Below are 72,089 nucleotides of genomic sequence, written 5' to 3' on the forward strand. Positions count from 1 at the left end.
AGGAATCAGCCCAAGGACAAGACATGGGCCTGGGGCCAAAGTCATGCATGCCCTCTGGACAAATGCCTTTCTTCCTACACCACTGAGGACCCCTGTGCTGGAAAAATGGAGTTTTAAGTGGAGTGAGGAGAGAATACAGGTAGGAGGTGGAAAAGAAGAGGAGGATGAAGCATATGGCAAAGGTGGGCTTGGCTTTAAGTGGCCAAAAGGCATCAAGAAAGGCCCTAGTGATCTTTCTTGTAAAGAATTTGCAGAGAGAAAGAAGAGAGAAAGCAGAGAAGCATAGGAAAAGAATCAGGAGTGTACCTACTTTAAACTTACCTGAAGTTTCTCTTCACCAAGGAAAGACCATGTTCAACCTTGATGAGTTTGGTCCACCTTGACTCCACCATTCAACAAGCCCAGAGGTATACAGGGAGAGGAAAGACGGGAAGGACAGCTGGAGTATTTCACATTTCTCACCTCTCAGGGGTGGGCCAAGGTGACATATACTGCTTTGCAAGCTCACGTGGGTACCACAGAAAGGACTTCAAAGGGATAGGAAAGTGTCCACCTGAATGTCTTAGGGGGAGTTTGGAGGGGAAAGGGCCTTTGGTAAAACTCCACAGGGTGAAAGCATTTATATCTATGTCTTTAAGAGAGTTTAGAATTTTAAAAACAGAGTTCTTAGGGATTGACTCAATACTTCTCACTTTAGAGATGAGGGGAGATCAGAGGTCAGGGGGCTCATTCAGAGTCACACAGCCAGTTCAAACGGAGTGCTCCAGACCAGCACCCTCCTCACCACCCTGCTTCGAGAGACGAATTGCAATTTGAGGAGAAACATGGTGCAAACGGCTATTAGCTTTTAGGCCTTGGGGCAGTTACTCTCCGTAAAACAAGGATAATGAGCCCAAATGCAGATGGCTGGTGTCAGTGAGAGTGCATGGAAACCACCTGACACAGAACCAGTACATAGTATGTGCTCAATAAATGTTAGCCCCCATATCTTTCCCCTAAATGTCACCCCAAATGGCCTTCTTCAAAGCCTAAAGAAGCTCTGTATTCCCTTGGGATCAAGATTTTGTGTCATGTAGGGATAGAGGCAATGAAGTCACAATGTAAGGAAATGCATGAGGATTGTAAACTCCCAATTCAGAATAGCAGTTACCTCTGTAGGGAAAGGAAGGGTACATGAGGGCTTCAAACATATCAGTAATATTTCATGTCTTCACAGGTAAGTGATGGGTATGTGCTTTCATCATATTGTTATGCTTTTTCACGTCTGAAATATTTCATAATAAAAGGTTTAAATAAACAAAAAAATCCTTCAGAAAAATGGCACATGGGACCAGAAAGTCTTTATACAGGAAGCAAAAAAAGGAAAAGCTTTGGAGCAAGAGAGCCATCCCAGGGGGACAGGCCCAATGGAGAAGTCCTGGACAGCAGTAGGATACTGGGGTGTTCCACCCCACAACCTTGACCTCTATCTGACCTTCATCTGACCTTCCTCAGCAGTGTACAGAGAAACTGAAAATGTTGTTTACATTTGCATTTCCTTTCAAGCTTTAGGTGTGGAGTATAGGTGCCTTTCGCCCAAGGAAGGAGGGAAACAGCATGTCGGAGGGGGTCTCAAGTCCTTGCCAAGTCAGCTCAGCCACACTGACCACACAACTCTAGCAGCTACACTTTGCCAGCCCCTGCTGATAGTCCTGAAGACATAGGAAGGAGAAGGATAAAGCAGAGAGAAATGACTGAGCCAAGAATCCATCATTAACTCACTCTTTGCCCTTCTAGTCTCAGCCACAGTAAAAAAGCTCCAATTTGGTCTGTTCTTGATTTGACAAGGATACACGCAGTTCACAAGACTGCAGTGGTGCTTAACACGTGGAAGGAAAGCAATGCTCCTGCTGCACAAAGATACCCACATATTGAGAGACTGGGGGCTAACGTGACCCAGTGGGAAGATGTGAGATCTGGTGTCCAAAGACTCAAGTTTGAGTCCATGCTCCGATGTGTCTGAGCAAAACACTTACCCTCTCGAAGCGTCTACATCCTCAAATGAGTATACTAATACCTATCCACAGTGGGTTGAAGAGTGCCCTCTAAAATATATCCCCACATAGAACCTCAGAATCTGAACTTATTTGGAATAAGGTAATTAAGGTAAGGATCTCAAGATGAGATCATCTTGGTTTAGAATGGGCCCTGAATCCAGTGACGGTGTCCTTACAAGAGACAGGAGGGAGGAACACACACACAGGACCATATAAAGACAGAGGCAGAGACATGCTGTCACAAACCAAAAAATTCCAGGGGCTACCAAAAGCTGGAAGAGGAAGGGGAAGATTGTTCCTTAGAACTTTCAGAGGGAACACAGTCCTGCTGCCATCTTGATTTCAAACTTCTGGCCTCCAGAATTGAGGTAGAATAAATTTCTGTTGTTTATCCCACTAAGTTTGTGCGGCAGCCCAAGGAAACCAATACACTACTTTACAGGGTCAGTGTGAACATCAAATGAGATAATGCATAGGAAAGCACATTGTGAACTATTCAGAGGGATATAAGTGGCAGCTATCATTATTAAATCAAAATTTGGGAGAGTAACATGTCCCCTATGGGAAACGAAATTCCAGATCTGGCCTTAGGACACACACCCAGAAGCTCCTGCCAGAGAGAACAGAATGCTGTCATATGACTCCTTGCCTTACAGGCTCCAGATCGCCTTACTCCACTTGTACTTTATGCCTTTGAGGAGGATTCAAGTGTCAGCTGGTGCAGAAAGAAGGCACCCATCTGCTCTCAGACACTGGTCACATGGCAAACATCACACACTGAGGCCACCATCTGTGCTAACAACTCATATCCAAGTACAGTTCAATGTCAGCCTTATTCTATTCCTGAATGAGCCAGGACCAAGAGCAAGTGACTCTGGGGTCAGAGTCTTTCCGTGAAGAGTGAAATTCTGGGTCAGAGCATTTCAGAGCAGATGAACTCAACACTGAAGGAGGAAAGGCTCACTGCAAGGCCCTCAACTGCCAATCGCTGATCCAAAGTGTCTCATTTAGGACATTTCCAGGCATGATGTAATCCTCACAATACTTTCTGGCCTTTCCTTTTTAAAGGGAGTTTTGAGTGTTGAATTTATTATTTTCCTTTATAGTAAAAGCTGTAGTACTTGAGGGAGTGGAGAATAGATACACATTGATCAAAGTAGTTGGGCAAGAAGTATAATAGGGCAAAAAAGAATAGTATCATCAACAGTATCAAGAAAATGGTTTGGAGATACTCCTGGGAAGACTAGTGACAACATATTGGTCCAGACAAAAGTGACAAGGTTTGGGACTTCCCTGGTGGCTCAGTGGTTAAGAATCCACCTGTCAATGCAGGGGACACAGGTTTGAGCCTTGGTCCCGGAAGATCCCACATGCGGCAGAGCAACTAAGCCCCGTCCGCCACAACTACTGAGCCTGCACTCTGGAGCCCACGAGCCACAACTTCTGAGCCTGCATGCCACAGCTACTGAAGCCCATGCACCTAGAGCCCATGCTCTGCAACAAAGACAAGACACTGCAATGAGAAGCCCGGGCACTGCAACGAAGAGTAGCCCCTGCTCACCACAGCTAGAGAAAGCCCATGCACAGCAACGAAGACCCAACACAGACAAAAAATAAATTTATAAAAAAAGTGACAAGGTTTGAACCAAGGCAGGGAGAGTGGGAATAAGGATAGATTCAACACAGCTTACTACCAGGATGTGGGGAGAAGGACAGAAAAGTCTAGGATTATTCTAGGTTTCTGGCTTGGACAACTGGGTACATTCATCAAGACAGAAAATACAGAAGAAAAAGAATTTGGGGTAAAAAAAGGTGGTTTTGGTTTACCTGAGTTGGGGTACCTGTGGGACAGCTATATGGATATGTCTAGAAAGAAGTCAGAAAAGGTCAGGCAGGAGATTTGAGCCTACAATACAGAATACAGATCACAGGTGAAATGGGGTAGTGGCTACAAACCAGCAAGCACAGATGGAATAGGAGAAATGGGCAGACTCTATGGTTACATTGATATTTAAGGGCCATAGAGGGAGGGTCTAGTGAAGGAGAAGAACAGAAGTGGAATAGAACCCAGGGCTTGACGGGCTACACGCAGATCTCCCAAGAGCTGAAATACCCCACTGAGACAGAGAGAGGTTAGGATGGGAAAATACCTACAGGGTTTGGCGATTAGGAGGTTACTGATGACTTAATATAACCCATACAGGAGTGGGTGAAGGTGTCAGATTCAGTTAAGGGAAGAAAGGGGTGAAAAGGGAAGAGAATGAATGCAGGCTTCTCTTTGGAGTCTGGCTGTGAAGAGAGGGGTGGGGAGCGGTGGCTAGAGGGCACCCTAGAGTTAAAGAGTTGGGTTTTGCTTGTTTTGTTAGTATTTTGGGTTTGCTCATTTTTGTTATAGATCGAGAACTGGGTTTTGTCTTTGTTTATAGGATGTAGGACTTGAGTGAATGTACACACTAATTGGAAAGAAGCTGAAAAAGTCCCTGAAGAGGCTGAAGGGACAGGATCCATTACTATAAAGAGCAGACATAGACCCAATGAGGGGTGTGAGGGAAGAAAGTGATGAGAGGTGAGTGTACTGTAGTGAATTATAACCATGTGTGAAATTATTGTCTCTGCTGGAAGCTCCAAAGAGGCCATCATTTTTGCATGCACACCATTTTGCACTTTGCAGGCACGGAGGTGCCCATTACACATTGGATGAATTAGGTACATACGTAACTAGATTTATTTATTTATTTTTATTATTATTTTTTTTTTTGCAATACACGGGCCTCTCACTGTTGTGGCCTCTCCCGCTGTGGAGCACAGGCTCCGGACGCACAGGCTCCGGACGCACAGGCTCAGCGGCCATGGCTCACAGGCCCAGCCGCTCCGCGGCATGTGGGATCCTCCCGGACCGGGGCACGAACCCGTGCCCCCTGCATCAGCAGGCAGACCCTCAACCACTGCGCCACCAGGGAAGCCCCGTAACTAGATTTATGATCATGAAAATAGTAGTGATTACATGCAGCCCTATTCTAAGGGCTTTAAATTGATTGATTCTTCGAATCCTTACAAAAACCCATGATGTAGGTACTCTTATCCCTGCTTTATTTTAAAATAAGTTACATAGAAAATAAGTGATGAGACCATATAGAAAACTCAGATTTTTCTGGCTCCTCTTCTGTTTCAGCCAAACGATGAAAGTATTTCTTAATTAGTACAACTGAATCTGTATAGCAAATTTTCCCTCAAGATATGAGGCAGATTTTGTTTTAAAGCTTAAATATTGGGGTGGAGTGAGAAGAGTCATCACCTAATTTCTTGTTCTCCTGTCTCTTGTTAACTTGGGCTTCCTGGTCAATGCTTGCTCCATCATTAAATCACATTATAAAATGATATGTACACAAATTAAAGTGACACCTTTAGTTTCATCCTGAATCTTTGCTAGTCTACTTTTTATGTAGGAAGGCTCCAAAGTAAAGTGGTATTTTAGGACACAAAATATTGAAATCTTGGCCCCTCCAAAATTAAATGAGGAAAATAGCTCAAAAACGTTTTCTGTAGCAGCCTATACTATGTAAAAATTCAAGGCTAGCAGTACAAACCATAAAACTTCTTGAGCATAGAGGGGCTCTTTGTCATTGGTCTTGGCAATGTTTTTTTTGGGTCTGACACCAAAAGCAAAAAAACAAGTGAGACTACATTGAACTATAAGGTTACTGCACAGCAAAGGAAAGCATCAACAAAAAGGCAACCAACTGAATGGGAGAAAATATTTGCAAATGATATATCTGGTAAGGGATTAATATCTAAAATATATAAAGAACTCATACAACTCAATAGAAAAAAAAATCTGATTAAAAAAATGGGCAGAGGAACTGAATAGACAGTTTCCCAAAGACAACATACAAATGGCCAACAGGTACATGCGAAGGTGTTCAACATTACTAATCAGGGAAATGCAAATCAAAACCACAGTGAGATAGCTATTCTAACAGGTGTGAGGTATCACCAAAAAGGCAAGAGATAACAAGTATTGGCAAGTGTGTGGAGAAAAGGGAAACTTTGTGCCCTGCTGATCAGAATGTAAGTTGGTGCAGCCACTATGGAAAAACAGTATGGAGATTCCTCATTCCAGGTTATCAGCCTGGATCTGCCAACAGCCAGTCAACTCCAAGAGACTGAGTGAGCCCAGGCAAGACCTGCAGAGCTACCTCATCCCAGGTGCATGAGTGAATGCTCAGCATGGTATGCCACTGAGCTTTGGGGGTTGTTTGGTGGGCAGTATTATTGTGGTAATGGTTAACTGATACCGGGTCCTTTGCCATAGTTCTTTGTTGACTTAACACTGAGAACCTCAGGGTACACAGAGCCCCTCTAATGGATCACAGCTTTACCAACGCTGGGAGACAGCCTGATTGCCATAAGCGTCAGATGATTTTTAAAGAACATTATTGATCAGTCTCCAAAGAGAAATAATTTCCTTGTACAACAGACCTCACACACACCAGAAAAAAAAAAATTATCTCTGCCACCTTAATATGGTTTCAGAGGATCTGAGGTACTACAGTCTTATCTAGATCAATACTGTTCAAATTATAAATTGCAATCATTAGTAGGCAATGGCATCAATTTAACGGATTACGACTAGCACTTTTGGGGGGAAAAGAATGAAATATCAGAGTACATAACACATGAGGATAAGTATTATTTCCTGAAACATTTTTTCAGTTGAGAGAGAGAAGGAAGAAGAAAAAGTAGTAGTGGTAGATCACAATACGGACGTATTTCTTATTCTAGGTAGCGGTAAAAAAGAAAAGAAAAGAAAAGAAAAAGTTGAAAGCCACAAGCTAAGACAAGGTAGCTGAATAACATTTTACAACTCACTAAACTCGACATCCAAGCTCAATCCAGGACACAGGAGACAGGTAAGAAAAGAGAAGCAATCAGAGGGCCAGAGTAATTAATAGAAATAGCAGCTTTCACTTAAATTTTAGGATTAAGAAAACTTTTTGTCTATTTCATCTCCTTTGAGTTTCATATCAGCACCGTTTTACAGATGAAGCAATCAAGGCTCAAAGAGGTTAAGTCCTTCGTGTGAAGGTACCTTGATACGTGGCCGAACTGGGAAGAGGAGCCAGGTCCTTGGTCTCCTGGCCCACATTCTCATTATAATCTTCACCAGCTCCAATACATCCTTGAGACCTCTCAACTTACTATCACACTCTCAGTCTCTACCCGTTTCCAAATCTAAATAAACCCCCTCTTGATTTACCCGCTGACAGTGTCTTGCTTTTGTTTGCTGGGACGGGTAGGCGCTGCGCTCGCTGTTGGAGCCCGGGTTCCACAGCGCCGCCCAGGTGAGCGCGCGGCCCTGGGGCCCCAGCTCCCGCCTCTGCTCTACCTGTGCGCGCCGCTCGGGCTCCACGGGCTTCAGGCGCTAGCTCGTCCCCTGCAGCCGCCGACGCCGCCTCCGCGGAGCCCCCCTCAGCGCATCCCCAGGAGGCGCCCAGGCGGCCTGTCAGCCGCGGATCCCGTCCCTGGCCAGTGACTGTGCCGCTCCCCAGCCAGCAACGCCCGCGCGGAATCCATAATAGTGGTTTTTTCCCCTTCATTGAGCTAATCAAATTTTATACGTGTGATTAATATCTGTTTAATCCACTAGCCCGCTCCACTGTCGTTCCAACAAGAAAGGAGTCCAGCCTATGTCCTTGACCCATACTAGCCACTCTGGGAACAGCCGTTGAATAAATGAACATGAAACACACAACCTCGGATGAGAAAACTGGAGGGAACTTGCCCATTCTCTGGTTACAACCATAAACCAGTTGTATCCTTATTTTGCTGAAAAGACAGTGGCTGTACAAAGCTTCCAAATTGCCACCCTCCTAACCAGGCGCACAGTCATCAGAAGGGTGTTACCCAATCCTTTAGGTGCCCCTTTGCTGGCGAGAAATACAAGCTGAACCTGAAACTGGGTACTGAGAAAATCTGCCCGGATGCACGACCTCTCTCCCCATAGAATTCAAAGCCCTGATCCTCTGTGTCAGCGGTCCCCAACCTTTTTGGCACCAGGGACCAGTTTTGTGGAAGACAATTTTTCCACGGGGGAGGGGGGAGCGATGGGGACTGATGGGGAGCAGCAGATGAAGCTTCACTCACTCACCAGCCACTCACCTCCTGCTGTGCGGCCTGGGGGCTGGGGACCCCTGCTCTATGTGTTCCTGGCTTTCAAAATAATTTACAAGGCAGCTGGTGTCCACAAACCCACTGGATGAACTCTGATGAACCACATCTCAAAAATCCTAACCTACTTCAACTCAGGACTCAGTTTAACAAACAAGTTACCAGTCAGAGCCTCCCCATTCCGGCAGAGATCTACAGACTTACCATACCCGTGGCTTCAGGAATCCACTATGCATGCAGCCAACTTGCCTTTCCCATTTATAACTTCTTAATCCCTTCATTTCAATCAGCTGATGTAGCAGAGGCTGTATGCACCGTCCCACTCCCCCAGCTGCTGTAAGTATTGGTGCTGATGGCTCTCAGCTGAGTCTCTGTCTTTTGGCCCTTGCCCTCCAAGAGAATTTCTCAAGGTCACACCCCTTCCCTGTAGCAGACTGTATCCAGGCAGTGATGGGAGGGTACAAAAGCCCCATTGTGGGATAATTTTGAAGGCCGTCCCAGCTCCAGATCTCCCTCTGCGTTGGGTTGAAGTCTGTGTATATCATCACAGTCCAAATCCTCTCCCAGCCCAATCCTGCTTCCTTCCCCCTTCCCTCCCCTCCCGGCCCACACACACAAATACACTCATACACATTGATCCCAAGGACTCTCCCTGATAAACTTCTTACCTGCCCATCTCTGGCTCAGAATCTCTCTCCCAGGGAACCCAAACCAAGCTAACTAATTCCTCCCTCAAGCAGTACTATGGTTGCTGGGGTTTTTGTATCTAAACCATGTCTATGAGAAAGTTAGAACACTTATACCACACAGGTCAATCATTTTCCCCTAACACAGTATAAGCAAACTTCCCACTTACAGCTGGTGGTAAAGCAAATGTCTTTATGGAGCGCTGTTTTGGGAACTCAGAGACATGTTTTGATAAAAAACAATACTTCCAAGGATCTTTAAGAAGAACTCTTTCCTTCACAGCACCTGCCTGTTGGTAACCATACATTTTTTGGTGTAATATTGTTATCTGCATCTCGTACTAAATTCTAAGTTCGACAATGATCACGTGGGAGCTTGTTAGAAAAGCAGAATGTCACCCCCGACACCCACCCGCTAAAAGAGAATCTGCAGCTTAACAAGATCTCCAAGTGATTTGTATTCACATTAAAGCTAGAGAAAACTGGCCTACACAACAAAGCTTCAGTACTATATTTTAACTTAACTGGAAACACGTGGAATATCCACTCAACATACCACATCTATTAATCGCCAACATGTACTGAAACTAGCTCCAAAATATCCCTCAGATGCACCCCTTTTGGATTATACTGCTTAATTCCAGTTCAAGCCCTCTTATCTCTAGAGGACCACACTTCAAGTAACAAGAATCTAGATGACTGGATGAATGGATGACTTTATTGGAGCACTTTAATGTCTTTTGATTCTAAAATATATTATCCTTTGCAAATCAGATTTAATATAGCTTTAAATCAAGTTTTTCAGTTTCTTATGTCAGAAATCCTCAAGCAACTTCATAGCTGCACCATTTAATTGACTTTGTGCTCATGTGCCATTAATCATTCCCTGATTCACCGATGCTTTCAGTCTTCTACAACTAAATAACCACCACACCTGGAAAAGAGATTAACAAGATTGTGCTAGAATCAGAAATTAAACGACAGGACATGATCTTGAATTCCGAAAAGGACGATACAGCCAAATTTGAGAACAAGGGGAAATTAGGAAACTTGAAGAAAGCTCAGTGATTTATTTCTCTTAGCCAATTCTCTTGTCAAATAAACATTTCCAATGATCCTGTTAGTTCTTAAAGTGCAGGTGGTCCCCAACAAACCTCAGCTTTTCTCAGAGAAGTGGTATATATATGGTGGTTAAGATTCTGGGCCCCCTCACAAATGTTAGTTAATTCATGGAATGCCAAAAATGTTGAATACCAGAGTAATAGTCCCAGAGAACCCCAACCACCCCATGTAACAATATCTCTATGTATAAGGCATTCAGTGCTTGACCTTGAATGTGAAGGACACACTTAACGCCCAGCTGCTCTGGCATCAGTCTCCATACACTGTCCCGATGTTTGCAACACCAATTCCTCACCTGAACAACCTCTACTCAAATGCCTGCCCTTCTACTGTGACATCTTCTACCCAGCCAGGATTCTAGAAAACCACAAATCACCTTCCAGAAAACCAGGGCAAGTGGTTTCACTTATTATTACTTCCTAACATTAGCAAGTTAACCATGATACCCACATTCCATATAAACTTTACCAGGAAACTTATTCCACCACATACAATTAAAGTTGAAATACCCCTTCAGGGACATTTTGACAAAAGGAAAAATTTTAAAGGCAGAGAGATAAGTGGGTAGGTACCCATTCCATTTTAAAAATCATGTAAAATATTGAATTAAAACTAGAGAAAGGGGCTTCCCTGGTGGCGCAGTGGTTGAGAGTCCACCTGCCGATGCAGGGGACGCGGGTTCGTGCCCCAGCCCGGGAGGATCCCACATGCCGCGGAGCGGCTGGGCCCGTGAGACATGGCCGCTGAGCCTGCGCATCCGGAGCCTGTGCTCCGCAACAGGAGAGGCCACAGCGGTGAGAGGCCCGCGTACCGCAAAAAAAAAAAAAAAAAAAAAAAAAAAAAAAAAAAAAAAAACTAGAGAAGGCAGAGAAAGAGGGAAGAAAAAAGAAACAGCAAGCAAATGCAATGAATAGAAAGCAGTTACAAACATGGTAGATATTCACCCAACTATATCAATAAGCACTTTAAATGTGAATGGTTTAACTATATCAATTAAAAGACAGATCATAAGAGTGGATAAAAACACAAGACCTAACTCTATGTTGTCTACAAGAAACCCACTGTATATATAATGGTTTAGAAACTGTGTCTCATTTATACTGTCCTGTTTTTTTGTAGAGGGTAGCTGTCCTTTCCATTACTCTGCACTGTGAATTCAGCTGAGCTAACACTGAAGCAGAAATTTTGGCTTTAGACTGGCTGGGCCTGTCCCTGCGAGTGGGGCAGTCCATGAGTATCTCTGGGCATCTCCAAAAGGGAGCATGCCTGTCTCCTGGCTGGGTCAAACTACTCTCATCTCCTGGTCATATCAGTAGCTCAACTTGAAGGGTCACTTTTTGTGGCACCCTAGCTCTGAAATTTAATTCCCCCCTATTTCCTTTGGCATCCACTCTGAATATATCTGGTCACGATTTGTTGAAAGAAATTGAATTCGTGCTATTAAGTGGGTACCACTTCCCAGGTACTCTACACAGAGAGTAGAGCAGGCAAATTCATAGCACAGTTTTCAAAGTCTGCACATGTAGAAGCACTGATATGCCCTACGAGGTCACTAGGAAAGGTAAGTGAACATCTTCTATCCCAACGACAAGACAGGCTCTTGGGAAATGATCATTGATCAGGAACAAAGAATAGTCATTTCACATCTCCCTTCCCTTTCACAAATGAGGATCATCTTTAAAATCCATAAGAGATGTATGGAATTCATTTAGGATCTTTTTCTAAAACCCAGCTCTACCAAGAGACCATTGTGTGAAGCTTGTGAGACACAGGAGACAGGGGAAGGAAGGCACAAGAAAAAAGGGATGGGTTTTTACTTATTTCTGTGTATGTAGACGCAGGGAAATTGTCACTGGTCTTCTTGGACACAAATGGAGGAGCTCTGATTTATGACATAATTTCAGAGGACTGTATATGGGGGGCTGATGGACAAGTATCAAAGGTGTTAACTGAATTCTCAGGGGGAAAACCTCCCTCTCTGGAAAGGGATTCCCTCCATGTTTTTGATTAGGGCACAGATTGCAAAAGGCTCTTGTTAAATATAGGGTAAAAGTCATTATAATCCATGTACCCTATCTCAATGATTAGATTATCAGATTATTCCCACTAAGCAGAAGTCCAGAGAACAGAACTGGACTTAATTAGTATAAATCAGTGGTTCTCAACTGGGGGCAATTTTGCCCCTACTCAGAGGACATTCGGCAATGTCTGGAGATATTTCTGGTTGTCACAACTGGCAACCAGTGGGTAGCAACCAGAGATGCTGCTCAAATGCACAGGACAGCCCCCCATAGCAAAGAATTACTCAGCCCAAAATGTCAATAGTATCAAGGTTGAGAAATTGGTATAAGTGAACAACAAGAGAAAAGGCTTAGGTGCAGCATGAGATACAATTTAAGAAGAGTTAAAGGACACAAAGAAACATAGAAAAGGGAAACTCAAAAGTGTGAAGGACACACTTTATCAAGGATAGCCCCAGATAGAGCAGAGAGAGCAGAGCCCTGGAAATGCCATAAAGGTGGGGGCCCATTGCAAGGGCAAGGTACAACACATAGGAAGAGAAACTCAAAGAGAGGAAGCAGTGTTAAGAATTAATGATGAACATGGGATCATGTCACATGCATTGCAGGATGGTTAGCAGCATTCCGGTCTCTACATACCAGGTGCTTGTAATACCTCCTGCCCAGCTGTGTCAACCAAAACTACCTCCAGACATTGCCAAATGTACCCATGAAGTCAAATCGTCCCTGGTTGAAAACCATTCTTCTAGAAGGACCTTTTTAAATTAAGAATGTATTTCTTCCTCTTATTATTTCTATCATCTTAGCCTTTCTTCTAGGTTCAAGTTCCTTCTTTTCTAAAACAGGCTTTTCAGTCATTCTTGCAGTAGCTGTACATTGGGTACACTTTCCCAGTCTTTTCCAAAAAATGTTCTTATGATGATCTCCCTCTTCAATGATCATTTGGCTGGCTTCAGAATTCTGAATTGACCATTATTTCCTTCAGCACTTTGAAGATATCGATGCACTGTCTCTTGGCCTCTATAATTACTATTAGAACATCTATCCTCAGTTCAATTGTTTATTATTTGTGGGAAATCTGTTTTTTCACTCAGATTCCTAAGATTTTTCTCTTTGTTTTTTGCTGACTCACCAAAATATGTTTATATGTGGATTTATTTTTACTTATTCTGCTTGGCATTCATTGTTTCTTGGCTCAAAAGATTTGTGTCTCTCATCAATTCTGGGAAATTCTCAGCAGCTGTGTTTTTAAAAATATTCTATCTCTCTCCATTATTTCTATTCTCTTAATCCAGACAGGATTTCTATTAAAAGTATGTTGGACTTTCTCATTCTGTCTTCTATATTTCAACCTCCCCTTCTTGTTTTGCTATCTTCTATCTCTCTATACCGCATTTGAAGTAATTTCTTCAGATCTATCTTCCAGGCCTAATTCTCTCTTTAACAGTGTCTAATCTGCAGTTTAAATGGTCCTAGACAACATACTTCCTATATGCTGGGCTCTACACTGACCAAACAAATACATGATTATGACATTAATTCTCAGCTCAAGAACTTTCCATCTAGTAGGCTAGCCATAAAAAGAACTATAAAAATAAAATTATATTACAGTCAAATAAGAGCAGAATTCAAGATGTCAATAGGAATTCCCAATAGAAACAGAAAGAATGACTAAATATGCTGAGGGGAAAAGGGAAAGAATTCACAGAGGAGCTCAACTCTTAGCTAGGTGTCTTCAATAAATTTTCTAGAATAAGAATGTAAGGAAGAGCATCCAAGCAGTTGGCACATGTGAAAAATCATGGATCTTTAGGGAACTGTAAAGCATTAGGTGTAGCTACTGTGTGGCTGCATCTGTGGAGAGTGATGAGAGATGCTAGAGTCAGTTAAAGCTACTTAGGAAGGTCCTCATGTACCACGTATAAAGTGTTTAGGCTTTCTTCTACTGACAATGGGGAAACAACAGAGATTTTTCAAGTCAGGGAGGAAGGTAGGGAGGGAGGAAGAGTGGAAAAGAAAGAAAGAGATGAATTTGGCAAACTAACCCTGAGGACATGGAAGAATTAAGATGTGGGGAGGCTGCTCTAGTCCAGTAGAGATGATGAGAGCTTGAGCTGAGATGGTGCCATGGGATGGAGAGGATGCTCTGAATTAGAGCTGTCTCTAAAGTAGACAATGAACATGTTAGCCAGCTGGCTGTGGAGGCTGATGGCCAGCAGAGGGTTAAAGCATGAGGACACCCAGTTTTTGGCTTGGGAGTCTGGATGGGCTGTGGCACCATTAAACAGAGTAAGAAATTCAGCTTTGGGACTTCCCTGGTGGCGCAGTGGTTAAGAATCCACCTGCCAATGCAGGGGACATGGGTTTAAGCCCTGGTCCAGGAAGATCCCACATGCTGTGGAGCAACTAAGCCTGTATGCCACAGCTACTGAGCGCGCTCTAGAGACTGTGAGCCACAACTACTGAAGCCCACGTGCCTAGAGCCTGTGCTCCGCAACAAGAGAAGCCACCACAATGAGAAGCCTGCACACCACAACGAAGAGTAGCCCCCGCTTGCTGCAACTAGAGAAAGCCCACGCACAGCAGTGAAGACCCAATGCAGCCAGAAACAAACAAATAAATTTATAGAAACAAAAAAAGATAGGAGGGGGAAAAAAAAGAAATTCAGCTTTGAGCGCTACCAAAAAGAAAGTTCCATTTGGGACACATAAGTTTTGACATGTCTGGGATATATCCAGGCTGAAAGTTCTGGTAGGCAGTTGTAAATATATCTTTAAAGTTTGTCAGAGAAATAAGACATGGAAATATCACTTTGGAGTCATCAGCACACAGCTGGGAACCAAATACAATGGAAGAGAGTGGCTGAGAATCAGTTGATGGTAGAAAGTGACCAAAAATGTAAGTTGTGTGGTAGTGATGATGCAAGTTGTAAAGCTTGGTTAGCAAAAATTGGGTATCAAACCTACTCAGAATATCTGAGATGGAGACAGTTTCCAAACATTCCTCCTGTGGTTCTCTCAAATTCATCTTCTTTTAATTGAAGAAAAAATTTAATAATATCTTTTGCACTCAATGTGTTTTTACTTACATATTTTAATGTTATATTTTATATCACATTTTAATACTTTATTAGTAGTATTTTAATAGCATATTAATTAAATAATTTAATAACAAAAACGTGTGTGTGATCACCTAATGTGAAAACTTCTATCTTAGCACTTATAACACTGAATTAAAATACTTGATTTACATATCTTTCTCCTCCTGCAGACTTTGAGCTTCTTAGGTGATGCTTTACTCAACTTTCTATCCCAAGGGTTTACTGTAGTACATGACACACAGTGGAAATTTAGTATGTATTGGATGGATGGATAGATGAATGGATGGAGAGATGGATGAATGGATGGAGAGATGGATGAATGGAGGGATAAAACAAGCCAGACACTGTTTTTCCAACTGAACCTGCTACAATTAATTTACTGATTAAAACATTCTCTGCCACCAAGAAGGAGCATTGAGTTCAGGGCCACCATGCAGTTTCACAGGTTGTTAACTGCACAAGGTAGTAAACAGGATTAAGTAAAGTCCAAGAAGAAACTTCTACACACGATGAAATTAGTCACACAATGAGGGGAAGGAATGATGGAATAAGGTAGTGGCAAGCGTGGAAACAGCTCAATAAAAGGAGAATTTCAGAAGCTCTAGTCACTCAGTGTGTTTTCAGTTGCTTCTAGAATTGCAGAGTTGTAGGGATTATAAATGGAAAAATGATTTTTCAATATGTTTGGAGAATTCTTAAACATGAGAAAACTCCAACAATCAATAAATAATTGTATGGCGATTTTGTGCCTACAAATTGCAAGCTCCTCTACATCAGACCTGAAGTTTATGCAGAAGAAAGACAGATTAGAAATATAAAGGGATATCTAGCAAATTCTGGAATTTGTAGGACATTCTGCTATAGTTAAACTGACTTACCTCAGAGTTTTCTTCAAACTAGCAACATATATATACATATATATATAATAAATTAACTCTATTAAAAAATAGGAAACTGGAAGCTTTCACACAAAAAATACTATTAAAATCAATAAACTGCTATAAGAAATCAAATAAATGCAATAATTAGCCTATAATCATAATTGAGACTTACAGAAGCTACACCAGCATCTATACTTTTCTATTATAAAATACCCCATGCTTGTTTAATATATCCTTAAGTGTCAGACTTACTTTGTAAGTATACAAATTATTATTATTAAAAAAGTTTTTTGGAAAAATTAAATATTTTATTGCTAATGGAAAGTTCCTAGGATAGAAGAGAAATACAGGCTTTTAATTTGTTTTTGAAAACCTACAAGTTACAAATAGAAACCTCCTCCAAAAATCAGATTGCTTCTGAGTGTGACGCTCTATGGAAAAAGAAAGGAAAAAGCCAACTCAAAGGGAAATGTGATCAAATGTTATTCTGGCAGCTGCCATTTCACACTCCTCTTTACCATGAAATGCCATAACCTCGTAGCTACCCCTGGCCAAAGGCAGGACTTTAATTCTTAACTTTGGATTTTACTGAACTTTTTAAAACAAGCAGAGTCAGTTTTCAATCATGATAACATCAAAACCCAGGAGATTTCAAACTTAAATATGGAAAATGTTTGAACTTCAGATCATGATTTTTCTACTCTCCAACTGACATTCAATCAGGACAATCAGAAAGAAACTCAGTTTTGCCATGGCAGAGCTAATGGTATGCAAATATCCCCCAACGCTCTGCAATATCATCCAACCACTTAACCAAAGACACTTTCGAGGGTGTCCCCCACGGTGTGTGTGTAGGAACCTCGGGAGTCAAAATTCCAGGAGGGAGCAGCCTGCGGAATGCAGATGCTGAAGCTCACTCTGTGCCATGGACACAGCATCCCCTGGGGTAGAGCCCAGGAAACTTCATTTCTAACCAGTTCTGTGGGGATTCTGAACATTTAGTGAGTCTGCAGTCTGCTGCTTTAGAGATTGCTTTTGATCATCTGGAACTTCTGCAACATCAGTGTCTCTTCTCTAGGTGGCAGCATCTGTGACTTGTTGAGTGTCATTGTGAATGTTGAAGATCAACATTCAAAAATTTATCTCCAGAACAGGAATTACACATTGGATTACTCCAACTAAACCTTCCCCTCTAAGCACTCTATCTGTAGAAAAATGAAAAAAAGTGGCAGGATAGATTTTGCACAACTTAAACCTCCAACTCAGACTTTAGAAATAAAAACAATTAAGTGGCCATCCTTGCATGAGTAAAGCTGTCCACAATTCAATGTGTAATGGAAGTGACAAATTTTAAGACAAGATGTAAACATTTTTCTTGCCCTGATTGTTTAAGTTATAAGCCCCAAAGATCACACAGATCAGTGGTCAGCAAACATTTTCTGCAAAGGGCCAGATAATAAATATTTTAGGCTTTGCAGGCCGTACTATCTCTGTCACAATTACTCAGCTCTGCCTTTGTCACCTGAAAGCAACCATGGACAATACATAAGAGGTTGTGTCCAACAAAACTTTATATATGAACACTGAAATGTGAATTTCATGTGTCTCAAAATACTCTTATCCTTTTAATTTTTTCCAACTGTATGGTCTCAATGTTTGTGTCCCTCCAAAATTCATACGTTTGAAATCCTAATGGCTAATGTGATGGTATTAGGAGGCAGGGCCCCTGGGAGGTGCTTAGTTCATGAGAGTGGAGCCCTCATGACTGGGATTAGCGTTCTTATAAAAAAAGACCCCACAGAGGCCCCTTTCCCTTTCTGTCACGTGAGGATACTGTGAGAAGTCTGCGACCCAAAAAAGGACCCTCACCCAACTATGTTGGCACCCTGATCTCAAGCCTCCAGCCTCCAGAACTGTAAGAAATAAATTTCTGTTTTTTATGAACTACCTGGTCTGTGGTCTTCTGTTATAGCAGCCTGAACTGACTAAGACACCAACCATTTAAAGTAAAAACTATTTTTAGTTCTTGGGCTGAACAAAAACATGTGGCAGCCAAGATTTGGCCCATTGGCAGTGGTTCGAAGACCCATGACACAGATCAAATTTGTGGAGCATCATGTATTGCTAGTAACTGAGGTAAGTATTCAAAAATGACTTTTTTGAATATAAGACTGTAATCCAAGATCAATGCCTTGTCACTAAACAGAGGATAAAAATTAAACAAACAAAAAGTCCTATGACAAAACTTGGAATTCTGATTCAGAGTTGATTTCCAGACGACATCTTACCAAACAGAACTAACGCTTAGGTCAAATATTTCTAAACACATCTAACCTTCCTCCTGATACAGCCAAGCTATTAAAGGCCAGTGAATATGGGAGAATTGCTGGGGTCCATAGCATCACACAAGCAGAAATGCAGATTCAATCCATTCAGCAGGCAAATGCATGAAGGAACTTTTAAACACATTGAGTCCTGAATCTCCAACAGGAAGCTAGCACTGTTACCTGCTGTGTCTTGGCTCAGGGTTTCCTGGCTGCTGCTGCTGTAAGAAGGCACTGGAGTGATGGACAGTGAGGCTGGGCAAGACAGAGGTGTGGCCAGCTCAATCTTGCGAGTGAAGGATTGGTGATATACTGGGATGCCTGCATCTTTGGAGACGAAGAGAGGCAGATCTGATGGGAGGGTGGGTCTGTCTTGTGCATATGGATTTTTCCAGTGGGTGAGCCCAACTGCAACAGGCCCAGCAACGTCATAACCTGGCAAGACAAACACATAAGGTCAGGATCAGCAATCAAAGCCTTATACCGTATTTCTTTCTGTATTTCCCCCAAAGTCTTAGCTGCGCATCAAATCAAACACCACTTGAGATAAGGATGAATGTTACCAATAAATAGGCAGGAATTGTCACACTGGATGAATCTTGTTAACTAGTCAACCTATGTTTATTAAGCACATACTATGTTCTAGGTGCCCAGTCTTTGCCCTTAAGGAGCTCAGAGTTCAACAAAGGAGATAAGACTTGTGATCATAATGAAAAAGATAACTGAAAGTCTATTATGTTCTAGGTACTTTGCATAAGTGATTGTAATCCTTACTGCAACTGTACAAGAATACAATTACTATTTCTGTTTTATAGGAAATTGGACCTCAACTTGCCCTAGGTCAAGCAGCCATTAAGTGCCAGAGGCAGAATTTAAGCCCAGATCTGTCTGGCTCCAAAATCTATGTTTTTTCCCTTTTTCCAACTAACAACAGTACAAAGCAAGATGAAAGAAATAGTTTAAAGTAGGACAAAAACATTCCCCAGGATTTCAGGGGACAAAGCCCTTTCTAGGTGGAGGAACTAGGTCGTGGAAAAGATGGCATGAACTTGGCCTTCTAGGCAAGAGTTGCCACCTAAAACAATCAGAGGGACAGATCTGTTCTGTAGATGTGTTCTGTTAGCCCACATTTTTCTTAATTTGAAGTAAAGTTCAAATTAAAATTGACAACAATAAAAGTCTAGAGCATTCTCAACAAAAATCCAGCTTTCTGTCCTCTCTTTAAAAATCTCTTGATCTTCTCCTAAAGATCAAGCAACACTGGACCACATTCCCATGTGGCAACTGTCAGCTGAAGTAAGCACAGAGCCACTCTTTTAAAGTGGAGTAAAGGAATTCCTGTCTGCCGCAGTCCCCACCATTCCCTAATACCTTACTCCCAGCCTGCTTCACTTATTTGTCTTGCATGCCTGATCTCTGCAGGCCTTTGCATTTGCAACCAAGGTACAGAATTTAGAAATATAATGTAAGTGTAGTCAGAAAAAAACAAGAATGGAAAGGTAGGTTGATACAAGACAGCTGAGGCTCTTAAATGCCAAGGTAAGAAAATTAGATTTTACTTGCTAGGCAAAGCAATATCCCTAAAAGTTTGTGAAGTGGGGATTGGCATAATCAAATGGACGGCAGCAAAAGGCAGAATCTGTGCCTCCTTCCTCTGGTGGTGACCCCTTCTGGGGAGATTCCTCTGACTCCCCCAAGCTGTCTTAACCACGGTAAAGGGAGGCCCAGTAAAAGGTGTTGGTGTGCAGGGGCTGGAGGTGTGTGGGGAGAAAGTCCAAATTGGGGAGGGGGTGTTGAGGCACCAAGAAAGCCCAAAAGGGGCAACAAGGGAGGAGGCGTGCATGGATCCTGCAGACTGGATGATGTTGTCTGGAGCAGCCCTCCCACACCATGTGGGAAACCACTTGAACATGGATATGTGTCAGACAGTCCCTGCCCACACTTCACAGCCAAGTGTTCCTTCTCTCTATGTGTCTCTCTCATGAGCTGAGTATCCCTCAAGGTCAGAGGGTGTCTTAGTCATCTTTAAAACTCCCTCCCAGCATTTCTCTATTTGGCTCTTTCCCCTGGCATTCAATAGATACCCACTGTTCACTGAATTCTTCCTAGACCAGCGGCAAGGAGGTGACATAAGAGGCTGTGAAGCAGAGGCCAGGCAAACATTATTAAGGGACCAAATTTAAATGTTGGCAGCAAGAAAGGAAAAGAGGTCCAGAGAGATACGCAACAATGACGTGGAAAGAAAGGAGTTTGGGGCCACCAGGTAGCTTTGTTTTTTGCTGGCAAGATGTCAGAGAAGACTCATGGCAAACAGAATGGTGGATTTCCTCATCCTCACTGTGGCCATCAGAAGGACTGGCCTGGCAAGGGCTGAAGAAGGTTGAGTGTGTTTTTTTAGACACGAGGAGGTTGAGCTTTAGTGGAAATATCTATGCGGAAATGTCTGGCAGTAGACTGAAAAAAACAACGGAAATGAGGATTAGGAGACATAGGACCAGAGCTGAAATCTGGAACTCATCCACATTGAAGCCACGCCTGAGGCCCAGGAATGAACAATCTACTTTATTGTCATAAAATGATAAATCCACTAAAAGTTACAATACTGTCTAATGCTTATTGACAATGTGCTAAGGGATCTATCAGGACCACCTCATTTAACCTCACAATAACCCTGTCAGGAAGATACTAATATTCCCATTTGACAGATGAGGAAACCAAGGCTAAGGGACATTATTACTTCCGCAAGGTCAATAACTACACAGAAATAACAGATTCAAGCCCAGGCTCATCAAAGACAACATGGGTGCTCTGGTCTCCTGCCTCGCACTGAGAACACAGGCAACAAGAAGGATTCTAGGAGATGGAATCGGGGCCTGTTTCCCCCTCAAATTGCTTTTAGGTTATTTATTCCTTTCTGAACAATTTTTTATAGAGGGATCTCAATGGACCAGAATGCACAAGGAAAGGGGAATGCTGACACCCTTGAGAACATGCTGACTGGACTGCTTGAACACTTCTTGGTCAGTCACCTTCCTAAAAGGTAAGTGGAATACAGTGAGGTGAGTGATTCTTTCTCTGGTAAGGGCTATGGAGCCTCTGAAGATAATCACAGAGAACACAAATTAATGTTCAGAACGGCAATGGAGCCACAGCTGCAGTGGAAGCTGAACTGAACGCTACTGACCCCAAGGCTGCCCGCCCCGATCCTGTTTGTTGGACTAAACCTCTGATGCTAGTGTGTTTATCTTGTGATCAATACTCTTGGATCTCCCATAGCTCCTAAGAGTGTACTGGGGCATAGAAATGAAATTCTAGGAGGCACCATTTGAATTGATGTTCCATTATGTTTTTATTAAAAATGTGAAAACATATTACCTCCTACTCACACCAGAGAATCCTTTTACAAGAAGAATAATTACAGGACCATGTTTTCCCTCGCCTTGTTGTTTCATTCGGAAACTTGCTTAAATGCCTCTTCTCTTTCCATATTCCCAAGCTCCTTGAGAGTCATTATACAGAGAAGGGTGTAAAATATATATCACACACCGTGAAAGCGTTAGGCTTAAAAGTCCCAAGGAACTCTGGACTCTCCATAATTTCAGGTTTTACCATTTCTTTCATAAAATGATAGCGAATTTATAACATATACTTAATTTTGAAAAAATATTGTTCACAGTGCTAAGAAGCCACCCCCCCTTTTTTTTTTACTTTAGGAAATTACTACATCATTTAATCCAGAAATGGAGTTCATTAGCAAATATATTAATTCATGTCATTGATACAAATGAGCTATGATAAGATCTACATGATTATGATGGAATAGAAATGGACCAGCCTAAATTTAAAAGCAACAATGAGGTCAACGTATTTGGGTGGTTGGTTATCCAACCATCCAAGGGAACAGCTAGTGTCCAAGTGCCCAAGAGGCAAGTAACAGGAATGTCACATTGGCAGCGTACTCACTCTCCCTCACCCACCATCCTGTCCCCAGGTCGGGGGTGGGGGAGAAGCAGGGGTCTCAGCTTTCTCTGAGTTGCACGCCAACACTATCACCCACTAGCCCCCAACTCCTAAACAGAGACATGTAAGGAACACTCAAAATTATAGGCTGTCTTGAGAAAAAAAATGATATTAATCAACTTTAAAGTTCTTAAATCTTTCATACATGAAAAAATGGGAGTTTACTATCAGAAAATAAGGAGTTTTCAGGACTTCCCTGGTGGTCCAGTGGTTGAGACTCCACGCTTCCAATGCAGGGGGCGCGGGTTCGGTCCCTGGTCGGGGAAGGCGCGGGTTCCATCCCTGGTCGGGGAACTAAGATCCCACATGCCATGCCGTGCGGCCAGAAAAAAAAAAAAAGAAGAAGAAGAAGAAAATAAGGAGTTTTCCAAGGGTCTCATGGATAGGTAGAAAAATTTCAGAAGGTGTCACTTTTTCTGTTTGGATTTTTTGGCAATTCTTTGGTCAGGACATAGGTTCCTATAAGGAACTACATTAATAGGAAGTCCAGAAGTGTGCTGTTCTCTTAAATGGAATTCCCTCACAAATGAGACACTTCTTTGTGGGATGACTATCCTGTAAGAGAAGGACGGAAGTACAGGAGATGAAAGAAAACAAAAAGAGCTTTTAAAAAAGAATTGCTGGATGACTCAGAGATGTCCTCCCTCCAGTACTTTGAGCATAAAGTTATTAATTATTTGCTGCTTTTACTATAAATATTTTTAAAGTGCTTTGTACTGGACAGACTGTGGGCTGTGGACACTGCCTGATGACTGTGCTGAATCCATCCTCCACCCACACCCCTTCCTCCCAACAGAGTCACATTGTGTTTGGGAATTCATCCCACTCCCACGCAGCTTGTGACTCAGGGCAGACAGCCCTCACACTCCCCGACCTCCACATGGGCCATGATGGGTGTAAAGACCACGATCTTATCTCCCTTGTCAGTGATTTGCTGAAGGGAGGTCATGTGACCAAATCCCACGCAATGAGATAGAAGTCTCTGAGGTGCTTCAGGGGAAAGTTTCAGCTCCCCAAGTGAACACCTGAGGAAGGCACCAAAGCTCCTTTCTCTCTGATCACTGTTGTGCCTGAGTGAAATTCCTGGAACCACGGCAGCCTTGGGGCCGCCATCAGGAAGATAGATTTTCCCAGGAAGGCAAAGGGGAGAAGGTCTTTCATAACATCATCGAGCAGCCCACTCAACCTGTCCTCCCAACAGGCCTTCCTATTATATGAAATAATAACTTTCCTTATGGCCTCAGCCAGTTTGAGTTTGTTGAAACAGAAGCAACATTCAAGGGCCTTTCAGTTGTCCCATCACCTTGTGAGAAAACTGTGTGACATACCCACTGCCCCTTCAGAGGTGACTTCATAGGTCAGTAAGAACCTGTTACATGAGTTTCCTAGGGCTTCTGTAACAAAGGGTCACAAACTGGGTGGCTTAAAAAAAACAGAAATTTATCCTCTCAAGGTTTTGGAGGCTGGAAGTCTGAAATCAAGATTTCAGCAGGGCCGTGCTCCCTCTGAAGTCTCTAGGGGGAAATTTGTTGTCTGCCTTTTCCTGGTTTCTTGTTTGTTTCTTTGTTTTTTAACATCTTTAGCGGCGTAAAATTGCTTTACAATGGTGTGTTAGTTTCTGCTTTATAAAAAAGTGAATCAGCTATACATATACATACATCCCCATATCTCCTCCCTCTTGCGTCTCCCTCCCTCCCACCCTCCCTATCCCACCCCTCTAGGTGGTCACAAAGCACCGAGCTGATCTCCCTGTGCCATGCAGCTGCTTCCCACTAGCTATCCATTGTACATTGTATATATGTCCATGCTACTTTCTCACTTCGTCTCAGCTTACCCTTCCCCCTCCCCGTGTCCTCAAGTCCATTCTCTACGCCTGCGTCTTTATTCCTATCGCGCCCCTAGGTTCTTCAGAACCTTTTTTTTTTTTTAGATTCCATATATACGTGTTAGCATACGGAATTTATTTTTATAACTTACTTCACTCTGTATGACAGACTCTAGCTCCATCCACCTCACTATAAATAACTCAGTTTCGTTCCTTTTTATAGCTGAGTAATATTCCATTGTATATATGTGCCACATCTTCTTTATCCATTGCTCTGTTGATGGACATTTGGGTTGCTTCCATATCCTGGCTATTGTAAATAGAGCTGCAATGAACACTGTGGTACATGACTCTTTGAATTATGGTTTTCTCAGGGTATATGCCCAGTAGTGGGATTGCTGGGTCATATGGTAGCTCTAGTTTTAGTTTTTTAAGGAACCTCCATACTGTTCTGCATAGTGGCTGTATCAATCTACATTCCCACCAACAGTGCAGGAGGGTTCCCTTTTCTCCACACCCTCTCCAGCATTTATTGTTTCTAGATTTTTTGATGATGGCCATTTTGACTGGTCTGAGGTGATACCTCATTGTAGTTTTGATTTGCATTTTCTAATGATTAGTGATGTTGAGCATCCTTTCATGTGTTTGTTGACAGTCTATATATCTTCTTTGGAGAAATGTCTATTTAGGTCTTCTGCCCATTTTTGGATTGGGTTGTTTGCTTTTTGATATCGAGCTGCATGAGCTGCTTGTAAATTTTGGAGGTTAATCCTTTGTCAGTTGCTTCATTGGCAAATATTTTCTCCCATTCAGAGGGTTGCCTTTTTGTCTTGTTTATGTTTTCCTTTGCTGTGCAAGACCTTTTAAGTTTCATTAAGTCCCATTTGTTTATTTTTGTTTTTATTTCCATTTCTCTAGGAGGTGGGTCAAAAAGGATCTTGCTGTGATTTATGTCATAGAGTGTTCTGCCTATGTTTTCCTCTAAGAGTTTTATAGTGTCTCGCCTTTCATTTAGGTCTTTAATCCATTTTGAGTTTATTTTTGTGTATGGTGCTAGAAAGTGTTCTAATTTCATTCTTTTACATGTCCCTGTCCAGTTTTCCCAGCACCACTTATTGAAGAGGCTGTCTTTTCTCCATTGTATATTCTTGCTTCCTTTGTCATAGATTAGTTGACCATATTTGCGTGGGTTTATCTCTGGGCTTTCTATCCTGTCCCATTGATCTATATTTCTGTTTTTGTGCCAGTACCATATTGTCTTGATGACTGTAGCTTTGTAGTATAGTCTGAAGGCTGGGAGCCTGCTTCCTCCAGCTCCGTTTTTCTTTCTCAAGACTGCTTTGGCTATTCGGGGTCTTTTGTGTTTCCATACAAATTGTGAAATTTTTTGTTCTAGTTCTGTGAAAAATGGCATTGGTAGTTTGATAGGGATTGCATTGCATCTGTAGATTGCTTTGGATAGTATAGTCATTTTCACAATGTTCATTCTTCCAATCCAAGAACATGGTATATCTCTCCATCTGTTGGTATCATCTTTAATTTCTTTCATCAGTGTCTTAGAGTTTTCTGCATACTTTGTCTCCTTAGGTAGGTTTATTCCTAGGTATTTTATTCTTTTTGTTGCAGTGGTAAATGGGAGTGTTTCCTTAATTTCTCCTTCAGATTTTTCATCATCAGTGTATAGGAATGCAAGAGATTTCTGTGCATTAATTTTTTATCCTGCTACTTTACCAAATTGATTGATTAGCTCTAGTAGTTTTCTGGTGGCATTCTTAGGATTTTCTATGTATAGTATCATGTCATCTGCAAACAGTGACAGCTTTAATTCTTCTTTTCCAATTTGTGTTCCTTTTATTTCTTTTTCTTTTCTGATTGCTGTGGCTAAAACTTCCAAAACTATGTTGAATAATAGTGGTGAGAGTGGACAACCTTGCCTTGTTCCTGATCTTAGTGGAAATGGTTTCAGTTTTTCACCATTGAAAATGATGTTGGCTGTGGGTTTGTCATATATGGCCTTTATTATGTTAAGGTCAGTTCCCTCTATGCCTACTTTCTGGAGGGTTTTTATCATAAATGGACGTTGAATTTTGTCGAAAGCTTTTTCTGCATCTATTGAGAGGATCAAATGGTTTTTCTCCTTCAATTTGTTAATATGGTGTATCACGTTGATTGATTTGCACATATTGAAGAATCCTTGCATTCCTGGGATAAACCCCACTTGATCGTGGTGTATGATCCTTTTAATATGCTGTTAGATTCTGTTTGCTAGTATTTTGTTGAGGATTTTTGCATCTATGTTCATCAGAGATATTGGTCTATAGTTTTCTTTCTTTGTGGCATCTTTGGTTTTGGTATCAGGGTGATGGTGGCCTTGTAGAATGAGTTTTGGAGTGTTCCACCCTCTGCTATATTTTGGAAGAGTTTGAGAAAGATAGGCGTTAGCCTATCTTTTGGTAGAATTCACCTGTGAAGCCATCTGGTCCTGGGCTTCTGTTTGTTGGAAGATTTTTAATCATTGTCTGAATTTCAGTGCTTGTGATTGGTCGGTTTATATTTTCTACTTCTTCCTGGTTCAGTCTCAGAAGGTTGTGCTTTTCTAAGAATTGGTCCATTTCTTCCAGGTTGTCCATTTTATTGGCATATAGTTGCTTGTAGTAATCTCTTATAATCCTTTGTATTTCTGCAGTGTCAGTTGTTACTTTTCCTTTTTCATTTCTAATTCTGTTGATTTGAGTCTTCTCCCTTTTTTTTCTTGATGAGCCTGGCTAATGGTTTATCAATTTTGTTTATCTTCTCAAAGAACCAGCTTTTAGTTTTATTGATCTTTGCTACTGTTTCCTTCATTTGTTTTTCATTTATTTCTGATCTGATCTTTATGATTTCTTTCCTTCTGCTAACTTTGGGGGGTTTTTTGTTCTTCTTTCTCTAATTGCTTTAGGTGTAAGGTTAGGTTGTTTATTTGAGATGTTTCTTGTTTCTTGAGGTAGGATTGTATTGCTATAAACTTCCCTCTTAGAACTGCTTTTGCTGCATCCCATTGGTTTCGGGTCATCATGTTTTCATTGTCATTTGTTTCCAGGTATGTTTTGATTTCCTCTTTGATTTCTTCAGTGATCACTTCATTATTAAGTAGTGTATTGTTTAGCCTCCATGTGTTTGTGTTTTTTACAGATTTTTTCCTGTAATTGATATCTAGTCTCATAGCATTGTGGTCAGAAAAGATACTTGATACAATTTCAATTTTCTTAAAATTACCAAGCCTTGATTTGTGACCCAAGATGTGATCTATGCTGGAGAATATTCCATGAGCACTTGAGAAGAAAGTGTATTCTGTTGTTTTTGGATGGAATGGCCTATAAATATCAATTAAGTCCATCTTGTTTAATGTATCATTTAAAGCTTGTGTTTCCTCACTTATTTTCATTTTGGATGATCTGTCCATTGGGGTGTTAAAGTCCCCTACTATGATTGTGCTACTGTTGAGTTCCCCTTTTATGGCTGTTAGCATTTGCCTTATGTATTGAGGTGCACCTATGTTGGGTGCATAAATATTTACAATTGTTATATCTTCTTCTTGGATTGATCCCTTAATCATTATGTAGTGTCCTTCTTTGTCTCTTGTTTTTTCCTGGTTTCTGATGTGGCTGGCAATCCTTGCTGTTCCTTGGCTTGTAGACATATCACTCTAACCTTTGCCTCTGTCATCACATGATGCTCTCCCTGTATGTATATATCTGTGTCTCTTCTCCTCTACTTATAAGGCAGGACATGAGTCACACTGAATTAGAAGCCCCCCCACCAAGTGAATATGACCTCATCCTAACTTGATTACATCTGTAAAGACCCTATTTCCAAATAAGGTCACAGTCAAAGGTACCACGGGTTAGAACTTCAATATATCTTTCAGTGGAACAAATTCAATTCGAAACACTCTGACATGGTGGCCACAGCTGACTAGATCAGGGAATGCTACTAGGCCCACAGCAATTTAAAAAGAGTGACATCCAATGGGAGTCGGATTACCTGGGCTCAAATCCCAGCTCTTACTACCCATGTATTCTTTATTACTTTTTAACCTTTCAAGAACTTAGTTTCCTCATCTGTAAAATGGGACATGGGATTGTGAGGATTAAATGAGTAAATACAGGAAAAACAACTAGAACAGCACTTGGCACAGAAAGCTCCCATATGGTCCTCACTGTTTACTGCTACACTTTCACTGACAAGTGTCTTAATAGAGGTCTCTACTCACAGCTCATCACTCCTTATTCAGAGCCTTGTAAGCTGGCTCCCCTTCCACCATCCACTGACATGGGATGTCACCAGGGCAGACTTTTAACTTTAACCCTCCTCAGTCTCCCCTTCTAGAAATTCTCTGGGCATTTCAAGAAATGTACTTGCTAGGTTTTCCTACCACTGCTGTTATTTCTATCCTAATTGTGCTTCTCCCAAAGATTGGTCTTTGACCCTCTACACAATATACTGATGCCCACTCTTATAATCTCATCCTCTTCCAAAGATTCAACTGAACTCTCTGTGAAGAGAATGCCAATATCTTCATCTCCTGCCCATTCTTTCCACATTTCCAACTTCCTGTGGGTCATTCTGAGGTGGGGGGTCTCACTGGGACCTCAAACCCAACACACTGGGACCCTAGAGACATGCAGTCCTCTTCCTGACCTCTGTATTTCAATGAACGGCTCAGACTCCCTGTCAACCTGACTCAAAGTCTCAGGGCACACTATCTGAGGCACATCCAGGCGATGACTAGTCCTCCTGGCTCTTCCATGCCTCTCCCTCCAGAGCTGCCTCTCTATCCCACTTCCCAAGTTCATTACTGTCTCATGTCAAGACCACAGTCAGAGCCACTTACTCTGTCATAACACCAGATTCTTGCACATGAAATCCATCCTGTTCACCACCCAAATAACCTTTCATACATGCATTCATCCTGTCACCCTCCTACTCTGAACTCTAAACAACCTCCCACTACTTAACAAATGTCTTTAGGAATGTCATTTTAGGTTATTTCGTGTTTTCAAACCAGGGTCCATGAACTCTCCACAGGGATTTTGAAGTTGTTTTCAGTTTTCGTTTAAAAGTCAATTTAATCATTTAAAAATGAATATGTGCATACCATGGACCAAATTTTGCCACTTAATTTTAGTGCCTGAGTTTGCTTTTGTGTTTCCATCAAGTTGCCACCAGTTGATACACTTAATGAGAAGAGGAGAGACATGGGAATGTCAAGGTGCATCCATACCAAACAAAGATCCAATAATCTCACCTGAGTGAGCATTAACAGAGATTTCAGAGTGGGTTGAACAGAGAGAGGTGGTGGCACAGCAGAGTTACCATAAATACTGTAAATACTGAGCTCAGTGCAAAGAACCTTCATTGCTGCAGACAGGACCACGTTGCATTACAAGCAGTGACTACATTTCAGCAAAATAACAATGCCCATCATCTTAAATTAATGTGGTGAATTTGTGGTTGTTTTTCTTCTCAGTGTTTTAAATTTCATTTATAAATTTGATTTGATTTTTATAGCTATTTGGAAAATAAGGTGTCTATAGTTACATTTTATGTTGGAACATACTTAGGTATCCTTATAATAAAAATAATTTAAATCCATTTTAGAGGCTCATAATTATTACTTCTTTTTACAAGGGTCCACATTGCTGGAGTCTGAGAAACCATGACACTGTGTTTCAAAGCATAAGCTTGTGTCAAACAGACCTGGATTGGAATCCTAGGCACATCCATTTCTGGTTGTGAGGCAAACAGCAAGTTTCCTCATCTGTAAGATGGGGAAATGACAGTACCTTCCTCATAGAGTCCCGATTAAGTAAAATAATGTATGTCAAGGGCCAAGAGCAGCTGACAAATGATAAGTGCAAAATAAATGTTAGCTGCAAGTATCACCATTATTCTTTTGTTTCTAAGTCGTAGCCAAGATTCTTAAATCAAGAAAAGTTTGAAAGGAAGTGGAAAGGAAAGGAAAGATTCAGCAGACAGAAAAATAATCATGGTCACTCTTCCCTTTTTGACCAAAATAAAACACGTTTGAGGGTGAGCAGGAAGGCGGCTGGGAGAGTGCTAGGTGAACACAGTATATTCTGCCAGGATCCTACCATCTCCATAGGGGGGTCCCTCATCCAGGGGGGAAGGGATAGAGAACCACACACCCCAAAATGCAGACTTCAAGTTTCTGAGAAGGCCGTGTGCTATGACATGGAATTTTATTTCTGTGAAGTCAGGGAACAGGACAGCTGGCACACACAGAATCCCCCAAAGCATAGCTAGCATTCAGTAACACTGATTTGTTATTTTATGCATGTATGCATTAACTTATACTTATGGGAAATGTACATTTTCTATTTGCAGTTGTGATATAAATTTTCTTTTTAAAATAAATGAAAATAAATCTTAAAGAGTCAGTTTTAATATTAAGTACATAATAATATAGGTGATACACAAATGAAAGAGAAAGCAAATGAAGAAAAGCTGGGAAACCTGTGTTTTGTTTTGTTTTGTTTTGTTTTGTTAATCTCTCTGGATCACATTTCCTCCATCCATCTCTATGCAAAAGCAATAAGGATCCACAAGAGGGCACCCCAACAAGGTGAGTCCACAAGTATTAGCCCTGATTCTGAAAATAAATTTGATGCGCTTACCCTTTCTACTCACTCCTTCCATAGCCCTGCACCCCCAACCTTTATAGGCAATAATAGTTTTCATTAAAAACTGGCACAGTTGCTCACCTATGGTGATCTGGCTGACACAACTGTAGTAGCTGCCCGTCGTTGCGGAGGAAAGGTTATAACTCCCACTGCTTATATCTTTGTCTGTTTAAGAAAACAAAAGAGGAGAAGGTTAATCACATCCTGGTAAACACCATGACCACAAAGTAAATATATGACTGCTGGTAAATAAACCAGCTGTCTGTGTCTGAGTATCTCATACTTATTCATTGGTTCATTCATTGACATTTAGGGAATGCTAGGTGCCAGGCACTTGGAACATTTCAACAAACAACCCAGACTGTCACACAGGCAATTTCAGTTTGGTGTCACTTTATTATAATGGAGGGAGGGTGCTGGGGGAGGGTTACAAGGGAAGGTGAGAAAACACCTGACCCAGATCAGAGGGTATCAGGTAAGGCTTCCTGAGGGAAGTGAACTAGGCAAAAGGGGGATGAATTGAGGGGAAGGATCCAGGCAGAGTGCTATCATCTTGTCTGGAGACTCGGAAGCCTCTGCTTCATGAATTAGCAGCTGAACACAGTACAAGAGAGGTGCACAGCCGCTGGACTACGAGGGGGTCTTATAAACCACGTTAACAAGTTTGGATGTTGCCAAGAGAGCAGGATCCCATTTTCATTTCAGAAAGATCACTTTGAGGCAGCAAGGAGAACAGTCAGGAGGAGGATGAAAGGAGAGGCAGAAAGACGCCTTTATGAGGCCACTGCAGTCATCCTGATGAGAGATGGTGGTGACCAAACCATGGAAGGAGCAGCCATGGAGACAGAGAAGTGGGTGCAATTCCCTGCAAGGCTCGAGTGCAGCCAGCTGCACTACAGTCCTCACTACCGTGAGCAGACCATGTTCCCGACAGAGGGGCAAAGACACCAAAACTTCCCATTCACACAGCACCTTAGCATTTTCAGCCACATCGTCTCATGCACGGCGTGAAATTGGGCGAGCGTCACCCCACGTCTCTGATGGAAAAGCTGAGGCTCCAGGCAGCCAAGCACCTCGCCCGAGGTCACACGACAGCATGTGGCAGAACAGAGCTCAAATTGAGATCAGAACTGCTTCAAATTGTTTATGAAGAAGGCAGGGCATACCTGATTTAAAATATCAAAATAAATACATATTGTCTAATATAAAACGCTACAGTTTACACAGAGTTACTATAAGAATGGTTGCGAAACTGACCTGAAGGAAATATTTGAATATTACATGTTATGTGATACCAGGAAAACTTTGAAACTCTGATCTATAATGATGAAAATTAGAAGTCCGAGGGAAAGAAATAATTAAGAATATCAGGGTCTTCCCTGGTGGCGCAGTGGTTGAGAGTCCGTCTGCCGATGCAGGGGACACGGGTTCGTGTCCCGGTCCGGGAAGATCCCACATGCTGCGGAGCAGCTGGGCCCGTGAGCCATGGCCACTAAGCCTGCGCGTCCGGAGCCTGTGCTCCGCAACAGGAGAGCTCACAACAGTGAGAGGTCTGCATATCGCAAAAAAAAAAAAAAAAAAAAAGAATGTCAAATGTAGTCAAAGAGAAAGGGTTTCTATAAACGTACTGAGTCATATTTCAATAAGAGAGCAATGTGGATTTTTAGAGAAGATGGCTTTGCAGATGAACATTCTAGGAGGAAAGAACCGCAGGTACCTGGACAGAGAGGGCAGGAAATGGGAGTCATCCGCCGGGGTGTCCGGATATGCTTGTGGTTTGAAAGCAGCTGGAAAGTATTGACAAAAGCAGGTAGTGAGCCAGAGGGCGGGGAAGTAGTGGGGGCCCTTAGAGGTAACATCAAGGCCACTGTAGGTCCACAAACAGGGAGGTAAAAAAATATTTTAAGACTATTTTTATTGTGGGGAAAATTAATTTGAGCAAGTGCATGTGGCCAACTTCTCCTCTAAGAAATATTCCCAGACCATCCCGCCTCTCTAGGGGGCTTCCGGGAACAGTAGACACACCTCCAACAGCACTGCGCATGCGAGATTGCACTCGTTTTATGGCTATCCCAAACCATGTGCTTGTCAAGGGCAGATCCACACGTTTTTCAGTTTGTTATCTCCAGAGCTTAGTGCTTTGCCTGGCATAAGGTGAATCCTCAATATATGTTCGTTGGTTGAAAGAACAAAGGAATGCATGAAATTAAAGAAAGGATAACAAATGACCATTTCCCCTTCCTATTAGTTATAACTTCAGTAGAGGTTGCCGTGATCAAAAAGAAAGAGCACTGGGCTTGGAGTCAGCACACACACCTAGGGTTGGAAGCCCCAGCTTTGCTGCACATGAACTCCTTGAACTTGGTCAAGCTGTTGACTTCCTTTAATATTGGTCTTTCCATCTGAAAATGGTGACAATAATGCTTATCTCACTTTTTCTGGGCTAGGGGTTGGGAGGTGGAAGAGGATGAGGCATGGCTAATAAAAATAAGTCAGCTACACAAAATGTTAGCAAGTCATTCCGTATATATTTGTGGAATCAGCTGAATCAACAAAACCCAGACCTAAAACATATCAAACTAACTTTTCTAAACTTGTCATTCCTAACTTTTTTTTTTAAACCCTTCACTAATGATCTGTCCTTAAAAGATTTTGGAAGGGAGGAGACCTCCCACGGACAATGTCAATGGCATCAAAGGGAGGAGGAGGGTGGAGGGAGAGATTCAAGAGCCACAGAAATGTCTCTGAATGGAGAGAAAAGGAATGAAGAAGAAAAGCACATTGAGAAATCAGTAATCAATAAAGAAGCAGAATGCTTGAATTAGGAATGAATGCTTGGGAAGAGGCTGTGCATACATTTGAATAGGAAGAATTACTGAAATTTGGCTTGAATCTGAATGGTAAAACTAGGGCATAGGTTGGGTGGCAATATTTTGAAAAGACTCAAAGAGCAGAAGTACAAAGACCTGTGGTAGTTTTGGTACAAAGTGACTCTGTAAAGGAAGGTGTTTTCCTATATAAGAATTAAAACAAAAATGTTAGATTTTTGTGGGAGGGCTTGACTATCCATTTAATCCTTTAGGAACCAACTGTAGTTAAAAAAAAAAAAAAAAATCAGGTACCTAGTGAAAAAACTTGAGACTATGAATGAGGTTAATAAACTTCGTGGGTTCTGGAGTCAGTATCCAGATTAGATACCTGGTTCCAACCCTTGGGCACAATACTTTATCTCTACGGGGCTCTGTTTCCTTGTATGTACAACGCAAATAATAAAGGCACTTACTTTATAAAGTAGTACATAGAAAGTGTCCAATTAGTGTTAGCTATTATTTTTATTTTATACTTAAAAAGAACAAAGATACCCATAAAATGGAATACCATATAGCAAAGGAAAAGAATGAAGCAAAGCTACACAAAATACTATCAATGGATCTCACAAACATAATGTTTAATGAAAGAAGCAACACCCAAATGATATATGATTATATTTATGAAAATTTCAACAACAAAACTAAATTGTATTGTTTATAGATGCATATATAAATGGTAAAACAGTAAAGAAAAGTAACAAAATAATTAGCACAAAAGTCAGCATGGTGATTCCATTTGGTGAGGAAGAAAGCAGTTTGAAATTGTGAAAAAGTACAGGGAGTGGGGGTAGGTTCTATGGTGCTGGGAATGTTCTATTCTTGACCTGGGTGGTGGTAACACAGTATTCATTTTATAACTATTTGTTAAATTATAAATTTGTCTTGCCCACCTGTCTGTATGTACAATAGCTTTTCAAAAGAAGCAAAGGGGGCAGAAATCACAGTAGGGCAAATTAGGAATGCAAATTCTGCAAAACATGTCTAAGAAAATGAGATGGTGGTGGATTCATACAACAATAGTCATCGAGTACTTAACTCCTTGCCAGGCACTATGCTAAACATTCATTATTTCATTTACATCATTATTTCATTTATGCTCCAAAACAACTCTTTTAAGGTAGATGTGATTATCCCACTATCCAGATGAGGAACTAGAGGCTCACAAAATCAGGGAACTTGCCCAGAGTCACACTTCAGGGAAGTCACAAAGCTGGAATTAAAACCTAGGTTTGTCTTACACTAGACCAATATTTGAGAACAAAGGCAAAGACAGAGGAGGACAGATTAACATCATAAGCTGTGTTAGGTGGATTCTTGTTGTATCTGGTGCTACATCTTTGACAGTCATTTATTTGATGAGGTTCTGCAGGGAATGAGATAGACATCATCTCGGGGATTCTGTTTTCAGAGGCCCACTTAACAGAAACATGTGACAAAATTAACCCAATTTTCTTTGTCTCAAATTATTTTGGGTATACTTATAAACAGGATGATCTTATAACCAAATAAAATCAGGCCCATCTCAACATTCAACCTATCCTTCATCTTAACCACAGCAAAAAAAGCAGGTACCATGCCTATTTTCATTTTTCCACCGAATGCAGAATTCTGGTAGATATGTAGGCAAAACTAACAAAAATTGTCAATATAAAATGATAATTATAATATCTAATTTGGGAAAATTTTTAAAAGAAATATAACTAAAATGCAAAATAATCATAGTATACAAAGCCAGGAGCTGGGTGCTCAAAATCAAAGTATTATTCAGGGGAGAGGTTAACATATTAAATTTAGAGTTAGTGAAACAAAATGTAATGAATATGTGTAGAATTTGTTAGGTAAGATTTAACCACAAGTAGAAGGGTAATTATTAAAATAACAGAAATAAACTATATTTCCAAACCAGTTTACTATGCTGGAGGGGGTGGGAGAAAGATGGTGGGGAAGAACGGGAGAAGAAATTTAACAAAAAAAATTCTACTTAGATAAGAGAAATAAATGAGAATTAGAGCATAGGAAAAAAACAAGACAGAGAAAATCTGAAGTAAAATGGTAGAAGTTCAATTACACTAGTAATAACAATATATATAAATGGTCTAAATTTCTTATTTAAGAGATTGTGAGATGGATTTGGAAAGCAAAAAGAAAATCAACTAAATGCTATTTATAAGAGAAACACTTAAAACATAAGGACACAGAAATGTTGAAAGTAAAAGATATAAAAAGATACAGCAAGCATTAATCAAAATAAAGCTAGAGTAGCTATATTAGTTTTAGATGAAAAAGGCTTTAAGACAAAAAGCAATTATTAAGGATAAAGACAGTCAATAAATAATGATAAAAGGTTCAGGTCTGATTCTTCAGGAAGATATTAAAAAATGTTACATCTGAGTTATTTGAGATAAAATAACCTCAAAATATATGAAGCAAAAATTAATACAGCTACAAGGAGAAACTGACAAATCCATCATCAGAGGGGGAGATTTTAACACAATAACTGATTGGTTGAGCAAGAAATGTTTGGAAAAATACAGAAAATTTGAGCCTGCAAATCACTTGCGTATCTTGTTAAAGTGAAGAGCTTGATTTACTATCTCTGGGGTGGGCCTGGAATTCTGCATTTTTTTTCCATTTTATTGAGATATAACTGACAACTGCATTTCTAATAGACTCCCAGGTGGTGGCAATGCTACTGGTCTAGGACCTCCAGGTCCTGGTAAAATCCTCCCCTGGAATCCACAATCCACAAAGCCTGGGAGAACATCTCACCGGCAAGAAAGGAAGGACAAATTAAAAAAGGAAAAGAAAATGTTTTCATTAAACCCTTAAAAACATATTAGAAGTCTGCTTATACATATGGACAGATGAAACTCAAGAATTACCAAACAGATAAATGATGCATAACTATTGACTTTACCAAAAAATTCACCATATGATTCCTTTAATTACTACCCTACACAAGTGTACTGGAAATACCATTTAATTTACAAAATACATATTTATTATGCAGAGTGAGCTACAACTGTTTACCACATCTGGTTGGGTTTTTTTTTTTTTTTGTCTTTTTGTAAATCACTTAAAATTGTTTATAAAAGGCTCTAGAGAATCCACTGGTAAGAAAACAAAATAGTGTGGGATGTGTGTGTGTGTGTGTATGTGTGTGCATATGTACGTCCCTCAGAAATATTGGTGTGATTTATTCTATGTCTGCTGTGTATTTTATAGGATTACAGAAAAGTTAATATTCAAGTCCAACCCTTTCCTCCTAGCTGTGTAGCCTGTATCTCATCACCTAAGCTCCCTGGGCCTCAAATTCCTCCTTTACATTGTGACTGAAATTCATTCATTTAAAAAACATCGAGTGCCTAGTACATACAGTAGATGCAGGCTGGCACCAGGTAGGAACTGGTCCCTTGGAAGGTCTCCCCTAGGGTGTTGATGAATTAATCAAAGTGTAGAGAGTATGCGTCACTCCACAGAGCTTTCCCTACAGTAATGACAATAAACACACCAGAGTGCTGTGTACTACATTGCTCTAGGACTTTCTAGGTTTTCATAACATTTTCACCTTTGCTCTTTCATGTAACTCTGCAGCAGCATTAGGAGACAAGCAGGGCAGGGACCAGCTGTGATAGTACTAGTTGTTCCCTCCTCTGCATCTCCCACTGGGCCTGAGCTAGACCCAAACCCCTGGAGGGCAAGGCTGTCCCTTATTCACCTTCTGTCCACAGTGCCTAGCTCTGCCTAATGCATAAAAAGCACAATAAATGTTTGCCAAAGATTCTAGTAAGCTTTCAAATACTATAGCCACCATTCCTGCATTTTAAACACTGGGCCTGATACTCATTATCTCAGCTTCCCTTTGATTCCACCCTTGCAGGCACAGTGGCAAAAAGACCCTGCAGGAACCCTAATTAGAGAAAAGCCTTTCCTTTCCTTTCTTTCCTCCTTGTACCTATTTGATTCAGTGTTGAAAATCCCACATTCTTTTTCATTTTTTCCGGAAGGTAAAGATCTATGCCTCATCATTACAATGTAAGATTCATGAGAACAGTTTTTAATTTTGTTTTTACTTCCAGAACCCACAACAGTACCTGACACATAGTAAGCACTCACAAAACATATGTTGAATTGTTTGTTCTAGAAACTTCCTTGGTAGCTACGGACTGTTTGTCTAGGACTAAGTTCTAATAGAAAAATCCACACGCCTATTAGAAAGAACATCACATTTTAAAGGAAAAGATTAAAGTGCTCCTTCACAGGATCAAAATAAAATTTTAATTTTGCCCCAGAAAGAAACTTTTAAAGTGAGAAGGGCTGAAGGTCAGAAACTAATCTGTGTAGGCTTTGCTGCAGCTCCTTAATCAAAAAGGATCCTAAATCAATGTTGACCATGAATGTCTGGATTGCTTAATGACAAGCATGCCAGGTGGTAGAGGGCAAAAACAAGAGAAGTCCTCAAACAGCTCCTTGCATTTATTTTGCAGCTAAAGTGTGACTTCCAGCCCGTTAGCAAACATCTGATTTCACCACGTAGTGTGGACACTTTTGCTCTTTTGTTCATTCTTATTTTCTGAAGGGTAAAATTTCTATTGCTTATTTGCAATAGGAAAATGAAGTTTTAAAAATGTGTGTGTGGTGTACTACCCTTGCTAGAATCCATTCAGTGCTTCAGTCGATCAGACAGCCAAGGATTGCTCACCCAGTATATGCCAGGTGCTGGGCTAAGCACCAGGAATATAAAGATAAAGATGTAGTCCTTGGCCTTTGGGATTTTACAACCCACAGAGAGGAGTCCTCATTACAGTACAAAATGAAAAGCTGTTGGGGAGAGGAGTACCCTGAAAGGTTCCAAGAGAGGAACCCAGTAGGATGGGGAGGTCAAAGGAGAGGGGGAGTGAGTCTCATAAAGGAGGAAGGGGCTGTGTTTCAGAGCAGGGGCCAAGGTTCAGACACCTGAGAAAACCAGGTGCAATCAGCCACGCCCAGCCACCTCCCTCCCTAAAAGGTGGGATGCTGGGGCCGAGGGCAGCAGGAAAGCAGGATGGTCAGCTTCGGAAGGGCCTTGTTTGCCAACCTAGGGAGCTTAGACTTTGACCTGTAAGCAGAGGGGAGCCCTCGGAGAGTTTTAAGCAGAGGAATAACAGGATCAGATTTGCAACTGGGATCAGAGAGGCGGGGAAAGAGGCAGAGAGACAGCTGGGAGGCTGCTGCCGCAGTCAAACTCGGCAGTGACGGTGGCCTCGACCAGCATAAGAGGAGGGGGCAGGGAAAGGAGAAAACAGAGTAGAAAGACTTTAAGGAAGAAGAACCAATGGGACTTGGTAGTTGAGAGTATATGGGCTGGGAGAGGTAGTTGACAGTAACAGCTATGCTTACTGAGTACGCACTATGTGTCACTCATATGCGCTTACAAGTACTGTTGCATTTAAACCTCAGAGTGACCCCATTTTACAGATAAGAAAATTGAGGCACAGGAGGTGAATTGGCTTGCCCAAGGTCACTGTTAGTATATTCTGGTAAGGGAGGACTCAAAGACAACTCCCAGGATTCTAGTCTAGGTGACTGCATAGAGCATGCTGGCCCCTGCCAATGTCTCCTGTCTTGGATGTCATGCTCCACCAACACCATGCTGCTGGCAGCTGCCTTTATGCCCGCTGCCATCTATCCCCTTCATCTTTGTTCATGCCGTTGCCCCATGCTGGAATGTCCTTCTTCTCCCAATTGGCCTTTTAACATCGTCTCCTCCAGGTAACTCTTCCTGACCTATCCCTCACTCCCCCCATCCCCTCTCCCGCAGCACTGCATTATAAATCTCGTTAGGAGCCTATTTTCTCCAGCTGACTGTGCTATCCTGAGAGAAAGAGTGAGATCTCATTTATTCTGGTACTCCATGGTCTAGTAGCTGGAGCTCAGTAGCTGGAGTGATTCTATAGGACACAGGTATGGGAGAGGAATTCTGTTTTGGACACAATGAGTTTGCAATGCCAGAGGAGTATACAGGTAAAGAAGTCTAGCAGACAGCTGGGTAGACAAGCATAGCACATACAAGAAAGAAGTTCTGAGTTGGTGATTTCTATTTATTCGGGAGTCACCCGAATAAAGACAAAATGACAGGTGAGGCAGTTATGTCCTAGGCTCTCATCTCTTTGGTTCGCTCCATTCTGTGTTGCCTGGTTAGGCTTGGCTCTCATTACACCCCTCTCCTATACCCCATTCCAGTCAGAAGTCCTGAACTCCTGTTCATGCACTGCCCTTTAGCCTTTGCTCAAGCCATGCCTTCTCCCTGGGATTACCCACATAGCTGCCCATACATGGTGAATGTCTGCATGAACGAGCACATTTTCTTCTCTTCCTAACTGCCCCTAGCCCCAGGCTCTTCAGCCAAACTCTCCAGCCTGCCTTCAGGCCCCCCTCTCATTAGGTGAGACTAAGTAAATTCTTCAGTCTATCTGGGCCTCAAGCTCTTCAAGTGAATACAGGGCTAACATTGGACTAGTTTCTTAAAGATGGTTGCGAGGGGCTTCCCTGGTGGTGCAGTGGTTCAGAATCTGCCTGCCAATGCAGGGGGACACGAGTTTGAGCCCTGGCCCAGGAAGATCCTACATGCCGCGGAGCAACTAAGCCTGTGTGCCACAACTACTGAGCCTGCGTGCCACAACTACTAAAGCCCACATGCCTAGAGCCCGTGCTCTGCAACAAGAGAAGCCATCGCAATGAGAAGCCCGCGCACCGCAACGAAGAGTAGCCCCCGCTTGCCGCAACTAGAGAAAGCCCACGCACAGCAACTAAGACCCAATGCAACAAAAAATAAATTAAATAAATTTTTTTAAAAAGATGGTTGAGGGCCTCCCTGGTGGCGCAGTGGTTGGGAGTCCGCCTGCCGATGCAGGGGATACGGGTTCGTGCCCCGGTCTGGGAGGATCCCATATGCGCGGAGCGGCTGGGCCCGTGAGCCATGGCCGCTGAGCCTGTGCGTCCGGAGCCTGTGCTCCGCAACGGGGGAGGCCACGGCAGTGAGAGGCCCGCATACCGCAAAAAAAAAAAAAAAAAAAAAAAAAAAAGATGGTTGAGAGATTTAAATGAGCTAATTCGCATAAAGTGCTGTTGTTATTGTTTGTGTCCCAACGTAGCCCACACTTCTACTTACAACTTTGTCACCCCAGTTTACAGGCCTCCTGCTAAGAGACTGACTCTGCCCGCCCTCAGGGCCATTGTCTCTCGTTTAGTAGATGTCTAATCAATGTCATCCAAATGTTTGAGAGTGAGATTATAAAGCCAAGGACAGAACCCAGGCAAACACCAACAATAAACAGATGCAGGAGTCCACAAAGAAGAAGCCTTTTAAGAGGCAGGAGGGAAATGAGGGGAGAATAGTTATAACAACAAAACTGGCTCTAACTGCATTTCCTTCATCTTCTACTTGCTCTCTCTGCTCTCGACACACTGACCTTCCAGCTAGCAGTGAACATGACAAGCTCATTCCTGTCCCAGGGCCTTTGTACTTACTGTTCCCTTTGCCAGGAATGCGCTTTCCCCTCATAATGACATGGCTTGTTCCTTTCCTTCATTTAGCCCTTCCCTCAGATATCTCCTCAGAGAGGATTTCCTTATCTGGAAGAGCCCCTACTGTGCCCCATAAGCTCCTCAGAGCCCACGCTGACAGCTCGATGCCAGGCTGGCAGGTCCAACCACAAGTCCCTTCCTGGTGCAGCCTGGGACATGGCCCCCTGTGCCTTCTTTTGCATGGCCAAGAATAAATCAAGTCTCGGTCCCTTCTCTCTTGTCACCCTCCTTGGTCTCATGCACGTGGTTACATAATGAGCTAAAAGCGTTTAAGAACCTAAACCATGTAAAGGACGAGGAAAGAAAGATAAATGGTGAGTACAAAAGGCCGAGACATTTAAAATCCAGAATTTTTTAAAAGTGCATCATCCATTGAACATATATTTATTAGACGACATATCACAGTTATCGATTATCCTAATCTCATTCCACATTTCCAGAGGATACATGTCTAGATGGTTGCCCGAAAGTAAAAGTTCATGCCAAAATACAGAAAAAACAAGTTCCAACATAGGATCAAAAAATGCATATTTGGATGGGAAGCTAATGAGGTTTAACCAGAGGCTGCTGCTAATGAAATGCATACATAAGCCAAATTTCTCTCTCTTCTTAGGAACCTAAAACACACGGTCTACACTGTAACTGTCCATTCTCTTGGCAGCCCCTGTGCTAAAGACAGGACTAAGGCATTTATTAAATCAGTCAAATGAATATAAAAATTGAACCCTCTAAATCCCAGGCAAGAAACTTAGATCATCCCCCATCATGATATCTAAACCCAAATCCAACAGAATTGAAAGGAGACTTTTTTTAAAGCAGTTCGATTTTCAGAGAGATGAAGGTTCCAGAGCTGGACCATACTCTCATCAGAAAATAATCTCAGCATCCAGTGGATGAGGAATATATTGAATGTGCTTGGTTTTGTTTTCACCAGGTTGAAAACCCTGATGGACTAATTTACCTTGTCGTGTCTTGGGTCACATCGCTACAGACCAAGAAACTAATGTGCATTTAGCGGCCAAGTGTATTCACCACTTTAGGGATGGGGGAGAGAGAAGAGTGTGTCAAAAATACATTGAAAATAGCACAAATTCTAATTGAGATATTTACTTAAATCTGTCTCAGTTCCCTTTAAGATTCTAAAGAGAAACCCACGTAATTCTTAGTTGCCAAAAAAAATGATCTGCCACCTTTTTTCCTTTAATTACTGAAATATACTTGCTTTTAAAAAACAATTCACTTCTTCTGACTTCATTTTCTCCACCTGGGTGCCCAATTAAGCTTTTAAAGCGTCTAGAAATTTATGGAACTGATTATTATGTAAACCTCTTACTGCCAGTATCCACAGGATGGCATGTGAAATCCAACATCATGTAAAAACCAGAAGTTAGATCCCTCTGATAGAAAAAGGTGTAAAAATAGGTTTCTGCCAATGAATATGACTAAAAAACCGTCAGAATGTTGAATTATCCCCAAATGGTAACCCAAGAATGACAACGTTATGTATTAAATGTACAGCAGAGGCAAGAACAACCCAAATCCCAGCAGAAAATGCCCCGAGTTAAAAAAAAAAAAAAAAAAAAAAAAAAGCCAACTAGTATGCAATTTGTAATCTGCTCACAATTTGTTAGGTTCCCAAGCATCAACTGCAAACCCTCAGAGCCACCTGAGTGATCATTTTACACAGTTTAAATTTTAAGAAAAAGAGACTGACCCCTTTAACCTTGGGAAAATGAGCAGGGGACATCACTGGTCTGGAGAATGAAGCCTCCACGCCAAAGGGCAGCAATTTCCCTCCCACCAAGCCCTGGCTCAGAGATGTCCCCGCAGAACATTCCCCAACAATTGCTCAGTACCTCCGCGTTTAAAACGCCAAAACTAGATGTTATCACAGCAACTGCTTGCAAGCCAGGGTAAGGGAGGGAGGTCTACTTGAGTTTCCGCCTCCTATAACCCAGTCTCGGCAGCATCTCTGATAAAGGACTAAAGAGAATTGCTTTTTCCACGCAAGCAGAAATGTTGATAAAAAAAGGCTTGTTGGCTTCCCAAGTGTCTGGCATTTCTAGCTGAGTCTGAAACCTTCACACTGTGATTTCATTTTCCTTCAGAACTGTACAATGCCTTAAAAATAATGATTAAAAAATATATTTCTTTAACAAAAAAGGGGGGAAAGGAATGTCTTCGCAACTTTTATTTCCAAGCTGATTATTTTTGTATTAAAAACATATTTTGGTGCATATAATTTAACCCCATAGCATCTGTCAGAGAGATGTTCTCATCTCTAATTTACAGATGGAGATATGCAAGAACAGAAAAGTTTAAATAACTTGCCCAAGGTCAGTCAGGGACAAGATAAGCAAGGACTGAACGCAGATCTAACTCCAAGCCTCACACCGCTAGAAAAGGACTCAACACCCGTATACCTTCCCCTCGGTGGTCTGAAGCGAACGGAATTTTACTGGAGTGCCAAAGCTCGAAAACACCTAAATTTTAGGCGATTTTACTCCACCGACTCTTTCTACAACCCGCCCCCCCTTCCCAGGTTCCAGGCAGCCTCCAACTGCACAGCGCATCGGTCCCCCAGCCGCAGGCCAGCGCGCGCTGCAGCCGGCTCCCTCCCTTCCAGACCCTCCCGGGAGCCGAACCCCGAAGTTTCCCGGGGTGATCAGACGGCTCCCGAGTCTGCCCGCCCCAGGAGCCCCGAGAGCCCGCGACCGCCCGCCGTTACCGTATGCCGTGAGGGAGGCCATCCTGGCCCGCGTCCTGCCCAGGCTGGCCAGGGCGTCGGCGACAGCGGCCGCCTGCGCGTGGCGCCCCTGGACGGCGGGCGTCCCGCCCCGCGAAGGCATGCGCTCGGCTCCCGCGGCGCCCGGCCGCCCAGCTCCCGAGCACGCCCAGTCAGCCCGCCGCGGCCGCCCCGGAGAGGTGCCGGCGGCGCGCAGACACCCGGGGCCGGGTCTCAGCTGCCAGGGCGCGGGGAGCGAGGGCGCAAACGGGCCGCGGCGCTCCGGGTCCCGGCGGGGATTGAACCTGCGCCGGAGGACGCGCGACCCGGAGAGAGGAGGGGCGAAACAGGCGGTGGGAGGGGCCGGGCGGAAGCGCGAGGCTGCTGCGGCCCCAGCCGGCCGGCGGCGGGCGGGACCCCGGCTGAGTCCACGCCAAGCCTGGTGGCTCTCGGGGTGGGGGCGACAGGGGTGACGCGGGCAGACGCGGGATCGGGAAGTCCCGAGCGCGCCACGGCTTCCGGGACCTCGAGCCTTCAGCTCCCTTGCTAGGGAAGTTCCCCTGGAGAGCGTGCCTGGGGATGGGGGGCTGGGTCCGGCCGCCGGTGACTTTAGGGTGCGGTTCCCAGCCCAGGCGGCAGTCTCGAGAAGGCTTTACCTCCGAGGCCAAAGCCCAGGGGCGAGTGGCAGCTCTGCCTTGAGGACTTTTATTAATGACCGCTAAGTACCGAGTTCTGACCCCAACAGTTCATACCTGTCCCAGCAGCAGCAGCATCCTGTCACCTTTATTCGGGCGTCTCTCTCCCCACGAGGCTGTGACCAGTGTCCTATTCCACTCTGACCGCCCTGCGCCTCGATCAGGGCACGAACTCAAACATTATTTGTCGAAATGACTGAATGTCTGAGCCCCTTGCTCGCCCTCGCTGGAAGCCTACCCATCCTATTGTGAGAGTTCTTTGTTTTGAATCAGGGTCTGGAAAATGGGGAACTAGAAAGAGATCCAAGAAGCCAGTAGTATCCATGGGGATGGGGACAAGAGAAAAGAGGAGGCCGCCTAACGCCCCCTTCGGGTTCAGGAGCACCCGAGGCTTTGCAAGTCCCAAGTGCAGAGTCGCGAAGACACAGTGAGGGCCCTCGGGGCTTCCTGGCGCGGGGCTGACTGTCCTGGTCACCGGGGTATCTCGGTCTTAAAAAACTCCAGCGCCCAACGAATTGTGGGGCGATGCTGTCGAGGCTATTTAACCGCGTGTGGGCTGTGCCCACCCTGGTGGAGGCACAAGGAGGGCAGAGAAATCTGGCTCAGGCAAAACAGGGCGTTTCTTTAGCAAGGTCTCCGAGCGCCCCTCTAGCCACCGCCACTGTCCTTGGTGCTCGCCGGCCCATCCCAGGTGGTTTCGCACTTGCGAACTTCCTCCCCTCCCGTCCCCTCCCCTCCCCTTCCCGCGCTCCGGCTCTTCTGGGAGGGCGGCAGAGGGGGACCGGTGGGCGAGGCTCTAGCATGAAATGTCACTTTGTGGTCGGTGGAGCCAGGCCGGGAGAAGGGCGCGGCCGCCCTGGGTAGTGAGATCGCGTGATCTGACAGTTTATTCCTGCTGGGTCCGCCAACTACCAGCAGGTGACCCTTAGTCAAGACGCCCTGTGTGACCCTTCATTTTCCCCATCTCTAAAGTGGCGGTCACCGTTGCTAGTTAGCACTGTGCCCACCTCACAGGACGGTGGCAGGGCCCGGGTGGCAGGGATCCAACTCCTCAACACTCTGGGCTGGGTGCTCTTGTCAGCCTGTCCCACCTCTGGTGCCCACTCCTGTGCCAGCCCTGGGGCCGGAGCCTGGAGCTGCTCCCTGGCTTCCGAACTTCGTGCCTCCGCTGGAACCCAAGTCCATCTGCAAGTTGTCTTCTGCCATCCAGGTCCCGGCCTTTCTTCTCCCTCTGCCTCCACATTTTAGGTCAGGTAGGGTCATGAGGAAGGACGATCAAAATGTGTTACAAATTGCACTTTAATTCTTCTTGGCAGCTCTTTCTAATCAGCAGGAACTTAAAAGTAGTGTCTAATTAATTAACCTATCTGAAGGCCACCTGAACTTCTGTCCACATAATACCACTCCAAGTCCTTGAGATATTTGGTCTCCTCAACAGAACTAAGGTTGAGAATCCTGGGCCTCTTGGTTGGGGAATCAATGGACAAATACACCTCATTCTTTCATTGTCAGGTTTGCCGAGAGCCTTCCCTTGTGCTCAGGCCCTGTGCTGTCAGGTGGGGCTGAGGTCTTGAAGCAGCCTCCCTGTCTCCTGGTCTGCAGCAGGAGGGGTAGCCTCACCCTGGCTCATTCTTGAGAACAGGCCAAAAAAATTATGATACTGTGATGAAGCATGGGGTGGTAAAGACACCTTGCAAGGAGCGAGAGGGGTCTTTCTTCGCAGTGTTCACAGATGACTTCACTGAGGAAACGACGTTTGAAAGATGAGGTCCAGGATTTGTGTTGTTGTCGGTAAAATTTCTTAAAGACAAGCTTGTCATTCAGATTTTCTTATGTTTTATTCATTCACCATGTCTTCAGGAGTAAAACATGAACTGTCACAACCTTGATGAAAGCTGTATTCGAAATCTTTCCAGGAAAATGCCTTTTTCAGATGATAGACTGAAGAAAACTAGTTTCCTTCACTTTTCAGCATGCTCTGAACCTGAAAGCTGTATTTGAAATCTTTCCAGGAAAATTCCTTTTTCAGATGATAGACTGAAGAAAACTAGTTTCCTTCACTTTTCAGCACGCTCTGAACCTGAACTATTTGAGGTATTATTAACTGCTCTGAACGTGATTATATTGCATTTGACACTGGGAGTGGCCACCTCTCTGTGATTTACATTTTTTTGATGATTAACATTTTTAATAACTTATTTTAAGTTTTTAGTTTAGTAACTACTCTGCAAATACTCATTCTTTAAAACTATTGCAGCTGAAAACTAATTTAGCTTTCATATGACCACCATCATCTTGACTTAGAATGTGATCCATTATTAAAGATTTAACAAATTGGATGTTTTAAAATAACTAATTTCAACAATGGAGCATTATAGCTACATAACAGTTCCGTTTCTATAACAATAAGGGCTCCCTTGGAGCTCTGCTATAATTTGCTACACCTGCAAGAAATAAATGTAGATAAAATGAAATGACAACTTTTGTTTTTCAAAATTCCAAAATTAAATACATTCAAATTATATAAAGCAGTTAGCCCCTCACAGTTAAATGTGTTTGGAGACTGCTTCATGCATTCTTTCCTTGTATGAATGCCTTTTATAACATATTTCACTAATCATTCTCCAGCCAACTTAACTGAATTTAGCATAAAATAGAATTTGCTTTGGAGGGACGTTATCTTGTTATTAAATCCTATGCATTAATAACAAGGAAATTTTATTAGAGGATCCAATAATATTTACCTTAAATATGCTTTATTTTGTTATATAAATGCCATATGACTCCCTTCTGAAAACAGACATGTGTATCTCATCCTGAAACTATGAGTGTTGCAATGACTGTACGGGTGAAAATGTTTTATATTCAGATTCATTTGGATTTGAATTATTCTGAATTCATATTGATGAAAAAATTACCATAACTTCCATCTCAATGTGAAAAGCAAAAATTTCTATATTAAAAAACTATTCCCTATTTGGGACTTCCCTGGTGGCGCAGTGGTTAAGAATCCACCTGCCGGGCTTCCCTGGTGGCGCAGTGGTTGAGAGTCCGCCTGCCGATGCAGGGGACACGGGTTCGTGCCCCAGTCCGGGAAGATCCCACATGCCGCGGAGCGGCTGGGCCCGTGAGCCATGGCCGCTGAGCCTGTGCGTCCGGAGCCTGTGCTCCTCAACGGGAGAGGCCACAACAGTGAGAGGCCCGCATACCTCAAAAAAAAAAAAAAAAGAATTCACCTGCTAATGCAGGGGACATGGGTTCAAGTCCTGGTCCGGGAAGATCCCACATGCTGCGGAGCAACTAAGTCCATGCACCACAACTACTGAAGCCCGTGTGCCTACAGCCCGTGCTCCACAACAAGAGAAGCCACCGCAATGAGAAGCCCGTGCACCGCAATGAAGAGCAGCCCCCACTCGCCACAACTAGAGAAAGCCCGTGTGCAGCAACGAAGACCCAACGCAGCTAAAAAAAAAAAAAAAAAAAAAAAAAAAAAAAAAAAAAAACCTATTTCCCATCTCCTAGAAAGCAACATATGAAAATATCACCTTTCTAATCTGCAATGAACACCATTAAACAAGGGTCTTATGTAAAAAATATTTCCTCTGGAGTTTGTTCATTAAATAGTTTCTCTGACATAGAAAGGAATTTGTGTGGGACTTGTGTTGTCCAGAACAGGAGAAGGGGAGCTTGACCAAATTCACTAGATGATAAACTATGCAAAAGACTGGATTATATCTTATTTTTCTTTATTTTGCCCACAGTCAATGGGCAAATAAATGTGTATTGCTCAGAGAATCATGGAAGGTCAGATCCAAGAGGAGACTTAGAAAAGAGCACTGGTTCTGGGGTCAGCCTGAATTCAAATTCCAAACTGCACCACGTATTCATTGTATGACCTGGGCCTCAGTTCCTCATCTGCAAAATGGGGTAATAATAATAGCTACAGCATAGGGTTGTTGAGGGTGTCGAACAAGTTAATAGGTACAAAGCCTTTAGAACAGTTCTCAATAGATGTTAACCCCTATTATTTATTATACGCAGTTTTCCGGGATTCTCTTAGGAATCCCAACCAAGTAGTAATCCCTTTCATAAGGGTTAATGATGTTCATAATATTGAACAGCCAATACTGCACATACAGCCCTAAACAGGGACCCCAGGTGTGCCAGGCTTAACCCTTTAGCTGCTGGGTTGTGGGGAAGTCCCGGGGAAACAAGGTGCCAGGCAATGGGGGTCTTGGGGCAGTGCTGTTTATTATAACAAGAATGGAGGATTTCAGGACTTTAAGACTGGCACCATGTCCTGGCTGAACATCAGTTCTGCTTCCCACCTTCCCACCCTAGACATCCAAACCACTGAACTTTCTAATCACTCCACAGAGCAATTCCCTACTGAGAGAGGTGAAAGCAAACATAATGGAATAATCAGAATATACATAGTAATTGATATTTAGGAGAGACATGTAAATCCTCTATTTATGAGCACTTCTTTTTTTTTTTTTTTTTTTTTTCTTTTTGCGGTATGCGGGCCTCTCACTGTTGTGGCCTCTCCCGTTGCGGAGCACAGGCTCCGGATGCGCAGGCCTAGCGGCCATGGCTCATGGGCCCAGCCGCTCCGCGGCATATGGGATCCTCCCAGACCGGGGCACGAACCCGTATCCCCTGCATCGGCAGGCGGACTCTTAACCACTGCGCCACCAGGGAGGCCCTATGAGCACTTCTTAATAAGAGATTTTAAATATCTGTTTAATAGAACATATATGGGGTGGTAAGAGCCAAGGGATTTTAAAATAACATCAACCAAATAATCCAAAATAAATAAATTAATAATAACAAAGAGAAATGCTGAATGGATTTTTATTAGCTGCCTACCGAGAATAAATTTCATGCAAGAAGAATACGATCATTAGGGAGGAAAATATTTGCCTCCACTGCAGAAAAGCAGACTAAGAAATAAAAGGCAAACAAAACCCAGAGAAGATTTAAAAACCAGTGGCAGCAAAGTCCTGAAGGGAAAAGATCATGTTAATGAAAGAAATCACCAATCCTCCATTCACTGACTTGAACTGAGTTTTCTCCATTTGGTCAAACAATCTAAAGTCCAAAGAGTGAACACTGGATCACAGCGAATTTAGTCTTTCATGTCAGGATAGATCTTCCTCTCTCATGGGGCACTTTTGTAGGTTCCTCAGAGAACATCCATCTGAATGTCCATGACACAGGCAGTGCATCTCCTCTGCTGGCTGCTTGTGATTCTCTCAGCCCCCAGGAGTCTCGTAGTTCACCCTTCTCATTTTCAACAATATACCCCTAAGGTAGGTGTGTGCTGGGGGTTGTGAAACCCGTGTCTGACCACCTCATTTGTAAGTTCTGTGAGGAGTGTAACATCTTATTTTGGAATGAGATATTTTCTACACATTTTGCTTTTGGCCTTTTGGGGCATCCGCAAAAAAAAAAAAAAAAAAAAATTGAAGAAAGAATCAGAAAGAATTTCTTTTTTTAAAACAAGACTTTCCTTAGAGCAGTTTTAGGGTCACAGCAAAATTGAGGGGAAAGTATAGAGATTTCCCACATACCCCCGGCCCTGACTCTTGCGCCCACCACGTGATCAACATCCCCCACAGAGTGGTATAGTTGTTACAACTGATGAACCTACACTGACACATCATAATCACTCAAAATCCATAGTTTACATTAAGGTCTACTCTTGGTATTGTACATTCTGAGTTTGGACAAATATATTACAACAAGTATCCATCATTATAGTATCATACAGAGTATTTTCGCTGCCCTAAAAATCCTCTGTGCTCTATTTGTGCCTCCCCAATCCAACCCCTGGCAACCACTGATCTTTTTATTGTCTCCATAGTTTTGCCTTTTCTAGAATATTATATAGTTGGACTCATACAGTATGTAGCCTTTTCAGGTTGGCTTCTTTCACTTAGTAATATGCATTTAAATCTTCTCCATGTCTTTTGTTAGCTCATTTATTTTTAGTGCTGAATAATATTCCATTGTCTAGATATACTAAAGTTTATTTATCCATTCACCTACTGAAGGACATCTTGATTGCTTCCAAGTTGTGGCAATTATGAATAACGCTGCTATAAACATCCAAGTTGTGGCAATTATGAATAACGCTGCTATAAACATCCATGTGCAGGTTTTTGTGTGGACATAAGTTTTCAACTACTTTGGAATTGAAACACCAAAGAGCAAAATTGCTGGATTGTATGGGAAGAGTGTGTTCAGTTTTGTAGGAAACTGCCAAATTGTCTTTCAAAGTGGCTGTACAATTTTGCACTCCCAGGAGCAATGAATGAGAGTTCCTGATGCTCCACATGCTTGCCAGCATTTTGTGTTGTCAGTGTTCTGGATTTTGGCCATTCTAATAGTTATGTAGTAGTATCTCATTTTGTTTTAATTAACATTTCCCTGATGACATATGATATGGAGCATCTTATCATATGCTTATTTGCACCTGTTTATCTTCTTTGGTGAGGTTTGTTAAGGTCTTTGGCCCATTTTTTAATTGGGTTGTTTGTTTTCTTATTGTTGAATCTTAAGTGCTCTTTGTATATTTTGGATAACAGCCCTTTATCAATGTGTCTTTTGCAGGTATTCTCTCCCCATTTGTGGTTTGTTTTCCCATTCTCTTGACATTTTCTTTCACAGAGCAGAAGTTTTTTAATTTTAATGAAGTCCAGCTTACCAGTTATTTCCTTCATCAATCATACCTTTGGTGTTATATCTAAAAATCCACCAGCATACCCAATGTTATCTAGGTTTTCTCTTATGTCACATTCTAGAAGGTTTATAGTTTTGCATTTTATGTTTAGCTATGTGATCCAGTTTGAGTTAGTTTTTGTGAAGGGTGTAATGTCTGTGTATAGATTTTTTTTTTTTTTTTTGCATATGGATGTCCAGTTGTTCCAGCACCATTTGTTTAAGGGACTTTCTTTGCTCCATTATACTGCCTTTGCTCCTTTGTAAAAAATCAGTTTGCTGTATTTATGTGGGCCTATTTCTGGGCTCTCTGTTCTGTTACATTGATATCTTTGTCTATTCCTTCACCAGTATCACACTGTCACACTGTCTCGACTATTATAGCTTTACAGTAAATCTTGAAATAAGGTTGCATCAGTTCTCCAACTTTGTTCTTCTCCTTTAATATTGTATTAGCTCTTCTGGGTCTTCTGTCTCTCCAAATAAACTTTAGAATTAGTTTGTCAATATCCACAAAATAACTTTCTGGGATTGGGATTGCATTGAAACTATAGATCCAATTGGGGAAAACTGACATATTGACAATATTGAGTCTTGCTATCTATGAGCATGGAATATCTCTCCATTTATTTATTTCTTCTTTGGTTTTGTTCTTCAGAGTCTTATACTTTTCCTCATACTGTTCTTGTACATATTTTGTTAAATTTATACCTAAATAATTTACTTTTGGGTGTGCTGATGTAAATGGTATTATGTTTCTAATTTCAAATTTTACTTGTTCACTGATGATATATAGGAAAGCAACTGATTTTTGTATGCTAACCTTATACTTTGCAACCTTGCTATAATCACGTATTAATTCCAGGAGTGCTTTGTTGTTGTTGTTCTTGTTGATTCTTTTGAATTTTCTACATAGATGATCATGTCATCTGTGAACAAAGAGAGTTTTATTTCTTCCTTCACAATCTGTATACATTTTGTTTCCTTTTCTTCTCTTACTGCATTAGCTAAAACTTTCAGTATGTTGCTGAAAAGGAATGGTGAGAGGGAATATCCTTTCCTTGTATCTGATTTGAATGGAAAAGCTTTGAATTTCTCACCATTTAGTGTGATATTAGCTCTAAGCTTTTTGTATATATTCTTTATTAAGTTTATTAAGAAGTTCCCCTGTATTCACAGTTTACTGAGAGTTTTGTTTGAATAGGTGATGGATTTTATCAAATGCTTTTTCTGCATCTCTTGATAAGATCATGTGATTTTTTTTTCTGGAAAAGTCCCAAAATACTTGGAAATGAAACATACACTTCTAAAAAACTCTTGGATCAAAGACAAATAACAAGAGGCATTAGAAAATATTTTGAACTGAATAAAAATGAAAAAAATCACATCAAAATTTGTAGGGTACAGCTAAATCAGCATGTAAAGGGAAACTTATAGCTTTACCTGCTTATATTAGAAAATAAGAAAGGTCTCAAATCAATAACCTAAGTTTCCGGGCTTCCCTGGTGGCGCAGTGGTTGAGAGTCCGCCTGCCAATGAAGGGGACATGGGTTCGTGCCCCGGTCTGGGAAGATCCCACATGCCATGGAGCAGCTGGGCCCATGGCTGCTGAGCCTGCGCGTCCGGAGCCTGTGCTCCGCAACGGGAGAGGCCACAACAGTGAGAGGCCCGCATACTGCAAAAATAATAATAATAATAATAATGATAATAATAACCTAAGTTTCCACTTTAAGATACTACAAAAGAAGAATAAATTACACTCAAAGCAAGTAGACAGGAGGAAATAATAAAGATAACAATTGAAACCAAAGAAATAGAAACCATAAAAGCAGTAAAGAAAGTCAATAAAGCCAAAAGCTGTTTCTTTGAAAAGATTAATGCAGTTGAAATCATCTAGCTAAACTGATCAAGAAAAAATGGGAGAAGAAACAAATTACCAATATTAGGAACGAAAGGAGGGACATTACTATAGATCTTACAGATATTAAAAGGATTTTAAGGGAATATTATGATGACTTCATGCCAGTAAATTTGACAACTGAAATAAATTATACAAATTCCTTTAGAGATACAAATTATCAAAACTGAACAAAAATTAATTCTATGTCTATATACCAGCAACTATTTCCATTTACAATAGCATAAAAACACTTAAGAATACATTTAATGAAAGTTATACAAAATCTGTATTCTTAAAACTAGAAAACATTGCTGAAAGAAAGTAAAGGGGATCTAAATAAGTAGTAGGATATATTATTCTGTGGATTGGAAGGCTCAGTTGTTGAGATATCAATTTTCCCCTAATTGAACTGTAGTTTCATTGTAGTCTGTGTGAAAATCCCAGCAGGGATTTTTTTTTTTTTAAGAAATTAAAAAGCTATTTCTAAGATTTTTATAAAACTACTACTAGAAGAACCAAAACAATTTTGAAAGAGAAAAACCACCTTGGAAGATTTACACTACCTGATTCAAGACTAATTCTAAAGCTACAGAATCAAGACAGTGTGGTATTGGCATAAGCATAGACATATAGATCAATGGGACAGAATAGAGCATCCAGAAATAGGTCCACACTTATATGGTCAATTGACCTTCAACAAAGATGCCAAGGTAATTCAATGAGGAAAGGATGGTCTTGTCAACAAATTATGCTGGCATGGTTGGGCACCCATATAAAAAAAAGAAGAAGAAGAAAGGAAGGAAGGAAAGGAAGAAGAGAGAAAATAGAAAGAACCCTGACCTTTATTTCACACCAAATACAAATTTTAATTTGACATTAACATTTCCAGTAAAAAGTATAGGAGATAATCTTTGTAATCTCGAGTTAAGTAAAAATTTCTAAAATGAAACAAAAATCATGAACCATTTAAAATATTGATAAATTAGACTTCATCAAAATTATAAAATTTGCTATTCAAAAGACACTATTAAGAAAAGGAGAAAGGCAAGCCCCAGAATGAAAGAAAATATTCACAATACTTATATCTGAGGGAAGACTTGCATCTAGAATATACAAAGAATTCTCACAACTCAATGAGACAATTCCTCCTGCCAAAAAAAAAGTGCGGGGGAGGGGGCAAAATATTTGAAAAGACATTTCCCAAAAGAAGGCTGCAAATAGTCAATAAGTGTACGAGTATACACTCATTTTCTTGGTACTTCTTCCTTGATGCCTAAAATATTCAGCACTGCAATCAGTTCAGTGGACTGCTACATTGTCTCTCTCGTTCCCCTATTCATTTCAAGCACTTATTTAGGGAATAGTTGTTGAGTACCTACTTACATGCTCATTAAGCTATCACAAAACTAGTATATTTTAAAGATAGGTAGAGAGATATAAAAGAACTACCATAACATGGTTGTAGCAGGTAGAACTCTTTCATTGGAAAATGCATCAGTTGGCTTTTGCTGCATAACAAACCACCCCAAATCTTAGTAATTTAAAATAGCAATCATTTATTTGGCTCATGATTCTTCTGGGAAGTTTTTCAGGTCTGGAAAAAGTTTGGCTGATTTCTGTTGGGCTTTTTCATGTGTCTAAGATGAGTTAGTGGATTGGCTGGGGTTGGCTAATCTAAGATGGCTCAGCTGAGACAACTCTTCTCTGCTCTGTTATTCAGCAAGGAGGTGACATGCACTTATTCACATGGAAGCAGTGATGAGGAGCCTGAAGAGCACCAAGAGAGGACAAGCTCTGCTACACACATGGGTTCTGAAGAATTTGTGGCCATTTTTGCAATCTACCACTACAAGTAACACAATTCAAATCAACCCGAGCTAAGCAAAAGGGGCAATTATTGGTTCAAGTTACTGAAAATTCCAGACAACCAACCTTGGCTGAATCCAGGGATTCAAACGCTATTAGCAGAACTCATCTCATTTTCATCACTTCTTGGCATTCCTTCTTTTTTGACTTCATTCATGGAAGGTTCTCACTTTGGTCACAAGATGACCTTTGGTAGGTACAGACTTTCATCTTATGCTTTCAACAACCCTAATAGAGAAAAAGTGGGTTTTCTCCCCCTTTCCAGTGGAAAGGATTGAGTCTTCCTTGACCAACAATCTTCCTTGACCAATGAAAGTAGAACATGCCTCTCTGAACCTATCTTAGTGGCCAGTAAGATGGAATAAATTGATTCTTTAGGACTTGTTCACATACCCACCCTCAGCAGTAGGATAGGAATACTTCCTCCTGGATTACATAAACTGAGATGAGAACGGGTGAATTCCCTAAGATGGGGGACTGGATGCTCAACTGCCAAAACAATGGGTGTCTTAGCTGTAAAAATGTCCTAATGAAGAAGATGCTATGTTATAACATGACTGGCAAGATACTACTGGTGCTGCTGTTGTTAACCTACTCTCTCTGATTACTAATCATAATGAATTTGCTCTGTGCCAAGCACTGGCACTTCGTGAACTTTACATTATAGTGCTCCAGGCCAAGAAAGGCAAAATGTGGATCCAAAGTATGCTTCATCCTGGACTCTGAGAGAGGTGGAACTACTGGGTTGTTTCTCTGGAAAAGTATGAGTGGATTCTGTGTGTGAGAAAGAGCACATTGAAAATTTGGTGATAAGGAAAGTAGAGTGAGGTAGATATTAATGCTGCTTACCAACATTTCCAGTTCTCCTTCCATTCTGGGTACATAGAAGCATTGCATTTTCCCAGCTTGTTGAAGTTAGGCATTTCCATGAAACTGTTTATTAGTAAAAAACAAACAAACAAACAAAAAACTTGAGCAGAAATTATATGTGCCACTTCTAGGCTGAAGTATTTAGTTGCCATGGTGATCATATAAGAACATGTTAATGTGCAGGTGCCATAAAATTGAGGCAACATGAAATGCTGAGCCCTGGAGAGTCACCTGGACACAGAGCAAACTTTGCTTGAGTGAGTGAGAAATAAACTTGTGTTATGGGGGCCACTGAAATTTTTGGAGTTATTTGTTACAGTAGTAGAATCAAACCTAATTGGGCCTAAACACAGTAAATAATACTATGAGACGATTTTATAGATGAAGAAAATGAGGCACAGAAAGTTTACACCAACTGCCTAGAGTCCCATATCCAGTGAGGGGCAGGCCCAAGATTCCAATCCAGGTCTGTCTGATTCCAAAGTCCATGCACTGAATCTCCTTGCCCCTAACCTCCAAGGAAGGAAGGGATGGACGGAGGAAGATAGAAGAGCAAAGCAAGAAATAAGGGCATTATTTTAAAGCAGCTCTGTCTCCTCAACCTATTCTCGAGTACATACACACAAACTATGAAAATATAAAAAGGGGGCTTTTTAGCTGCATGAGTTTGCAGTTTACTTGTGTGACCTGGACATCCATTCTGGGAGAACTCATTAGTGCAAGGATAAGAAAGCCCAAATTCTAGTTCTGATTCTCTGTCTCTGTGTCCTGTTACATCACAGTTTCTCTGGTTATAATATGTATTTACATAGATTTTCAAACTAATAAGGTACCAGGCCTACTCACGATGTGATAAATGATCAAATGCTTCTTCTTACTCCCCATTATCAAACTGGCCTGAAAACTGACTGCTCTCACCAAATGCATCAATTGAAGTCGGAATATGATTTTATTTGTCCATATTTAGGGAGGTGCTAGTTTGTTCCAGGCACACACCAGCCCTGCATATCTCTTTGTATATATACATCCCATCTTGGATACCACACATGTGGTCATCAGGGGTGAAACAAATAAATGCATATAAATGTGTCATAAATAATTGAGGTTTTCTTTTTTACTTTTCTATGGTTTTCAAGTTTTCCATGAAAAACATAATTTGAAAATATCACTAAATTTTTAAAGGGAAAATATGATGGCTAAATGATTTTAAGATATTAGAGCAAAGATATCAGGAAAGAGGAGAATTATATAAGTAACAGAAATATGCTACAAGTCAAATAGCTATATTTATTTACCCATGACAAACATATAATTGATTAACTTTCAGGTAGTATTTAAAATAAAAATGAAATGAAAACTACATACTTAGATTGTAATTTCTGACAAAGGTAGTTACATACCATACAAATGCGAAAAAGCTCAGACAGATACTTGCCCAGCTTTCACAATTTTACCTAGTTCTGAAGATAATTTTTGCAGAATCAGGGTCCAAAAGTTCATGTTGCGGGCATCTTCATGAGAAACTCTTGAGGCGTGGCCTATTTTATACTGCATGCTTCAGGACTCTAAAATCTATTTATATTCTGCTTAAGTTCCTGATGGAGTTTGAATCTTTTTTAAAACTTAAAATTAAATTGTGAATTTGGGGACAACTAATTTCAGCAAATTACTACTGAACTCTCAAACAGATTCCAGGATGTACTTTTCCCTACATATAACATGTTGTTTCAGAGAAATCAAGGCAATTTCATAAGAATCTTTGCTACATTCTGTAATTTCAAGTAAAGCATATTACCACAACATTGTTAAAGAAAAAAATTTCTTCGTGACTAAGAAGATGGCTTCTAAGTTTTACCACAAGTATTTCTCAGTATAGTGTAAGCTTACAGAGAAAGAAAATTGTGGACACCTCTTTGAAGTTGACTGTGATGTGTTTTGATCTCCAATATATTCACTATAACATTTATTATTCCTCTCATTCTTCCCATGGGAAAAAAATTGGAGCCAAGACATAAACATCAATAACATCCCTAGGCTTGCCTCTGAGAGCAGACTCTGTTGGTTGCCTTCCCAATGTACTTTCTCTACTTTCTCTGACTAATACAATCCTGATTGTGTCCAGGATGGCAAGGGGCCCAGCTAAATTCTGATTTCCCAGCTCCTCTGCGGCTAGGTGAGGGCTGCATGCACCGTGCTAGCCAATGAAACATACACACAGGGTATGCTCATACTGATGGTCTCCTGGGGATCCCCCGGAACTTCTTACTCTCTGCTTCTTCCTCCTTCTTCTTGCCTTGATTGTGAGCATGATGATTGGAATTCCTGTAACCATTCTGGGACAATGAAAGAAAGGCCAGAATTATCTCTCAGGGAGATAATCCTAGACATTGTTGAACTGATAAACCAACACCAGCAACCATCTGTTTCCTGACTTCATTTTATATGAGAAAAATAAACTCCAGTTTGTTTAACACTGAAGTCATGTATTTTATTACCTTCAGCTAAAAACATTCCTGTTGGTTACCCCTCCTCAGTCCAGTCTTTTTGTGTAATCAGGTGGATAACAAAGCTTTTCTCTAATCCTTAACAGAAATCAAGAATGGGGATTCCTAATACATTAATTAGAACAGCTGCTCTTGCACCTGTGCCACTAATGAGCCACCCCAGAAGACTTTTTGCTGTCAGCTACAAAATCAGCACTCAAAAAAGCAATTATTCACATTATTCAAAAAACTGCCCTACTCACAAACCTCACACCCCTACATCTGCCTGAAATCATCCTCTATTTGAGATGGGGTTATGTGATTGATAGAAGATTGTCCTCAATTCTTCATGTTGCTGTTATGGCTCTAGTCTGAGCATTAAGGACAAATTGGCTGTGAAAGGAAATTACACAGGAAGGAAAACTCTAAGGGCAAGATTATTCCAGATGATTAAATGAAAGCTCAGTTGGTTACAAAGGTCTAAGCTCAAAGGAATAGAGGTGTATTAAACATGAGATGCAATTTCTTTGGAAGGATGGCCCAAGTAATTTAGGAAGATAAGAAATACTATTTCCCGTTCTCATAAAGTAAGAGTTAAAAAACTATAAAAAAAAAAAACCAAAACACTATAAACAATCTTTTGGTTAGAACTGAAGATGAATACACAGAATGAAACTAAGGATGAGTAATGATAATAATTCCAATGAACTTTTATGATGCAAAGTATTTTACAGTCATTTTTCTTATGTAACTCTCACAACCATACCATCCAGAAGTCACTATTAGTATCTCCATTTTAGAAGAGGAAACAAAGACTTGGAGAGGTTTCGCATCTTGCCTGAGATTATGTAACTAGTGAGAAGAAAAGTAAGGACTCAAACCCAGGGCTGTCTGATGCCAAAGGCCACGCTGTCAGCACTGCTCCTTAACCGTTGTGCTGTACCGTCGTTGCCATGGATCAAAGGATGTCAGGCCTGACAGACCCTGAGTGGGCATCCAGCCCAGTGGCTCCCAATATTTTCAAGCATGGAGACCCCTTTTATCAATCATGTTTTCAAAATTTACTGGTTGAAAACATACTTAGTAACAAAAGTATCTGTAAATACAGATACAAACATATCTGTCTCTTAAATGACTCTACATTATATTTATCATCCACATTCATTTGGAAGGTAGTAGTTCATATAAATGTGAGACCTAGGATTTATAGAGTCTAAAGACATTTCTTGCTGAACTTGGAATTTCTGGACCCTTTGAAATATTTTCCTGACCCTCCCACTCAAGTTGGAAGTTGTCAGTTCTGGTCCTCTGAGTAGCAGATGCCAAGACAGGATTAGATGTGCAAAAGATTTATTGAGGGAAATTTCTGTGAAGGTTAAATGGGATGTGGGCAAGAGGAGGCAGGGAGAGCTTTCACATCACAATGCAGGTCCTGGGAAGGAGATCGGGAGGGAAGGATTGGATAGGAAGAGTCTCAGACTGCATTCAGTGCAGTCCTTGCCAGCTGATGGGGAGTCCCTGAGCCAAATCTGCCCATTAGAGGAAGCTCCCACTGGGCCAGCACCAGGACCCTTGCCATGCTCAGTCACTGGCTGGGTGCAGCCTGGTATAAACATTGCCTCAGATTCACAGGGGCAGTAGCTTGGGGCTGTCAGTTAACCAAGTTCCCCACAGTAGTTTGTTTTAAAGGAGATGGGGCAGCATGTCTCCAAGGCAGCCAAAGGTTAGAAATCATGGATATGGTCCAATATCTTCATTATACAGATGAGGCAAATGAGGCCCAATTACATAAGTCACTTAATCAGGATGAGAACTTACTGGATCCAACTCACAGGTCAGCAGAGTGCTTGAATACTTTGACTCTGGAGTTAAATTCACCTGCAAAATGGGGAACCTGGGCAAGTGCTTTAATCTCTCTTAGCTTCATTGCCTTCCTATAGAGATGTTGTTTAAGGGTACATACTTGTAACTAGTAGATAAATACGTCCTGCAGAACTAAAACACAATACAGTGAGTATAGACACCAAAACTATATTATAAACATTAAACTTACTAAGAGACTAGATCTTCAATTGTTCCCACCACAAGAAGAAATGATAATTATGTGATGTGATAGAGGTCTTAGCTAATGCTACAATGGCAATCATATTACAATATAAATGTATCAAATCAATACTTTGTATACTTTAAACTTATACAATGTTATATCTGGACAGCTACATGTAAAAGAACTAAATAAGAACACTTCCTAAAACCACACACAAAAATAAACTCAAGGGCCTCCCTGGTGGCGCAAGTGGTTGAGAGTCCGCCTGCCGATGCAGGGGATACGGGTTCGTGCCCCGGTCTGGGAGGATCCCATATGCCGCAGAGCGGCTGGGCCCGTGAGCCATGGCCGCTGAGCCTGCGCGTCCGGAGCCTGCGCGTCCGGAGCCTGTGCTCCGCAACGGGGGAGGCCACAACAGTGAGAGGCCCGCATACCACAAAAAATAAATAAATAAATAAATAAACTCAAAATGGATTAAAGACCTAAATGTAAGGCCAGAAACTATAAAACTCCTAGAGGAAAACATAAGAAGAACACTCTTTGACATAAATCACAGCAAGGTCCTTTTTGACCCACCTCCTAGAGAAATGGAAATAAAAACAAAAATAAACAAACGGGACCTAATGAAACTTAAAAGCTTTTGCACAGCAAAGGAAACCATAAACAAGATGAAAAGACGACCTTCAGAATGGGAGAAAATATTTACAAATGAAGTAACTGACAAAGGATTAATCTCCAAAATATACAAGCAGCTCATGCAGCTCAATATCAAAAAAACAAAAAACCCAGTCCAAAAATGGGCAGAAGACCTAAATAGACATTTCTCCAAAGAAGATATACAGATTGCCAACAAATACATGAAAGGATGCTCAACATCACTAATCATTAAAGAAGTGCAAATCAAAACTACAATGAGGTATCACCTCAAACCGGTCAGAATGGCCATCATCAAAAAATCTACAAACTATAAGTGCTGGAGAGGGTGTGGAGAAAAGGGAACGCTCTTGCCCTGTTGGTGGGAATGTGAATTGATACAGCCACTATGGAGAACAGTATGGAGGTTCCTTAAAAAACTAACACTAGGGCTTCCCTGGTGGTGCAGTGGTTGAGAGTCCGCCTGCCGATGCAGGGGACACGGGTTCATGCCCCAGTCCAGGAAGATCCCACATGCCGTGGAGCGGCTAGGCCCGTGAGCCATGGCCGCTGAGCCTGCGCGTCTGGAGCCTGTGCTCCGCAACAGAAGAGACCACAACAGTGAGAGACCAGCGTACTGCAAAAAAAAAAAAAAAAAAAAGAAAAAAAAAAGAAACATGTACTGAGTATAATGAAGATCTCACCTCTTTTCTTTTGACCAGGAGACCACTGGATACAATACAGGAGAGTGGAGTACAGAAGGAAGAGAACCAGCAAAGGTATTTGTCTCTCCTGCCTTAGGATCTTGCCCATCACCCTCTCATCAGAGACTGTACAGCAAGGCTGGCTGCTAAACCAGCTCTCAACAACTTTACCCTTTCATAGTCTCTGTGGCTGTATACGTTGAAAGAGGCACATGATCCTCTGCTGTAAATAGCTTCTTCTGTGTGCTTTTATTTCTCCTTTTCTTATCTGCTAACAACAATTATCTATTATCTCTTGATTTCTCTTTTCACTCCTTCCCATTCAATGCATACTCATTCCATGTCTCCTTCATCTAATGATCTTACAAGAGAGATAGATAAAAGCCCCTCTGGCTGGCTGGTTAGCCTTCTATCCACTTATTTACCCATCTATACATCTATCCATTACCTACCTCAGGAATCCCCATCATTTTGGAAGGAAAGGGCTCACTTCCTGGCAACACCAACAGAAAAACAACTCCTCCAAAGAAAGAGCCACTATTATGTCCCAGCTTCTGTGACCAGGAACTAGTGAGTTTCTTCACTTCATATTTCTAGCTGCTACTACAGTAAAGGAAATGAAGCGACAGTTCATCAAGGCCATGGTCTGTCCAGCTGACTCATAGATATATTATTTTAGCACTTTGACAATAACTGTTTACAGAGCATGGTTAGTTCATTGTTAATATGGTGATGAAGGAAGTTGAAACAAATTGCTTAAGTGTTGCTTAGGGTTGGCCTAACCTATGAATTTAAGTTTATTGACAGACACTTATTGACAAATATTTATAGGCAAAACCAGAAGTAACCCACCTCCAAATTCCTCCTCTATAACTTCACCAGTTGCAGATTTATGGAAAAAAGTAAATAGAAAGTAATTTGGTAAGCAAATTGTTATTTCTAGTTTCAAATAGCCCTTTGGAGGGATAGATTTATTAGTGATTCAAATATTAGTATCAATTAATTTAATGATATCCACACCTGGATATAATCAGCCTGGATTGAAGCTTTATCTATGAGAGAAGAAAGAAAGTCTACCACGTTTCTTTTGGATATACACTCAGGAGTGGAATTGCTCGGTCATATGGTAGTTTATTTTTAGTTTTTGAAGAAACCTCCATACTGTCTTCCACAGTGGATGAACCAATTCACATATACATTTAAACAATCTTTTTAATTTATTTTTTGGCCGCGCCATGTGGCACGCAGAGGTCTTAGTCCCCCGACCAGGGATCGAACCCGTGCCCCCTGCAATGGAAGCACAGAGTCTTAACCACTGGACCACCAGGGAACTCCCTATATTTATTTATATATCCAAAAGAAACAAACAAACAAAAAAATTTGAAAAGATACATGCACCACAATATTCATAGCAGCATTATTTAAATTGCTAAGGTATGGAAGCAACCTAAGTATCCATCAACAGATGAATTGACAAAGAAGATGTGGCATATATATATAATGGAATACTACTCAGCCATAAAAAAGAATGAAATTTTGCCATTTGCAGCAATATGGATAGACTTTGAGGGCGTTATGCTAAGTGAAATACGTCAGAGAAAGACAAATACTGTATGATACCGCTTATATGTGGAATCTAAAAAATACAACAAACAAGTGAATACCTAAAAAAAAGAAGCAGACTCACAGATATAGAGAACAAACTAGTGGTTACCGGTGGAGGGGGAGGGGCAACATAGGGGTGAGGGAGTGGAAGGTACCAACTATTGGGTGTAAGAGAGGCTCAAGGATATATTGTACAACACAGGGAAGACAGCCAATATTTTGTAATAACTGTAAATGGAAAGTAAGCTTTAAAAATTGTAAAAAACTTTTTAAAAATTAAAGAAGTAGAAAGTCCCACCATGGGGGCCTTAACACCATTCTACTTACCTACCTACTAACTTCTTCTTTAAAGTCTAAATTCAAGAGCCACATTCTCTTGGAAAACGTGTTTCTTCATGTCTCTAGTTTGGGTTCATTTTTTTTGGTCCACCAATAGCACCCTGTGCAAGACACAGACTAGGAGAAAATATTAGCACTACACGTATCTGACAAAGCATTTGTAACAAGAATATTTATAAAGCAATTTACAACAATAACAAGGCAAAGAATCCATTTTTAATGGGCAAAAAATATGAAAAGGACATATATAAATAGCCAATAATTACATTAAAAGGTGCTAGAGAAACATTAGTTATCAAGGAAATGCAAATCAAGATACCATCAGAATATCTAAAATTAAAAGACTACAGATACCAAGCGATGGGGAGGATTGGAGTGACCAGAACTCTCATTCATCGCTGGTGGGAATGTAGAATAGTACAACCATTTCAGAGAGTGCTTGGGCAGCTTCTTATAAAGATAAACATATGTCTACCGTATGACACTGAAACTCCACTCCTAGGTGTTCATCGAAGAGAAATGAAAACATGCCTGCACAAAGACTTGTACCTAAATATTCACAGCAACTTTATTTATAGTAGCTCCAAACTATAAACAGCTCAAATGTCCATCAATATGTGAATGGATAAACAAATTGTTGTACACCCAGACAAAGGATAAATAAAAAGAACTAACTGCTGATATAAGTAGCAGCAAGAATGAATCCCAAATTGTTGTGCTGAGTGAAGGAAGCATGACACAAATGCATGACACAAATACTGCATGATTCCATGCACATGAAACTCACAGTAAAGTTCAATTTAATCTCTGGTGACAAAATGAACATCAGTGGTTACCTTAGCCCAGGAATAGGAAGGGGCAAAAAGAGAAACTTTGAGGATGATGGAAGTGCCTATATCTGGATAGTGGTGGTGGCATGCACATACCCTTTTGTCAAAATTCTTCAAACCGTACCTTTAAAATGTGTGCATTTTATTGTTTATAAATTATACTTAATCAAGTTGATTTAAAAATATATGAATTCTCCTGCATCCAACTCTTAATCTCCTATAATCTCCCTGTAATCTATAACTTCTCTCTCGTATTTATTATAGGCACTGTCGGTTACCCTTGTAACCTTCAAACCTGTTCTATAGAAATTCTGAGGTCTCAAGCACTTCATTCCCTGTGGTCAGTGCTTTACCTTCACATGGTAACTATGGTTTGTCTTTTCTGACCTCAGCTTTAGTCAAGGAAATGCCCCAGAGGGTAACTGTTTTGCATCCTTCATGAGAAATTCTGAGTCATTCATTTCCCTCCATTTCAACTGTGTGTACATTTTTGGCATGATTTCTAAGGATTGTACTAACGAGCCACGATATTCTTTCCTTCTTCCTGCCCGTGAGTGAAAGCAGTTTGTAGACTAGAGATGGGTGCTCTCTCTCACCATACCTCTTCGAGGTGATTTTCAGATCAATGGGGAAGCTGGTGAGGTTCTTTCCAACCCCCATCCTTCCCCAGTTTGCTTGGCCAACTTCATTTGTGGACAGAGCACATTCATCTTTCTCTTGACTTATGAAGATCATGCTGACAGAAGGCCAATTTGATTCATTGCAGAGCAGTTTTATTCCAACTGAAGAGAATGATCCTTATTTTCCAAAAATCTTTCTCTGGGTCACAGTGTGGTAGGGTTGACTCTTTGGCATTTGCCAAGCAGTAACTCCAATAGTTCAACCCCTCTTGCCTTTAGAGGTTTGGTTTTGCTAAATGAAAGATTCCTAGCAGGGAACCTGTTAAGGAAAATGGCTGGACTTAGCAATCATTACACATATTGGGGAGAGTTCAAGTTACTTTCTGAATAAAAACAGGAATAAAAGCAAAAATTCAAAAACAAACCGCAGAAGTAGACAAGGGAACAAACTCATCAGACTGAGATTTCATAGGTGTACCTGCTATTCTGCCACGCCCCCCCCCCATTTCCATCTCAAGGCTCCTTTTAGGTGCAACTGTAAGCAGGAAACAAGTCAGGCTTTCTGTGACAAATTTAGACTTCTGAGAATATTTATTAAATGATTATGAAGATGTGACAACCCTCCCTCAGCCAGTGTTAATAATCTTCTACATGAAATATTCTGTTCAAAGTTTCTAACACCATCAGACAAGATAGTCCATGCATATAATTTCAGGTACTCTGTATTTTCCAGATTAATAAGACTACCTTTGAAACTGTTCTAGTTCAGCAGTGCTGTCCTTATTCTTTCTGAGGTTTTCAAAATCTTTTAGGATCAAAAGGATGATTTGTGAAAGTCTTTTGTAAACTCCAATGTGATAAATATAATTTGATGATTTTTAGAATATGCATTAAAAACCTACTAGAAAGCAAAAGACATGAGCGGGTAGTTCATGGAAAAAGATATATGTGTGGCCTTTTAAATATATTAATAATGCTCAATTTCACTCATAATAAGAGAAATGCAAATTAAAATTATACTGAGATACAATTTCTCAACTATCTGACAAAAAAGTCAAGACTTTGATGATATACTTTATGGCCAGACTATGGGGAAAAAAGGACTTTCATATATTGCTGGTGGGAAGGCAAAATGGTACAACCCATATGGAGGGAAATTTGGCATTTTCTAGCAAAATTACATATGCATTAACTCTTTGACCCATCAATCCCACTGCTAGAAATTTACCCTGAAAATATACCTTCTCAAATACAAAAAAAAAGTTATTCATTACAAGTTATTCATTATATTATTTGTAATAAAGTATTAGGAACAACCCATATGCCCATCCATAGGGCATTACAAATAAATTATGGTGCATCCGTACAACAGAATACTATACAGCCGTCAAAAGAATGAGGAAGCAGGTTTATTTCATTATTATAAAAATAGAAAAAACACATAAAAAAAGAATGAGGAAGATCTCTATGAACTAATATGGAATAATTTGCAGACTATATTGTCAAGTGATAAAAAGCAAAGTGCAAAAGAATGCTCATGGTATGCTCTTTTGTATAAGAAAGAAGAGGAAATAAAAACATATATGTATATATTCCCTTATTTTTGCAAAAAGAAAGTCAAGAACAATAAATCTAAAACTAATGAATACAGCTGCCTGTAGGGGTGGATGAGTGGGGCATAGGGAATAAGGGTGCAAGCACAATTTCCCTGATTAGAACTTTTTTACTAGTTTTTACTTTTAAGCTATGCATTTTTACATATTCAAACATAAAATTCAATAAAAAGAAAGATAAGATAAAACCTTAACATTAAATACAGGAAGAAGTGAATGTTACTGTATACTACATAGATAACATAGCCACGCAGAAAAATGAATTAATTCAAATAACTTTTAAATATAATACTAAGATTGTATACCATTAATAGAATATATCTTAAGGTCAAAAGAATTATAAAGACATCTTTATAATTTTAAAGAATTATAAAGTATGAACTTTACTTAAGGTTCATAATTGATAGTGTTATTGATTATGTTTCTGCAACTAAATTGTGTTTAATGTATAATAGTATAAACAAGTAAAAATATTGATGTCAGAAACCAAGGTTTTCACTGTGGGATAAGGAAAAGACATATATGGAATGGGAGAATTAAGGTTTGGGGCCGTTTTTTGTTCGAATTAAGGAAGCATTATGAATTCATCATTTAATTTTTTTTCTAGCTCTGTCTATAAAAAGGGCCAGAAGCAATGATACTCCAGTAGTAATAAGCATACCTCACACTCAGTACTTTGTTTCCAAATAACATTTCCCACTCAAAGAAACCAGGGCTTCTTATGAACACGGCTGGCTCCTAGTCTGGGGCAGGGAAAGTAAAAGGTGATATGGAAACATCTTGTGCCAGACAGCAAGGAAGTGCTCAAAGATGGATGTGGCTATGTCAAAAGGACAAAGAAGCATTGAATTAAAAGAAATAATGAGTCCATATTTGTTGGGCTGTATTCTACAGGTCTGCAAAGCCTTACTTACTTAGCCTCAAGACCAAAGAAAGAGCCGTAGTCAGCAAAAGAGACATCAGTGGTTTAAAGGATGGGGGACCTTACATGTCTGAAGCAAGGTCCTGGAGTGACATCCCGCTGTGTGCAGCAGAGGGGGGGCAGGACATGGAGGCAGTCTTTGCTCCCAGTGGCAGGGGGAGATTACCAGTTATAGGGGGAACTCATCGGTTACCAGGGAAACCAGCCGAGGGGCACGCCCCTCACTTTCCCTTTGATAAGCTATCATAGTGGAGATGCTCTAATCTAAAGTTAGAACAGTCACTAGCTGGGGCCAGGAGCAAGTATGTAGGAAGGTCAGTCAGGTAAGTAGGGTATAGGTGAAGCAGGCACTGGTGGGGCAGGAGATGTACAGAGAACAAGAGAATAGCCACCTTGGGTGGCCTGACCATACAACAGTGATACTCGAGGATGGGGAAGGATCCTCACTCTCCAATACCTCCATGTGAAATGTCTACAGTTCTGTCCCTGGAGAAGCACTATGCTACCACCAGAAAAAGAGAATCCACACAGAGACCTTGGGAGGAATAAAACAGATTCAAAACAAGTGAGCTGGATCACAAACATTAGGACCTTGGAACAGATTCTCTCAGAGAGCAGAGAGATGCAAAGGAGAACAGAGCTAGGTCAAAATGTCCCCCTTACGTAATGACAGGGTTAGGGCTCGGTCCAGCGAGAACTCTGGGAGGGGGCCGATGGCCTACTTTTGCTCACGTGGAGAACTTTGACTCTCATTCTCACACAGGGCCCTCCAGGACGGGCGTCCTTATTCCATAAAGCCAAAGAGCTTCTTTAGCTCAGGAATTTGTGTAGTTAACAAAATGATTTATTGAGTGTAACTGAACCCACTCTGTCAGGAGAACTATTAATAGTTGTGGCATAAATTCACCGTCCACACACTACAAAGGATGTACAGTGGGTTCCAATAAGTTTCCAGCCTTCCTCCTAAGGATGTGGGAAGAGAACTTTCTCAGGGCAGGTTTTGTCCAAATCCTCGTCTGTGCGTCCTGCATTGCCCTTGTCACCACAGACACCCTATTAAAGCCTCTCAGTCTTCCCTCCAGCACTTGCTCAAACTATAGCCCTCACTGTATCCACTGATTGCAGGAGGAAACATCAGTGTCCCTCTAACTTGCCTTGCAAGATGCTGCTTGCAGATTTGTGACAATGGAGCTTTCTCTCTCTCACACCCATGTGCTCTGGTCCTGCTTCTCTCTGCAGAACTACACTCCCTCTACTCCAGTGATGGTATTGTAAGCGTTCTGTCAGCTGGAGGAGAATTTGAAAATCTTTTTGGCCAGAAGATCTCTCTGAAAATGGATCGCCCATCAAAAAGAAACAGGGCAGGGCTTCCCTGGTGGTGCAGTTGTTGAGAGTCCTCCTGCTGATGCAGGGGACACGGGTTTGCGCCCCGGTCCGGGAAGATGCCCCATGTCGCGGAGCGGCTGGGCCCGTGAGCCATGGCCGCTGAGCCTGCGCGTCCGGAGCCTGTGCTCCGCAACGGGAGAGGCCACAACAATGAGAGGCCCGCGTACCACAAAAAAAAAGAGAAAGAAACAGGGCAGCCACAACACTTCTGATGAAGCTCCACTAACATCCCTCAGAGGCCATAGGTCAAGCGGTTACTCTTCAATCACTTCTTGCCCAAGGTCATCTTCTGGGCTCCCCAGGTGTTCTGCTTGCTCTGGAATGCTGTTATCCTAATTAGACCCAAAGCCCTACAACCCGGAGGTTAGGAAAGACAGTTGGAGACATCCTGCAGTTTGCCTGGAGTGTCTTCTCTCAGGCTCAGCTAAGTATATTTCAGAAGCGCACTGAAGCTGGCTCATATGCGTTCACAAGGGCAGCCTGTTAAATTTTCAGGAATTTCGCAGGTCAATTGTTGAACAATTGGTAGCTTGAAATTGGCCTGGTGGGAATATTTACACCAAAGAAATTGGAAAACACTAAAAATCAGTGTCCTTCCTCTCAGCCCCAGCTGGTTAAATCTTTACCAGCACACTACTATCAGTAATAGTAACCTATGCAGTCTATATAGTAGATAAGCACACCGGTTTTAGAATCAGGCTGATTTGAACTAGAGTCCTAACCTCACACTTATATTACTTAACTCTAGTTTCCCAAAGTAAAATTGAGATTAAAAAAAAAAAAATACTACGTCATGTAACACTGATTTCCCATTCTTCATGTTTCCACTTGGAAAACGTCCATTAGAGTCACACTCCTGGTTCTTCTCTGATCCCCAAGGGAGGAGGAGTGACTTACATAATGGTGAATTTAATAGAAGAAGCTCAGCATGTGTGACTGCCGTTCTAGCAAATGGCACCAAACGTCATGGGCCAAGATAGTTGCTTGAGCATCTAAAGGTTCTGCACCAAATTCCAATGGGGGGGGCAAGGGGAGGTGTCCCCACACCACAGAGCAGTCCTTGGGCACCAGCTGAGTGGCCTACAATCCAGCTCAGTTCTGACACTATCTACCAGAGAGAGCGTCAGATTCCACAGGTTAACGGCTCCATCCCACAGGACCGCCCTCCACATCCAATGCCAATAGCCAAGTCCAGATCCACACCAGTGCTTCTGACTGACTGGCTGTAAACCAGAGGTTCCCACAACCTCCTCCTTGGGCTCAATTAATCTGTTCACAGAACTCAGAGAAACATTTTACTTACTAGATAACCAGTTCATTATAAAAGGATATAGGGGACTTCCCCGGTGGTCCAGTGGTTAAGACTTCGCCTTCCAATGCAGGGGGTATGGGCTCGATACCTGGTCGGGGAGTTAAGATCCCACATGCCTCAAGGTCAAAAAAACAAAACATAAAAAAAAAAACAACAACCCAGAAGCAATATTGTAACAAATTCAATAAAGACTTTAAACATGGTCCACATGAAAAAATCTTAAAAAATAAAATAAAAGGATGTAACTTAGGAACAGCCTAATATAAGATATCAGGGCAAGGTATGGGGAAGGGGGATCAGAGCTTCCATGCTCTATCCAAGCACGCTACTCTCCCAGCACCTCCACATATTCACCAACCTGGAAGCTCTCCGAGCCCTGTCCTTTTGGGTTTTTAATGGAGCCTTCATTACATAGGCACGACTGATTAAATCATTGGCCATTGGTGATTGATTCCAACCTCCAGCCCCTCTCCCCTCTCCTGAGGTCAGGGAAGTGGGACTGGAAGTTCCAACCCTTGCCCCCCATCCATAGGTGCCTCTAAAACTCACCTCATTAATGTAACAAAGGACTTTTTTTATTGCTCTCATCACTTAGGAAATACCAAGGGCTTTAGGAGCTCTTTGCCAGAAGCAAGAACAAAGACCAAGTATATATTTCTTATTATAAATCACAATATCACAGCATCCCTATCATGTACACAGCACAGCCAATGAGAGGAAGGCAGGCAGCGAGATGGGCATGCCTCCTTCCTTTCAGGATGCTTCCTAAACATTACACGACACATGTATACATCCCATTGGCCAGAACTTAACCATATGGCCATCCCAACTGCAAAGAAAGCTGGGAATTTTTTTAATTCCAGCCAGCCACAGGCACAGCTAAAAACCAGGATTTCTTGTAATATGGAAGAAATGAATAACAGATATTGGGAGGAAGTTAATCATCTCTGCCACACCATATAAACATTAGACACAGCTTTGTTCACAGTAAGCAGTCACCATAAGGGCTCGATGTTGAAAGGGGAAGTGCTAATTACAAACTTCTTCTAATTCCTTATTTTGCAAAAAGCTGGCACTGAATTTTTAAGAATCTGGACCTTTGCATCGTTCTTCCTATAAAATGAAGCTTTCCCTCATATTCCTCTCCTTCTTTTCCACTAAGACATTTTCTAGGTGCCTTTCTTGACTCACCGCCTACCAGCCTCTACTGGATCATTTACTGCAGGGAGGGCCGGCCATGTGCTATTTGTGAGAACTGGGGTTGTAAACCTCTTTATACCTCTGTTTCCAAGATGTAAATGGAGGTAATCATTTTATCTAACTTATAAAGTTGTTGTGAGGATTAAATGAGTTAGAACATGCAAAACACTTGAAACAGAGCCTGATACACAGCAAGTACCATATACATTTTTTTATTATTATACTTAACTCTGGCCCATATCACACGGTACTATAATTTTCTAAAGCGGGATTTTTGTCTTTTATCAAAAGAATGGTAACAAAATGATAGGAGT

This window comes from Mesoplodon densirostris, chromosome 11 (assembly GCF_025265405.1).
Source record: "Mesoplodon densirostris isolate mMesDen1 chromosome 11, mMesDen1 primary haplotype, whole genome shotgun sequence".
NCBI classification, from domain to species: domain Eukaryota; kingdom Metazoa; phylum Chordata; class Mammalia; order Artiodactyla; family Ziphiidae; genus Mesoplodon; species Mesoplodon densirostris.